This window comes from Lycorma delicatula, chromosome 6, assembly GCF_047948215.1.
Source record: "Lycorma delicatula isolate Av1 chromosome 6, ASM4794821v1, whole genome shotgun sequence".
Taxonomy (NCBI): domain Eukaryota; kingdom Metazoa; phylum Arthropoda; class Insecta; order Hemiptera; family Fulgoridae; genus Lycorma; species Lycorma delicatula.
Genome location: NC_134460.1, coordinates 133311338 through 133383426, shown reverse-complemented (window position 1 = coordinate 133383426; position 72089 = coordinate 133311338). Strand labels below are relative to the sequence as shown.

Genomic DNA, 72089 nt, shown 5'->3' with positions numbered 1-72089 from the left:
GAAAGTGAAATGTAATCCGTATTATAAAAGAGCGTAAGCTGGAAATATGGGCAGAAATTTTTGTCCGGAAATTATAGGATAACATAATCTTAAAATAAAATCAGATTACGAAAAGGGAGTAATAACAATAATGAATAAAAATACAAGCCAGAGGGAGTTGTTAAAAAAAAATGTATGCTTGTGTAACTGAAGATGTAAAATTTAAATAAAAAAGGTTTTAAAACCTTAAAAACCTGAAGGTGTAAAGTGACATATGAAAAAAAAATGAATAAGAAATATATGATCTGGTGAAATACGTAGAAAGATAGGAAACATTTATAGAAGTACAACAAGAACGGAAAAGAAATCATAAAATAAAGTGAAGGAATTATAAAATCAAATCCTGTACTAAGTACAAAGCAAAATTATAGTCTTTAAAAAACTGAATAAAAGAAAACTATACAAACAGATGTAGTTACAGTTAGGAATGATGTCAGAAACATTCCAACATTAACTGTTTAAAGTGTGTTGTTGGAAGTAATTCTGAAAGTGTACGAAATAATAAACGAAATTCCGGACGTTTTATCTCGTTTTATTTTTACCGGGAATATTCTTATTTTGCAACTGTGATTGCTTATACCACGAAAACAATTGCAGTTATCGACAAATAGTTTTAATTATAATTTTTCACGTAATATTTTACATTAAAATGATTTATCACATCTCCATCTTCTAATTAAAAAAAAAAAAATTGTTTAATGTTGCGAATCCAAGATGAAAGAAAAAATTTCAAATACACGATAAAATAGGTAACTTTGTATCTATGCAGATCCACAATTGTTTCTATCTCCTATTATTTCTCATTGTTAAAGTACAAAGTCGTTTAATGACTCTAGAAGTCTTTAATATTACCCTGTATAAGTTCATTATAATTGTCGAAACTGAGTTATGTACAAAAAACCTTTTCAGTAGCAGAAATCGAAAACGTAGGCAATTAAATATTGATAAAAAGTAAAATGAAGTCAACGAGAATGAAAATAACTTCCTACAAATAATTGGGATATAGGAAAACTAAAAAGCACATAATTTGAAATAAAAGTATAATCAATATAATTTTCATTTAGTCTCCGAAATTTACATAAATGACATTATTATTCGACAAAAACAAAATATTTACAACGGAAACCCACGTATTGCGAACAGATATATGTAATGCGTACGCCTATTTTTTGAAAGTCTACTCACTAAAATATTATTTTAAATAAATACTAGCTCGACCATCTAGCCAGAATCTGGGACCTTTGGAAAACAGGTCGGCCCAGGCGAATCCCAGAGGCAACTCAGGGGCTCCTCGGGGCCTATCCCAAGGCTCAAGAGCTCGCTTCGCTCGTCATTCCCGTGTGGCCAAGGAAATCGGTGCCCTGAACACCCGCCGAGCTCACTTCGGTCATCATTCCCGTCTAGCCAGAGAACTCTATCACATGGAACCCGCACTGTTCTATAATAATACTGACAAATAACAATTAGGTAATCATGTTTTATAGAAACTAGGAAAAGAAACTAACTTACAAAAGAATGAATAATAGTAACTGGTAACTAACGTACACAAGGCGATGAAAAATTTGTAACTTATTTTTTGCCAAGGTGGCAGAAATGTAATAATGACGAAAAGGATTAATACTTTTCCCTTAATAAATATCTTTAATCCACAACATCTCCCAGCTAGGCTGTGAAGAAATAATAAATATTTTTAATATCGTAACCTTATGCTTAATATCGTAACTTTATGTATATAGACTTATACTTTGAAAATACTTCTGTAGTGAAAAATATCTTTGTAACGAACCGCCACAAGAAAGGAGCATGATAAATAAATAACCGGCCCCAATGAGAAGTGCAGTAGCGTAACGAATTATTAATTACATGTTTTGATGTCAGAACTACTAACATAAAATTGATATTAGTTGGAATCATCAGCCTGTACGTAAACATCTGAGAAACTTCTAAAGCTTATTTGGGACATGAGCAAACATACTAATAAACTTAATATTATTGCAATAAATAAAAGCCGATAACACAAAAGAATTCAAACAAAAAATTACACTTTTTATTTAATTAAATAAAGTAATTTACATAAATTTAATTTATTACCAAACAATAAATGTTCATTGAAATTCTGTAAAGACAAGTAATTAAAACAAAACAATATAAAATTATTTAAATATGTATTTAATCTGCGGTAACAGGCTCTTAGAAAAAAAAGATAAATATTAATGTAACATTTTAGAAACGTATAAAAAAGGATTTATCTAGCGAAATTACAACGTTTAATTACAATGACAGGTTTCACGTCTTTAATTTCCTTAAGCCTGTTACTAGCTACATATTTTGCCCAATCAGTAGGGGCGTATGGATATAGTGCACCGCAAAATTATTTTCCAGGTCCTACTTATCAGGCACCTACACAAACACCACCTAGGTATGTAAACACTCGTTTTATGATTGTTAAATAATTTTAAATCAAACATGAATTAATTTTGTCATTAATATTTCTATTACTGTTTTTTTTTTTCTAAACAGACAAAAGGTATTCATAACAGTACGAATATCTTTTGTCTAGATTAAACCATGCTGTCATTCTTTTAAGAAGACAAACTTGAAAAATCGTTTCAGAGTATCGAAGAATAGTATGATTCCATGTATTACCTTGCTGCTAGGACCTTAAGGCCTATACTAAATTATTTTTTAGATGTAACGAATGAAAACAAAAACAGTTACCCTTATTAGATTAAAAGTACTAAAATAATTTCATAGATATTAAATGATGCAATTCTAAAAATATTATTTGTGTCCTGAAATAATAACGAAATTTTGTTACTTTCATATGTATTCACCTGAAGGGGGCAGACATCATGTACCAACAGAGAAGAATGCGACCGACAACAAGCGTTGGAACAGCAACTAGCGGAGATAGGCGTAACTAAACAATGGTTTGATATGATGGTCGCATTGATAGTTAATTATATTAAAGAGCAAAATCTGTTACCAGAATTGCCATCACAAGTTACAAATCCTCAAAATTCCGGGGTTGGTGGCTTCAGGTATGAAGTATAACTAAATACACATAATTTATTTAATGTTAAAAACTAATATCCAGCAGTCAATAACAGGCATAAATTTATACAAACAATGAATGCATACTACATCTATAAATGAAAAAAAAAATTGCCACGTAACATATATTTTTGTTTCTAATTAGACAAAATCTAAAATAAATAAAAATCCTTTATAATCGTTTACAAAACAAATATCTAAAACTATATAAATTTTTCATCATGACAATGAATTAAAGATAAAATACTTATAAAAATAAACAAATCAATATTAAAGAAAAGACACAAAATAGTAATAAATAAATTTTAAAAAACCCTCGCGCAGAACTGTGCAGGAAAACGGACTTTTCGTTGATTTAAATTGGTTTTAATATGGGTTTTCTTTAATTTGCTTTAATATTACTAACAATAGATACTGCAGATAAACAAACTTGAACGTTCCAGCTTGCAGTATCATAACGAACCATGGTTCTACCTGTCCGCTCAAATTTTTTTGAACTTAAATTGAGCGTAACTCAAGAACAACACAACTAGTCTGCGTCAATATTTTACAAGCACAAATTCGATACATCAGTACAGTATATCTACAATTCAGTATTGTATATCATTCAATGTATATCATGCAATCAATATATATCATTCAATGTATTAATGACGTAAAAGGATTAATATTTTTTTCCTTAATGAATATTTTTAATTCACAACTTCACCCACCTAGGCTGTGAAGAGATAATGTATATTTTTAATATCTATGGCTTAAAATTTTCCCTCGGATAAGACGAATTTATCCTGCAAAGTTGAAAGCAATCGGTCGGTTGGTTCTCACGTGATGCCAGAACAAACAAAAAGACAGTCAAACTTTATATACACGGTACATAGATATATACTTTGAAAATATTTCTGTACTGAAAAATATCTTGGTAACGACTCGCCATAAGAAAGAGCTCGATAAATAATTAAGCGGCCCCAATGAGAAGTGCAGCAGCGTAACGAGTTATTAATTACATGTTTTAATAAATCATTTTTCATCATAATATAGCCTATGACAGTTTGTATTACAGAATGAAGCTACTGTTAAAGTTTGGTAGCGATTAGTTTAGCGGCTCTTGAGATTTTTGCTAAGTTACAAACAAATGTATGTATTTCCTCTTTGTATAACACACAGTAAGAAATAAATATACTACAAATGAATAAATTTGTAAGTTATAGTATTTAGCAGTTGTAAGATGTAATACTGGAATGTGTTCCTGAAAATCTATTCATTCTTACAAGTGTTATTGTATTAGAGCCTTTGTCTTTGTTATTATTTTAATTCAGTTCTCTGGTAGATCTCACCAAGTTACAATGCATATGTAACGTTATTAAATAATTAGTAAGTACACTAAATATTATATAATAATTTATTAGAAGGAATATCTAATAATAATTAAAATATAAATACGAAGTGTGGTAATTAAATAACGAGACTATGTTGTAAAATATTATATTGTAAATTTACACCTATTTAGTTATTATCCCCTTCAGTATGCATCCCTCCTCTACCACTACACCACCCCATGCGAATTTTTCATTGTTCGATGCAGTGCTGGAAGCCTTCTTCTGTGATCTCTTTCATGACGCGTGCCGCTATTTCTTTCTTTTACCTAGTAAATTTTCGTTTTTATCCGTTTTTGACGTGGATGGCGACCCGGGCCAACATCATCTTCATTCTCTTTTCGGCCATCTTGGAAACGTTTAAACTACTCAAAAACCCGCGCACGTGATTTTTTCCAAGTTTTTTATATGAAATTTCACAATGCTTTGCTCTAATAAAATAATTATTTTTTCGGCAAAACAAAAAAAAAAGATGTTATCCAAACGAAGGCCACAGCCAGACTAATATGACCACAGAAACTGGAGTGGCAACAATCGAAAGAGACGGCTTCACGGTACACAGCTGCCGGTCGTACGAATTTGGCGCATGCGTAGCTCTTTTGTAGCAGGATTAGTCTCGTTATTTAATAGCCACACCTCGTATTTATATTTTAATTATTATTTGATATTCCTTCTAAAAAAACTATTATGAAATATATAGCGTTCTTACTAATTATTAAATAACGTTACCAGAACTGAATTAAAATAATAATAAAAACAAAGACTCTAATACGATAACACTTGTAAGAATGAATAGATTTCCAGGAACACGTTCCACGTTTTAAATACATCATAGTTAATAAAATATCATATTTTTTTAGTTATAAATATGTTATAATTGTAAAGTCTATATACATATTTTTTTATTTACAATCAAAAATTGTAAAAAAAATATTTTTATTTACAATCCATTATACATAGACTCTTCGAAATAGTTCTCTTGGGAAGTCACGCAACGCTTCAAATGATTTCCCACTCTTCGTAGCACTGTTGGAATTCAGAAACCGGAATATGCTTCAGATAGTCTGTTACATTTTTTGTAATGTTTTCTATTGTTCAAAATGATGTCCTTTGTGGTGTTTTTAAAGCCGGGAACAGGAAAAAGTCGGAAGAACTCAAGTCAGGTGAATAAGGTGGTTGATGAACTACAGGAATGTTTTTCTTTGCAAAAAGTTATTGAGAGTGCAGTTCGCAAGGTGCATAGTCATGATGCACCATCCAGTTCTTTGATAGCGGTCTCACGCGAGCAACTCTTTTCCGCTGTCTTTCAAGAATTTCTCGATAAACATATTGATTTACAGTCTCTCCTACAGGGAAAAACTCCTTATGGACAATGCCATTACTATCGGAGAAACAAATTAGCATGGTTTTCATTTCTGATTTGCTCATTTTTGCTTTCTTGGAACGTGGTGAGTCTGAAATGTGCCACTCCTTGCTCTGGCATTTTGCTTCTGGGTCGTACTCAAATACCCAAGATTCATCAACAGTAATAACATTTTTTAGATAATCAGGATCAGTTTCAATTCGCCCTAGAAGTTTTACCACCCTGTTGTTTTTCTGTTCAACAGTGAGGTTTTTTGGGATAATTTTACACAAAGTTTTTCATGTCCAATTCATTTGTCAAAATTTGATGGACTGTGGTACGGTTGAAATCCAATTATTCTGCAATCATCCTGACAGTTAATCGCCGGTCGTACCATACCGTAAATAAGATTCACTGAACACTGTCGTCACTTTCTAACGTTAATGGTCTTCCAGAGCGCGGATCATCCGCAACTGATTCCCGGCCATCTGAAAATGCTTTAAACCACCTAAAAACTTGGGCTCGTGACAGAGCGTCATCTCCATATGCCCTCTTCAATTTTGAAAACGTTTCAGTAGCATTATCACAGAGTTTAACACAAAACTTGATTTGACACACAACGCACAACGTTGCTCATAATTAGTATCACAAAAAAAAGGAATAAATAATAATTGTCAAACACATAGTATTTGCTTAACACCACAAAATTGTTTTTAGCCAGGATTTAAAAAAAAATTAATAAAAAACCAAAGTAAAAAAATAGTAAATTTTTCTAATTCTAGGCAATCCCAGCAGAAAGCGTAAATTCGTTAAAGGGCAATTTAGATGACCGGTAATTAGTTATATTGTTTATTAAAAATTAATTGTAGCTATGTGTTTACGAGGATTTTTTAAGAAGCGTGCTACAATAAATTTTACTAAAAATTTTAAATTAGATGACCTAATTATTAAACTACCATAATCAGTACACTATGTTTAAATAATACATTAATGTAAATCAAAACACAAAAAAAAAATAATTTAAAAAATCCACAATACAAAAAACTGTCATATAATTTTACTTGTTTAACAGCACAAAACTGTTTTTACCAGCGATTTAAAAAATAAGAATAAAATAACTTGTACTTAATCAAGGTATATCACTTTATCAAAATAAAAAATGCAAGAACATTTTTGTAATTCTGGGCAATCCTAGCAGTAAGCGTAAATTTAATCTAAAAATATATAAACCAATTAAAGGGTAATTCAGAGTACCAATCACGGCTTATTCCACGCCAATTTTGTAGCCCGGAATGTGAAATTTGGGATGTTATTAAATTCAAAACTATCCCAAAAGTATCTTTAATAAACTTAAACTTTAAAGGATATTGGTATTGTTTTCCTATCGTTGATCAAAATTGAGTTTCTGCTTCACTACTGACAAAGTAAGTTTCCTAACACTACAACTGCTGTTTATTACGAACATTTCTATAAGACAATTGTTTCTAATAAACCGATTTGCAAATCTACTTTCCTCGTCTTCTGAGGACCAACAAATGCTCCATTATTTTACTTCAATTTTTTTAAAATGCTTATGTTTATTTAATTTACAATTTTTGCCTTTTCATATCTTAAATTGCGATTATTGTATTTACGTTAGAATTTAATCTATTATCATTAGCGTTTCTGGAACATAAGCTGATTTCCTAGACGAGCCAGAGTAAAGTTAAATTTCTAAAAACATTATTTACAAAGTTTTTATTCAAGCTTTCACTGGATTGAAATAAGATTGTTTTATTTCGTTGTTAAATTTTTCCCGATTATTTTCAGCGTGGTGTCAATGGTCTGTCACGTCAAACCACTGAAGGTAGTTTATCTTTAATAAAACTTCTGTGATCACCCTTTTCCATCAAGCGGTTGTCGGTTGGCTCCGTAAGCCATCGAATAAAAATTAATTTTCTAAATTCTTCTACGACATATTTTGCTGTTAGTTGGATTAACTGAAATTGTAGGCGTTTTCGTAGGCCGTATGTGCAATAGCATGCCGTACGGATTATACAATTGAGGTAATAGATAGTGAACATTTAGTATTGAAAGTACAAGGTATAACGGTTCTTACTGACCATCCTGGTCATTAAGACCCGGAGTAAATTCTAGAAGAACAACTATTCCAGGATTGAATTCGGGAAATATTTATACAGATTAGAAAGAAAAAATTAATATGATCAATTGTTATAGACTAGCACACATACAAAGGAAAATGAAAAAAGTCCAAATTTTTGTTTTCGCGCATAAGACCTACAATAAGAACCGCCTGTCAATGAGCTTGAAGCTCAGTTTGTTGGGAATTTAGAGCAACTGCTATATTACCGACGAGCTAACATTAAATCAGAAACTTCAGATCTAATTAGAATGTTATCCTTGATGTCAGAACTACTAACATAATATTGATATCAATTAGAATAATTAGCCTGTACGTAAACATCTGAGAAACTTCTAAAGCTCATTTGGGACATGACCAAACATACTAATAAACTTAATATTATTGGAATAAATAAAAGCCGATCACACAAAAGAATTCAAACAAAAAATTACACTTTTTATTTAATTAAATAAAGTAATTTACATAAATTTAATTTATTACCAAACAATAAATGTTCATTGAAATTCTGTAAAGACAAGTAATTAAAACAAAACAATATAAAATTATTCAAATATGTATTTAATCTGCGGTAACAGGCTCTTAGAAAAAAAAGATAAATATTAATGTAACATTTTAGAAACGTATAAAAAAGGATTTATCTAGCGAAATTACAACGTTTAATTACAATGAAAGGTTTCACGTCTTTAATTTCCTTAAGCCTGTTACTAGCTACATATTTTACCCAATCAGTAGGGGCGTATGGATATAGTGCACCGCAAAATTATTTTCCAGGTCGTACTTATCAGGCACCTACACAAACATCACCTTGGTATGTAAACACTCGTTTTATGATTGTTAAATAATTTTAAATCAAACAGGAATTAATTTTGTCATTAATATTTCTATTGCTGTGTTTTTTTTTCTAAACAGGCAAAAGATATTCATACTGAATTAAACCAGGGTTTCATTCTATTCACAAAGTTTCGTAATCCTTCGATAAAATTCTCCCTTCTTATTTATATTTGTGTTCCATTAAGGGTTTCAGACTTAACCGATCATCATTTAATTAAATTACATTTAAGCTTCCGTTAAGGATTATTATAAATAATCCCCAGTTCTAATAAAGATAAAAAGAATGAATCGATTGCTCACCATTTTGTGTTTCTCTGGGCTAAAATTAATATAAAAAAATATGGGGGTTTTAATTTGTTATACTCTTGGATGAGATTGATTGGAGGCTAGAATCAAAAAGCAAAAAAGACTTTTTTAATTACGACCATGGCCGCAGATTGAGTCCTATGTTTCCCTTTGACAACGCCACTAATAAAGATCGCGGCGACTCCTGTCCAGAAAGCCTTCTGGGTTTAGCAGTTTGGGAAATTTTAACCTGCAGTTACTGTTCAACGTGTGTTCCGTAAAGGTTTAATTACAGTAAAGGTTTAATAACCCAGCGGTGCCGCGAAACCTTATACAATTCTATTTCCATTTTCAATTTAGCATCATAGGATGCGACATCTAGCGGAGCGACACTCAGACGTTCTGTCAATAATAAATAGGTAAAAGGAAAACTGCACTCTCACTGAACATAAACCCTATTTACACGTTTATTAAGTGTAATTAAACCGAATGATTTCCTGGCTATTCTATAATTAAAATTTCCAACATAAAATGTACAATGCAAAGGAAGATGAGGAATTTTGCTGCCATTAACTAACATATTTTTCACAAGTACTTATGAAAATTTTACTAATTTTTCAAATAATGGGAAATCAGATCGAGTTATTTTTTCCACAGCAATTTTTTTTTTTTGCTAAAATAAGAAAACGAAAAGAAAGAAGAGGTTAAATAAATTTTAATAATTTTATTGACACTTAATTAATTAATTCCTTACACTTAAATGTTGATATTAAATTATAATAAGAATTCAACGATTATACGATTACCGTCCACGTTTTTTATTCAGCTGCAATAAAGTAATCTTAAGTGTTACTTCCCACATTTTAAATATTTTGCTAAATTTACAAATAAAACAATCTACCATATTCTAATACATATCCCATTAAAAGCAGTTACTTTAATACGGATTTGAATTCTAGATCATGGATACAGGTGTTCGTAGGTAACCGGGTTTCAACTGCACAAGACCACATTTCATTTACACTGATATGTATTATTCTCATTCATCCTTTGAAGTACACATTATGTTGGTTCCGGAGGCTAAAAAGAGAAAAAAAGCATATTTTTATAAAAATAAACGTTTTTTTAAAAAAATATGCTACCATTCCGCCGATCTCCGTGACGTAATGGTCGAATCTCGGCTTTACATCTGTGAATCCCGGTCAGCATAATATTTTATACGCTAAAAACCTATATTTCTATATTCTTCTATACTAGCTTCAAAAGATTCTGTGATGGAATAAAAAAATAGGAAATTTATTTTATTAATTATGAAAAATAAAACAGGAAAAGTTTTTATAAAAAAATATTGCACTATGGAACACAAGTTACACCGTAAGAGTAAAAAAAAGAAATAAAATAAGAAATAAGAAAGAAAATATTTCTCCTATATAAGATTACTTCTGTTTACTTTTTGTCCCCTTACTAAACAGATTAATATAAAAGGGATGGTTCCACAAAACAGGCAAGACCCTTGAGGTCACCTAATCTTTCATCTTTTACAAAACCCACTTCCGATTATAAATCATATAAATTAAGTATAATTAAGTTAAGTTAAGTAATAAATTTTAAATTGTCTTATAAAACAATGTTAAATTAAGTATGATTAAGTTAAGTAATGAATATTAAATTGTAGTATAAAACAATGTTAATATTGGTACTAGACTATGAATATATAACCTTAGAGTACAATTATAATTAGTATTAGGATTACTCCGTTAATTAAAAATTTTGTGAAAGTGAAAGAAATAAAAGAATTTGAATTTGAGTAAATAACAATAACGTAGGTTCCTACGTTATAACTCTAATAACTTTAGTCACAACAGAACTAGTTTGTAGACCAACTTTCGGTCTAGAAACAATATTAATTTTTTTTCTTCAAAATTTCTTATACATTAAAGCTAATAACTACCTTGATCCCTTACTCGACTCAGCTTGTCTAGAGTACTATATAGTAATACAAGTTAACTCAAAATTTCAGGTACGATCAATCCTTTCATAATTTCTACCACCAATTATACCGACAGACCTTTAATAAAAAGGAGATAAGTAAAAAGAAGACACACATAAAAAATCGTTTGACAGTATATAAGAATAGTACGATTCCATATACTGTTGCTTCTAGAATCTTAAGGCCTATACTAAATTTAGAAGAACAATTGCTAACAATTACAGGTACCAAACAGAAACAGTAATAATTGAAAAACATAAGAAAGAAGCCGTAATAAGAAAGGGAGTCCGACAAGGATGTTCCCTATCACCGTTGCTTTTTAATCTTTACATAGAACTAGCAGTTAATGTTGTTAAAGAACAATTTAGATTCGGAGTAACAGTACAAGGTGAAAAGAAAAAGATGCTACGATTTGCTGATGATATAGTAATTCTAGCCGAGTAAAAAGGATTTAGAAGAAACAATGAATTGCATAGATGAAGTCCTACGCAAGAACTATTGCAGGAAAATAAACAAGGACAAAACAAAAGTAATGAAATGTAGTAGAAATAACAAAGATGGACAACTGAATGTGAAAATAGGAGGAGAAAAGATTATGGAGGTAGAAGAATTTTGTTATTTGGGAAGTAGAATTACTAAAGATTGACGAAGCAGGAGCGATATAAAATGCCGAATAGCACAAGCGAAACGAGCCTTCAGTATGAAATATAATTTGTTTACATCAAAAATTAATTTCAATGTCAGGAAAAGATTTTTGAAAGTATATGTTTGGAGTGTCGCTTTACATGGAAGCGAAACTTGGACAATCGGAGTATCTGAGAAGAAAAGATTAGAAGCTTTTGAAATGTGGTGCTATAGGAGAATGTTAAAAATCAGATGGGTGGATAAAGTGACAGATGAAGAGGTATTGCGACAAATAGATGAAGAAAGAAGCATTTGGAAAAATATAGTTAAAAGAAGAGACACACTTATAGGCCACATACTAAGGCATCCTGGAATAGTCGCTTTAATATTGGAAGGACAGGTAGAAGGGAAAAATTGTGTAGGGAGGCCACGTTTGGAGTATGTAAAACAAATTGTTGGGGATGTAGGATGTAGAGGGTATACTGAAATGAAACGACTAGCACTAGATAGGGAATCTTGGAGAGATGCATCAAACCAGTCAAATGACTGAAGACAAAAAAAAAAAAAATACTTTGTCCTTTTTTTTCACCTGCTCTGCGCAGTAATTCTACAGGTATTCCGTCTATTCCTGGAGCCTTTCTGCCATTTAAATCTTTTAATGCTCACTTACATTCAGATCTCAGTATTGTTTCTCCCATTTCATCCTCCTCAACTTCCTCTTCTTCCTCTATAACACCATTTTCTAATTCATTTTCTCCGTATAACTATTTAATATATTCCACCCATCTATCGACTTTACATTTCTTATTATATATTGGTGTACCATCTTTGTTTAACACATTATTAGATTTTAATTTATGTACCCAAAAATTTTCCTTAACTTTCCTGTATACTCCGTCTATTTTACAAATGTTCATTTCTCTTTCTACATCTGAACACTTTTCTTTGACAAAGTATAATAAATCGGTAATGCTGTTGTACCACGTAATTTCTTTTTGAAGTAGGATGAGACGGGTGATGTACTTTAATTTGTCCGGATGCTAAAGTTCCTAAAAAACGATTTTTTATATGTTCAAAAGAGCACAGGAATAAGAGGAACAAAATAATGCACATGATATTGTTTAAAATTTAAACAAATTTTATGATCATTTAATTAAAATTGTAAATATTGGAATATGTTTGGAATATGTAAAACGAATTGTTAGGGATGTAGGATGTAGGGGGTATGCTGAAATGAAACGACTAGCACTAGATAGTGAATCTTGGAGAACTGCATCAAACCAGTCACATGACTGAAGACAAAAAAAAAAAAATACTAAATTATTTCTTAGATGTAACGAATTAAACCATAAACAGTTACCCTTATTACATTAAACGTACTAAAATAATTTCATAGATATTAAATGGTGCAATCCTAAAAATATTTATGTGTCCTGAAATAATAACGAAATTTTGTTACTTTCATATGGATTCACCTCAAGGGGTCAGACTTCATGTACCAATAGACAAGAATGCGACCAACAACAAGCGTTGCAACAGCAACTAAGGGCGATAGGCATAACTAAACAATGGTTTGATCTGATGGTCTCATTGATAGTTAATTATATTAAAGAAAGAAATCTGTTACCAGAATTGACATCACAAGTTGCAAATCAGAACAATCCCGGGTTTGGAGGTTTCAGGTAAGAAGTACTTAAACGAAATCATTTAAAAAATCATTTTTTTAATGTTAGAAACTAATAAATATCCTGCAGTGAATAACAGGCGTAAATTTATACAAACAATGAACGCATACTACATCTATAAATGAAAAAAAAAAATTGTCACATAATATATAGAATATTTTTGGTACTAATCAGGAAAATCTAAAATAAAAAAATCCTTTGCAATCGTTTATAAAAAAAAAATCTAAAACTAGATATAAATTTTCATCATGATAATGAATTAAAGGTAAAATACTCATACAATTAAACCAATGAATATTAAAGAAAAGACACAGAATAGTAATAAATAAATTTTAAATAACCCTCGCGCAGAACTGCGCAGGAAAACGGACGATTCGATGATTTAATTGGGTTTTAATATGATTTCTCTTATGTTCCAACTTGCAGCGTCATAACGAACCATGGTTCTAACTGCCCCGTCCAAATTGTTTTTGAACCTTAATTGAGCGTAACTCAAAAACAACACAACCAGTCTTCGTCAAATTTTTACACGCACAAATTAGATACATCAGTACAGCATATCACAATTCAATGGAATTGAAGATTTTCAACCCTCAAATTTTGCACATACGCCTTTTTTTTCTTTTTTTTTTACCCCTAATCTCCCCGACCGGATATCCAATTAAGTATACTCAGTCGGGGAGAGTGTCCTTTTACTCAAAGGAGGCGTCCCCCACCCGCCGGCTGTACGTCCGACACGGCAGGTTGGCCTCCCCGGTCTCGGATCTTTTGTTTTACATTGCCTGCCTCTAATTCCCCGCTTTAGAGCCAAGGTCCGGCTATGCCGTCCCCCAGCGCCTCAGCAGGGAACCGGGACTCGGTCTTTACGCCTTTGGCCTCTAATCGACAGCGCCGACCCCATAAAGAGCCTAGGCTCCCGCAGGGACGACCCCGCCGACCGGGACTTGGTCTTTTAATTTAACCCAAACTCAAACTTCCCTGGAGTTCACATCCTTCTCAGGTAGCCGCTCACCAAGGCGTACGGGCCCTCCATGGAGTGACTGTCCGCCCTACCCTACTGTTTATACTCCCATTCTTCTGTCTTCATCCTCTTTGGCCCGCAGGACCTCCGCGGCGAACCTGCGGAACCATTCCCTGTTCTCATTGTTGAACCCCAACTAGTTTATGAGATTTTCTGGTGTAAGACCATTAATTACTATTTGACCTCTGTTAACGGCCCATCTTGGACATATGAACAACGTATGTTCGGCATCGTCGTTCTCTGGACAATAGATGCACTGCGGGGTGGCTCTCTTCCCGATCCTATTCAGATACTGACCGGAAGAGCCGTGCCCCGACAGTAACTGTGTCGTAAAAATTGACATCTCCGAGTCTATTGTTATTCCAGGTTTTAATATTAGGGATTAGACGTCTGGTCCATTCTCCCACTCTGGACCCTGCCCACTCTTCTTGCCATTCTTGTTCTATAATCCCTTCCATCTCTTCTTTCGACATACTGCTGTGTCTGAGGGTTCTGGCTTTTATCTGAAGGTCTATGGGTAGGACCCGGTCAGTACGCACAGCGCGTAATACGATACCGTACAGTAACTAGCAGCTACACGCAGCAATGCCAGTCTATGGACACTTCTCAACTTCTTTTTATTTCGCTGTATGTTCATTGCCGCCCCCCATTTGAGAGCCGCATACAGTACCTATAACCTGCACATACGCCTATAAATAAATATGTATACGTAAGGAAATCATAATTTAAGTGAACGGTATTTTCATACTCGTAATACCACAAAACGTAAAGAAAATTCATTTTCTAACAGCAATCTCACTGTGCAACCGAAAGTATTACCTTACTTTTCAAAAGGTGGTAAAAAAAGAAAAATAATTATGGAAAACTACAAAAAGAGTTATTTTTATTTTCAGTGAAAGTTTGAAAGAGTATAAATAATTAAAAGTGTACATTCAGGGTGATCGCCACTCGTACGTCCACGTGAATGCGTAGAGTAATATTCGATAAAAATCCAAATGAAGATGGTACTTCATATCATCAGATGCGTACGAGATTGCTGAATATTATAGATTTTAGCATACGAATTACTCACTAAGTGTATACTTCATTCGTAGTTATATAAGATATATATGGAAAAGAAAGGCCAACGTTCCTCGAAAATAATTAGGTGATATTATTCACAATGACGGATAGCAGAATCGTCTAATTTCAAATCCAAGTACATCCAAAATTTTCAGTTTTTATATTTTTGCATTTTTTTTTACAGTTTACCACCTTGAACAGGCATGATAAATATATCATTCAAAAGCACAGAGCTCCTTAATAAAATCATTTGTAAAATACCGGTTTGTTGCAAAATCAGATATATCCATTCCTCCCAGTTGACCTTAAGTTGAAAATGAGATTTGTAATTCAATTTATCAAAAAGTTTAATGTCATTGAAAACCTTTATTGTTGAAGTAAGACGATGGCTGGTGTTTATTTAAACCTACACCTAAACATTAAACAAATATGACGTATGAACAATGCCGAAAATGATGAAGTGATGACGGTTTAGATGGGAATTTTTTCGTCCTATTTTTAGAACGCGGTTCAGTACTGGTTATAGTAAGCTACGAATTAATGAATGTTCAACTTTTATATGTTTGAAGAAAAAAATATTGCGTGAAAAAAATATCATATTGAAACGACGACTAGTGATAGAAAAAGATATTCATCGGCTGAAATACAAAGCCTTTAACCATTTATTAAAAGAAGAAATGGAGAATCTTTTAACTATTTATTTTGGTTGCCAAAAAGAATCAGGTTCTTACGCGCATCCCTGAACAAACTGCTTATTGAAAACAAACTGAAAATTAAAAACAATTTGCTCTGAACAAACAAAAGAAAATATCTTCATCTACGAATAGTATGAATACGATTACAATAAAGGATCTAACAAAATAACTTCAGCATTATAAAACTGATTAACAAAACTTCAAATTATAGAGTGTATAACAGAAATACGCTTGTCGTCTCGGATGATTTGCTCCCAAAAAAAGTGAAACTAGTTTTTTCCGTAGTTGGTTACTCTTTTCTGCCTGCAGACAAGAATTTCCGGCTGCATTGAAAAAAGAATTAAAGCTAAGAATGTTAAAAGAATTAAAAAGATTTATATTCAGAAGGAACAAGAGAGTTAATAATGTACTGATACGTGGTCAGGTCAATCACCGTAATGACATGCAAAATTTAAAAGTATTTGCGAACCTGGGAAACCATTAAAGATGTTACTCAGCCAAATATCATCGAAAAAGGGAAGGTGGTAATTTACAAAAAATTAAAGATACGAAGATTTACTATCAAAACATTACCGGGAAACGTGGTTTCAAACCACTACATTACCGAACATTACCGGGAAACGTGATTTAATCAGTTTAACATTATACAAAAATTATTTGATAGGGTGTAATAAACGCTTGTAGAAAATGATGCCATCAATCTGTTAACCATGGGATAAAGTAGAGGAAGTTGACAAAAATTTTCTTCATTTGAATTTTTGAAAAATCTATTACATAAGAACCAAAATTTATCTTTAATTTTACTATAACCAGCAGAAATAATCATACGTTTTATATATAATGGTTTCAAAATCAGATAGATCCAGATTCGGTTTCAAAAACAGTTTCATCCACTTAAAGCTAGTCAAATATCTCTTAAATTATAATCATTAAGAAGTTAAATTTTAGTGAAAATTACTGTAGCCTAATACTATTTCTCATGTAAGTTACAATGTTGTATCATTTCATAATTTTGAAACAACAATTTTTCAGCTCTCCTAAAAAATTTACGTTTTTGGGTGTATCTACTTTTGAAAGTAGATGATTAAATTATGAACAATCTAAAAATTACATATAGAATTCCCATTTTATCAAACAAAATACTTATAATGAACCCAATTATTCAACGGGTTTCCAAATCCTCTCCAGGGATACAGTGGATAACTTACAAAAAAACCGATACATCATTCCTTACTAGGAATGATTTAACGGGTTTTTTGAAGTGAAACTGAGCCTTTCTTTATAAGATTAAAGTACTTTAACCTCGGGTAGAAGGAGCACAATACTGATTTTCAATTTTGTTTTGACCAACCTGATACGTACTGGAACAAATAAAGTAGTTCCGTGAAATCCTCCAGCTCTGGTAATAACCACTCAAAACGTAATACTTAGTAATTCAGTGTAATACAAGTGATATGTCAAAATTTACGCTATTTTAGTAAAAAAAAGTATTGTGTCTACTCCATTACTAATATAGTGATGGCTATTGTTTGAAAAATGACCGGTAAATAATGGTTAGATAAATTAAGTACAAAAACGCTCTAACTGAACAGACATATTGAAAAAAAAAAAATTCGGCAAGTATTAGGGTTATTTTAGCAATCTTATTTTCACAGGACTGGAAATAAGATATATACAGGAGTGTAGTCATACACTCCTGTAGTTCATATTAGGAGTGAGGTCGAACTAAGTCGAAAGTAATGAAAAAGAAAACTGGCAACAAAGTTGTTTCATTCTAGGCAATGGTAATTAATTATGATGTAGGAAAAAATGTTAAAAATCGATTTTTTTTATGTTCCTCAGCACCAAAAATCATCTTCTAAGTAAACGTGTTGATTTTTTTTATGTTTACTATGTTCAATGGAAGAAACTAAAAAAAAAATCCACTGAAAGATGTACAACCTATTGTACGCAAATGTGCTACAAAAATTAACTGGCAAAAAATGTATTTTTTGTGAATGGGGATGAATTATGATGTAATTTTATTGTAGTATTATTATTAAAATTGTACATACTCTAAAAAAAGTTTAAAGAAGTTAAAAGTCTATATTTTTAAACTTAAATCAGTTCCACCACTCAAATATATCGTCTCCAAGGAATTTTTTGTGTACCAATTGCAATATTGCTATGCTTTGGGACACAAAAAATTCACTTAAAATACGTGCAATAAAGAAAATTGTAGCTTTTTAGGTTTTGGGAAATAAGATTGAATTTGGGGGTAAGATTACTTTAAAAATGGTAAGAGAAGTATGCACTAAATACTGGCTTAATATATAATGGGGTTATGTTTGTAAAATTTTAACTCCCTCGAAATATTCATCTCAAACTTTTATCAATAAATTGTCCTATATTCATTCACTAGTCTTTGTGCCAAATTTCATCAAAATTAGTTTACCCATTCAAAGGTTATTAAACTTTCAAACACGTCAATACAAGTAAGTACTTATGTACGTACGAACATTACCTCGACTTTTTTGAGTGATTACCACATTTTCTTTCTCGTAGCACAGCTCTAGAACTACGTCAGATAAGTAAAAGACACGTTTCTGTTTTCTTCGTGCGCGTTCTGTGTGTGTGAATGTGGGGGGGGGCAGGTTTATACCCGAAGTACTTGGGCCATTGATTTAATGAGATCTTTATTTCAATACTTACCAGAGATAACATCACAGTTTGCTGAATCAGGCAACTATGATCCAAATTTTTCATTAAAATTTTAGATAGTATAACTAATTATAATGTTCATTTTTTTTTAGACAACAGCAGTACCAACAACAGCAGTACCAACCACAGCAGTACCAACAACAGCAGTACCAACCACAGCAGTACCAACAACAACCACCTCCATATTATGGAAGACCACCTTCTTTTACGTACTAATTAAACAAGAATTTTATACAAAAGGCTATGATGAATTAACATAAAAGAATGTAAAGTAAGTTAAATTTTTTTATGATCAAAATACCTTAAAATTATTTTAGCAGGGCCGTTTGAACGTGGCTTCAAACTCACTTAATCACGGAAAAATTACTTCCGATGCTTTTGTTGGTTAACAAACAATTACTTACACAATTCTACGTTTGAATTACTGGTGTTGACGTGTCGATAAAGTTATAAACTTTTTTACAAATTCACCAGATCGGTACGATTGAAAAAAAAAAAAACAGAAGCAAGTTTTTTCAGAATAGTTAATAATTAGATAATAATTAATAAGAAGAACAGTTAAAAATAACATTTATTTTTCAAATAAAAAGTACTGAATATTTAATTTCTCTTACACAGTGCATATTATTCATTGTTCTTAACCGTGTTGTTATTGTTGTTAACAATGTTCATTAAAAAATTGTCATCTTTAAACAAATAATTTTGCAAATAATCAGCAGTAGTTTTCGTTTACTATTAAATCAATGCTGCAGGCGATAGAAGATTTTGTTTCCAGTTATTCTGTATATAATAAACACAAGATTTGAAAAAAAAAAACACTGTAAACAATGTTCGCAAAAATATTGGTGATTTGTTGTACCAAAACAATTAGAAAAAAATGGAATAATATCTGTTAGCCATTAAAAAAAAAAAACCTAAAATATTATTTGTAGAAAATATGACGTTATTTCATTCTCGTACGTTAAATTTTTAATAAAAAAATCAACGGTGAAAAAATTCATTACATAATTTACTCTTTCAGCAGTCTGAATACCATAAAAGGATAATTCCAACAGAGCTTTGTTGAAAGCCGTTATGATAATTATAGCGGAGGAAATACCTGAAAAATGCCTTTTATTATTAACGCTCCACTAAGTTTGGATAAACCTGGAAAACATGTAGAATGAATTTGTAATTCCGATACACATATATAATGTTACAAATATATATTTTTTAATTTCTCTGTAAATAAACTAATTTAAAAAAAATAATACAACGTACCAGCACACCCTCGTTGAAATAATTCATGGCAAATCAACTTACAATACCTTTAACATCAAAACAAACATACTTCAGAAATTTAGCAAGATTGTAAACAATAGAACCTGTCGTCTGTATGGAGTTCTTTATTACTTAAACTTCAGCAGATTACATACTAAAACTAAACTTTAGCAGATCTTCAGCAACTATCTATAATTTAAGACATTTACAGATTTGTTTGATTTGAAAAAGATGTTTTATGTAATTACAACGCTAAATTCTGAATAAACGAAGAAATTGAAATAGAATTACAAGAGATTGGTCCTGTAGTTTTGTGTGTAATTGTTCAAGTACAAAACAGGCAAATTGACGGCTATTTTTTTTCCCCGTTAAAGGTCAAAATTAATTCTTCATTTCTTTATATTTTCAATCTCTTTCTTTTATTTATTTATTTTTTGCTTTTAAGGCCGCAAAGGACCACTTTAGGCAGAATAATACAAGCCTTTTTTGCCGATCTTTTGGCCATTAAGTTCTCAGCTTTCACTTTCTCCCAATATTTAGTCATTCTTAATGATCTTGCTTTACGATGCTCTTCGGAATAAACACTTTTTGTATAATTAAAAGTTCATACTTTCAAGTTGGTATTCGGATCTTTAATAACAAATTTTAATTTTTCGGATTTATTAAGTAAATCTTCGTCTTTTATTTTTATATAATTATGATTCACGGAAATTAGTGTATATTATGTAATATTATGTGATTCACATATAGTGTTATATTTAGTGAATATTAACATCCTATAAAGATTTATCCAAAATTTTTTTCCAACGTAAAAGACAATTTAGAATAAAGTTAAAAAGAATACGAGATAGACTGAAGTTAACAAAGAAATGAATTGTGCGTAATAACACTTTATGAATTATACTAATAATTAACACAGATGTAACCGAGGCTTTCTATTAACAGATTTATTACTTTTCAATAATTATAATAAATAAGAATCAAATAAAGAGCCCGATAGAATATAAGCGAAAATAATTGAGAGGTGATTACGGTTCTTTCATTTGTATCGATGTTAAAATTTATGTGGATTTTCACTTGATACATATTTGATTGAATAATTGTCGTTCCGTAGATAGGAAATGATAGAGGATGTTGGTTCAAAATGTAATAGACACAAAGAAAACAGTTAGAGTATGTCGACTAAAATAATTTTGCGGATTTTTATTATCTCACATTTCTTAAAACCTACTAACAAATGCGATAAACTCTTTTTTCAGATTCATACACGAATAAAAATAACAAAACCATATATAAAAAAGAAAAATATATTAATCGACGGCCGCTAGTTAAAAGTTTCATTGACTCTTGATTTTAGAAATCAAATTTATTATTCTGATAATTAAGATACAGTAAATATAATAATAATATTGATATACAAAACTGTAAATTGTAAAACTACTGTATAATAAAATAATGCTGAATGACAACACGAATTTTTTTTTTTTAAACCTTATTAAATTATGTACTTCCTTTTGCAAATCTTTAAATAGGTGTCTCACCTTGAACTGAAGTAAATTTTTACATTTTTGTTGAGAAGGGTAAGTAGTGGTGCATTGCTTCCCATAAAAATAAGCACAATAATTTTTTGCATTATAAACAAAGTTGCTTTTTCTTAGAGTAATGATGTTATATATTGACGTAAAAAAAATGTTATAACTGAGTCAATAGAAACTATAACCACTAAATAATTTATTACATCAAATAGATTATTGGAACGTGTTCGGTAAAATATGTGGAATGAATGTGTGCCCTAACGGACATAAGCGATTAACTATTTAATTTATTAATCAATAAATTAAGGAAAAACCATTAGTTTTTCCACAACAGCGGCTTTATTTTTAATCGCATGTAAAAATAATAGATAGCAATACAGAGCTGAGAAAATTTCGCATAAACCTCTCAGATAAATTTTTCTACAAGGAAAACTAAGGGCGCTAGCGAATTTTATAAAAAGCACCAAACTTGCGCTATAGCTATAAATAGCGCTACAGATAGCGTAACTCGAGAGCGCGCTATAAATTAACTTCCAAAACTCTGTTCCTATTAGAGATAAGTAAAAAATTCAAAAATTCACGGATTCATAAGATCAAAGGCTATAAAATCAGTCAAATTTTCGAAGTATTCTTAAATTCTGATTGCCCGTTAATCCGGACTACTGTGAAAATTAGCAAGCTGTAGATAAAACGACTATAAAGATAAACAAACTGCCGTACCGATACTCGATTTATACAGTTAGTATTTTGATCGGATTTATTTTTAATGATCTAAACACAATAAACTATCTTCGTTAATAGTTTATGCTTTATAGTAAACTACGAAAAATGTATACAGCGTATATTACACGAATGGTTTTACGAGGTTTGATGGTCATGAAATATCACATTCTTCGGTTTTATAACCGTCCATTTAAACTGAAGCATGTTGTATTTTTCGATTTTATAACCGATTGTCGATTATCTGGTCATATTTGGTTATTTAGAGAATTACAATAGCAAAATGAAGACCGAAAGCAATTATCTACTGACTACGCATAAGGGTCTTCTTTCTTTCTTTAAGGGTGATATAATATCACCTAAAGTATAGATAACAAGATGTTATCGCGAATCAGTTGTTTTATCTTATTGTTCGCTTCACATTACGTACACTAGAAACTACACAGATTCCGTACAGTACAGGTACAGGTACATGATTGTCAGTCGGTATGTTAGCAGGAGACAGCTATCCTGCTACAGGACACTAGGTATGTCGCATCGAATGTACTTATACCAGTCGATAACATCACAGAGCGGGGTTAGCAGCTGACACTATATCGGCAAGTAGTCCGCTGCGAATCCACAAGAGGGATGTTTTCATATCTCAAGATATGATAACATGAAGGTCATGCAATGTAATAGTATTTATTATTCTCATTTTCCATACAGTATCAGAAAACAAACGTTTCAAATACCACCTGTGATCCCATTACTGAACCGTCATTAAATTCGTCTTCCACAGTGAATATATTACAGACTACATGTGACCTTCAACTGTTGTGCAACGCCATTGTAGAGATCAGAATCAGTTGATGTATCTTGTAACAAAAAAACGACATCGAAATTAAAAAATAAAGATTTTTTTGGGGAAATAAGTTCAAGTTTAGTAAGTAAGGTGTGATTTTATTTACGAGACTTAAATAAATCTTTTCAGAACAATACTATGAATATGCATAGCGATGAAAGTAATAAAAACATAGAAATACCGTATTCTTGAATATTAATAAATAGCTTACATAAACATACATTTTACTTGCGTAATCCATTTATTTTAATGTTATGTTGAATTGGTTTCCAAATTAAAGCGTATAAAGAGCGTAATTTATTTTCATTCTCCATAAACAAATTCACAAATATTATAATATATTTAAAATCTATACTATATGCTAAATTATTAAATTAAAAAAAAATAATTTAGACGCTTCTTTTATTGAATATTAAACAGCTAAACTGATAAAAAAAGTATAAAAACGAATTACACCGAGATGAAATGATTAAATTGAAATGAAAATGGAAAATTCTACGCTATTAAGCTTCTTCATCCTGATATTGGCTACGAGCACTCAGCAATCACAATATCCTCTTCCACAAAATGGGTAATGAAAACGTATTTATTATAATTGATTTGTCTTAATGTATTATATTTAAATTATTAATAAAATAATTATGGGAAAGAATTAAAAATAAGTTTAAAAATCTAGTGATAATTGCATCCAAAAATTCTATGATGCTCTATCAGTTACCTAAATTTAAACATACTTTTGAAGTAGTGGTAAATTAATAGAAACAGAAGACATTTTGTTAACAGTTAAAAGTCAATAAAATTCTAAAATCTATTCTGTTAAAAAAAACTAATTATTTAATTATAATATAGTACGGTTTTGCTAAAATTCTTGTAGAGTCTAATTTCTATCAATGGTAAAAAGGAAATCGAATTTAAAACTAAACCAACCGTTCAAACAATGTATACAAAGATTAACTTTCCAAAAATAACTAAACAAATTTTCTACTGACTAATATTTGGATAATATATATAGGCATTCATTAGTAACATGATTACTATCTACCACATTCCTCATAGGTACGCCAGGCGAAATCTCTTGTAAATGGTAATAAAAATGAGCAGATTAGATTTTGATGTGAAACGACTTTAAAATCACACCGAAACGTACGGGTATCAGAACAGAGATTTGTAGTGTAACGAAAAGGTCTATATCGTCCGGCCTTAATAACTCCCTAACTATTAGTCTCAGAGACGTAAATGCGGCGTCATTTTATAATTACATATTCAGCTCGCCAAATACGACTTTAAGTTTGCGTCACTGACGAGAAGGTTAGCGGGTTGGAAGCACAGCACAGATCGGCCAAAACTGGCGCTCTTGCTCATTTCCATTTAGTGTAGCTCACGACTTAGACATGATAAGGCAATGATTCATGTGTTTCTTAGAAAGAAACACACGAAACCCATTTGTGTGTTTCGGAAAGATCGATTTAAGTAACAATAAGTGTATTTTGGATAATATTTATGTGTAAAAAATTAAAGTAAACAAGTAAAAAAGTGTTGAAATTCAATATGTCAGCTTCAGCCCGCGCAAAAGCCAGCCGAAGATATAAATTACGCATATCGTTGGAAAGGGAAGTTTATGGGCCACGCAGTGTTTTGGGAGCGTCGCAAAGCTGGCACGGCGCGAGCACCTCTACCACTACTTATTATGCCTTATGTCTCTTATATACTTCTCATATCACAGACCAATGAATAAAACTGTCATCAAATAATAGCGAAATAAAAATATCATATACCATTTAGTGCCTGTTGTATGTTAAAAATAAATTTATGTCTCGGTTTTATTGCCATCCAATACACTAAAAGTGACTTGCTGACATACAGACCGACCAATTTATCTGCAGAGTAAGCCAAATGAAGGAACTAAAATTTTCCATTACAGATTTTCAGATTTGTTCAAAAAAATACGATGGTGGCTCTCCCATTTAACTCTTCAGATAAGTTGGTCGGTCTGTAGCTCGGAGGAACTTCATTCAAGGATTGCACCGTTTCACGTTAAACCAACAGCCCCACCCGATTTTTTTTAACGAAGACGCTTTCATAGACCCAATAATTTTATTTTACTTGTTATTAATCATATTTAATTACAAAATGAAATAAATAACTTAAGAAAAACTGAATAAAATGACTTGAAATTGATAACGTGATGAAATCAATCTGACTTTTTAATAAACGTAGAAGAATAATTTTAATGATTGGTAAATCTCAATTAAGGCTTAAACCTTTTTTGCAACACACCGTAAGTTAAAATATAATATGTAGCGTATTATTTTAATTAATTGTTAATAAAATTATTAAAGTTAGATAAATTATTATAAAGAATATACTTTATTACGACAGATTAACTAATTTAATATTAGGATAAAAATACATTTTTAACATAATGTTGAAATATCACATTTTTTCAGAATACATCCAAATAATATGGTGGGAGTAAACGGATTGTTGAACAATGGGCAAATTCCACATACCGGTCCGGCGGGAAATCTTAATTACCAGCAACCCCTAGTACCTCAACCGGTAGGAAATTTTTTTAACCAGCAGCTTCAAGTACCTCAACCTCCACATATTCCTGGGTAGCTAACAAATTATTTTATTATATAAGTTAACTTTCTAACTAAAAACTAAAAAATAGCGAAAAAGGGTTATAAATAAAAATAAAAAAGCACTAATAAAACGAAGCAAAAATGTACAAACGAATTTTTAAAAAATCATCATACGTACAAACCCATCATTATCAGTAAAAGTGTTTAAACTGAACGAACGATTTTTTGACGTTGTGTTCAAAAAAATACATAATGCCCGATGTTTATGGCTCTACATAATAAGCAAAGTAGAAAAATACAAAGTTAACATACTAACTTTTTTTGACTAAATAAATATTATTATTATTATTAATATTACTTATTTTTAATCAAAATAAACATTAATTTTAATAAGGTGATAAAACATGAAAAATTGAACTATTCATATCGATTATACAACGCCGTGAACTGATTTTGATAAGGGATTTTCCGATTTCTGTTAACAAATGGTAAAAAAAAAAAAAACGGTATACATGTGGGGAATTTAAATATAAATTATTGCATTATGTCATATGTTACAAAATAATAAATATTAATTTTAACCACAAACTAATTTCAAAATAAGAATTCATATGTTATTATTAGTTAAAAATCAAACTAAAAGAGTAATAAATCCAAAATTTATTTTGTCGTAAAAAACAAAATTATTCATTGAAAGTGTCGTACTTTTTTTTATCTCTGAACAAACCGTTCAAACAAAGAATATAAAATTTAACACTCCAAAATGATGTCAACAAACTTGTTAATACCTAAAATGTTCAAACATGTATAAATATATATATATATATATATATATGTATATAAAAGTATAAAACTGCAACAGTTTAGATATTAATATATTAGTATACAAGACATCTAACATATTTGGATATGGGATATGGGTCATCTATTGGTACGACAGACGAAATCACCTGAAAATGGTATAAAAAACGAGCAATCACATTATTAAAAAAAAAAACCGTATCCAGAGACCGAGAATTTACTTCACTTATTATTACTCATATTACATAATATAACCAAACAAATTACGTAGATAAACTTCACAAAATTGATTGATGAAATCAAACTGATTTTTTTTTTTTAAATTAGAAGGATAGTTTAAAAATGATTGGTAAATTTCGACTGAGGCCTAATTTGGAAAAAATAAAGTACTGTAAATTCAATAAACATTTAAAGCAGAACGACATTATGGAGATAAAAAAATAAATAACTTAATATTAGAATGAATATAAAAAAATATTTTTTTAATATATTTATACTCGAATCTACTTAAATTGAAAACAATGGTAAACTAAGGAATCTTGTAAGGGTACATGTTTATTGGGCCTGATATGCTGAATGAAGTAAATAACAAGAATTCACTCGTAGTTTTCTAACATGTATTGAACGAGTTTCATAACCTATTATCGTTGTGGTTACTTAGTAAACTAACCAAAATACATTTTCAAAAATCAAACGAAAACTGAAAAAATAATCGCAGCCAGAATTATTTTTTAAAAGTTGCGAACGAGATTTACTTTCAAAAGGACGAGGAAGTTTAGAAAGGATGAGTATGATTAGAATCCAGATTAATGATAAAATTCACTTAATGGGATTTTTTTATATTGTAGTAAATAAAAATAGAAATTAACTTTAAAGTAATTAATTTGAATAGTGATTTATCATTATTAATAAAGTTAAACTTAAATCGGGAGTTAAATCGAAAAATGTAAATAACTGGTAGAAAAAAATATTGTTTACAATTTTTTATTCGGGTTTTACCACATATTTATTAATGAAAAAATTCAAGTCAATAAAAAATTATTAATGACAAAAGGGGAGGAGCATACTCAATTTTTTTGCTATTAAAAAACAGCTCATTTTTTGAAAATCGCTTTCTCACGTTTATTAATCAATAAGAAATAATATCAAGAAACAGCCTTGACATTAAATAACTACATCATTATGTTTCGTATGTGTCATGTCCGAGTTGGAAATATATATTTTTTTAAATAGTAATAATAGCCTGCATAACTCTGGCTACCGAGGGATAGACTACCACTTAGGAAGACAATTAATTGTAACATAAAAATATAAACCCGCAGGGTTAGTCTAGTGGTTAAACACGTTATCAAAAAATCAGCTGATTTTTTAAGTCGAAAGTTCTAATATTCGAGTCCTTGTACAGACAGTTGATTTTATATGTATTTGAATACCAGATTGTAGATACCAATGTTCTTTGGTGGTTGGGTTTCAATTAACCCAACTACCCGAGAAGGTAATGGCAAACCACCCGTAAAAAAACCTGTCAGGACAATTCCAAGAAATTGGAATCCCCAAGGGTCGGACACGACTATCGCACAACCAAAATTAAATTACATCAACTAACCATATTCTGAAGAATTTGCAACAAAATTTCATAAAAATTTATAAAACCAGTCTGAAGATATTATGATTTCAAACGTCAATTGCTGAAAAAACCCAAAAAAACAAATAGAAGCATATTCTTCTATCCTTGAATGAATCTATAACCAAATATACAAATACAACATACAAGTAATGAATAAAATTAAGTATTTAGGACAACAATCTGACATTGAATTCAGAAACGATCAAGTTTGCCCCACTCCTTTTTGAAAGTTTAAATAAGACCTAAGAGTAGCTGAAAATATTTTTTGTTATCTAAGAGGCATTCAATTATTTTGAAAAATATACCTAGGCAAAATTTGAAATGAAAGTTTTAGATACGTAACCCAAAGGTAAAATTTTCTTTTTCACTTAACGAAGGGAGAAAAAATTACACAGCACATATAAGAAACCATTGCCAAATTTCATTCATATCGGCTCAAAAAAACTAGATATGAAGCAAAAACAGGGCAGATACATACGTACGGATGTATACATAAGTACATACACTTCCATCCAGATTGTACAATGTTAAAATTTGTTCTTTTTATTTTTATTTATTTTGAAGGGGTTAAAAATATCGGAGTATCTGTGATAACTCCAATGTTAAGCTTCAAATTTATTGGCAAAAATATAACGCAAGTAGTCAATTGCAATAAAGTTGTTTTTTTACGTGAATGCTATAAGCAGTATTGTTTGTTATTATATTTCTTTTAAAATACTTTTCTTCTCATAATTTTTCCGTAAAACAAAATTAGGATATTTTAGAATATGGCTGTTGCTTTATTAAAAAAATCCTTAGTCATTTGTAATATAAATTTGAATAAAAAAGAAGCTGGGCTGCTAAATTTTGGAAAATAAAATCACACAGTTTTAATTTTTTGCGCTAAGAAAATTAATACCGTGATTAGTATTGACAAATAATTCTAATATATTCATTGAATATATGAAAAAACATTTCGGAGTTGGCAGCAGTGCGTGGATTTAGGTGGAAGGTGGTTTCGTTTACTCTGTGTGTTTTGTTGTTTTTGAGAGGCTTTTTCCTGTGGAGTGTGACGCACTCTGTTTACATTCAAAAAACGAGTTTAGTCCAGAATTAGGATATAAGTCTTGTAATACGTTTTTTTCGTTTCTAACAATTCAATTTATGTTCTTTTTTTCATAACAACATTCAGGTTTTTTTTGTTGATACGTCTATAGTTTTCAATTTAATGTTTACTGTCAACCCCTCAGACGGTTCACGGATCATGAGTATTGTCTAATTGTAGGTGTAATGTTATTCTGTTTCGCTGTAATGTATTTTCTAGTGACATCAATAAAGACAATTATTATAACTACTGTAAAATATATTTCATGTTAGGTTTATCTATTAATGTGATGTATGTTCACCCGTGATGTTCCCGCGCTTAGCAACTACTGAAATATGCTTTCGAACTTTTAGTTTCATGTAACCAGTTTAAGATTTTATCGGCAAAACGGTATAAATGTAAAAATCAGTCTAATATAGAATTACAAACCTCTAGAATGTCAAAGTATAGCTCTATCCTCCTGAATCATCCTGTATATATATATATATATATATATATATATATATATATATATATATATATGTTGCTTAGCGTACCTCGAGGTACGCCAAGCGAATCTCTTTCAAATGATATGAAAATGTGCAAAAAACGAAAACACTTCCAGAAACACGAGAATTTATTATACTTACTATTAGACATATTATATTACAAAACGAAGTAAATGACTTAAGTAAGCTTGACGAAATTGCTAACGTGATCAAATCAAATTGACTTTTTAATAAAGTTAGAAAAATAATTTGATTGATCAGTAAATCTCAAATAAGACTTTATTTTTTAAATGAAGCACGGTAAATTTAAAAAAAAAACATTTAAAGAGAACAATAATATGTAAATGCAGCACAACGTATGTTAAAATATGATTCGATGTAGCATATTATTTAATTGTTAATAAAGTTATTAGATACGAGAATAGTAATTACTATAGATAAAGAAATAAATAAGTTAATAGTAGAAAGAAAGAATACATTTTAAATATAATGCTTAAATATCACGTTATTTCAGCATGAATCCAAATATGTTGGGAGGAAGCAGAATGATGAACATTGGGCAACATCCACTATATCCAAACCCCGTGGCAGGAAATCCTCATTTATGGCCGAACCAAGTACCTCGAAGTTCATATTTTCCTGGGTAACTAACAAAATTATTTTATTATATTAGGAGTAGTTTCTCACTAAAGTCTATAACATACAAAAAAGACCACTATAAATAAATAATAATAAGAACGGTAATAGATAAAAAAGTTATTTTTATCCCTTAATTAATGTAAAAACTGTTCTAATTCACGAAACAAAGGTTAGAATCGATTAAATATAAAACAACTGTTTGTAATAACGCCTACACCATCTAACAATAAATTCACTCGTAAATAATCCATCAAGAAAATAAATAAAAATAAATTCATTTTATTAGTTAATATATTTTATTATTGCTTTGGTTTTTATTTTCATGTATTACACATAAAAATAAATTTAAAAGAAAGTTTTACACATACATTGTCTACAGAAAAACGAGAACAATTAATTAATCAGTGGTGTTGTTTGTATAACAATCGAAATGATCATCTAACTCTAAATTTACATAAACGTATAAGTAAACTGCTTTTATTCCTTGTATTATGTTTATACAATATAAATTATTACTTGCTTATATCATGCATTTTTTACTTAAAAATTTATTAGTAAGTTACATAACGATTCATTAATTCGTTTTTTTTTAATAGCTTAAATAAAACCATAAAATTTGGCATAATGAAATTTCACTATGGTCTATCAATGAATTCTTTTATTCTCCATATTTTCTACAAAACTTTTTTTTTCAAGTTTTATAAACACTTTTTAAGTTTAAAGAATATTTGTTCAAGATCTGAAAAGTAAATTATAAACTTCTAAATTTCTATATACATTATGCATTTCTAAATTAAAAATTACACAGAAGTAATTTCATCACTAATTAGAAAAAAAAAATTATGTTTAGGCAAATGAAACAAATGCCGAATGCAGAACTAGGAACGTTCATTGCTCTACCTGGTGGTTATGGAATAGTAAAAAACAGAAAACCTATATACCCGCCTCAGTAAGTATTAAGAATAAAAATTATAATTTTGGCTTATAATATTTAATTTTGTTGCAATTAAGACAAAATCACCCCGACAGGGGTTCATAATTCTTTTTAGCAGATGTGGCTGTGAGAGAAGGCAAACATTTGATTATTAATACACGAGTATTTGAATGCAGTATCTGCATGTTGACTTCCGTGGTAGTCGTGATCGTATAGCGGTTAGTATATGATGGTTAATTATTATAGAGGTAAATAAAGTTTATTTTTATAACTTACGTACAGAGATGTTAAATTTGAAAAAAGCGGATAGGATAAACATTTTTGGTGCAAACGTATATTTAAGTCCAACAACACAAAATCAGCTACCAGTATTTTGCTGACCAAAAATATTTTAAAAAGTTCTTAGTTGAGAACGGAATGAAAGTCCGCTGCCACAAGATAACCCTGACTTTCTTTGGTTGAAATCTTTGATCATTACTGCAGTTTAACCTCAAATTGATTCTTACCGACCATCCCTTTTTTCTTTTTGCTTTTACCCGCTTTCGGTTCTGAGGGTAGATCGAACCGTGCCGAAGATAACGGGAACTGAAGTCAATGTATCTTTAGTGGATTTGCTGGAAAAAGTTACCTGCGGACCGATATGTCGATCTGTTTCCTTGCGGTAGCTGCACAATATGCCAAATACCAAATGCTCCTATCGGATAGTGCCGGACCTCGTAATTCTTCTATAATATAAAAAAATTCTTATAAAATACAAACAATAACAAATTTGTAAGTGAAAATGGCGCTAACCCTAATTAATGAAAAGGATAACACGAAAATTTGTCGTGCTTTTAAGTAGAATAAAATTCAAAATAGTATAACAGTAAAATTCAGAACAAAAGAGATTTATAAATTTTTTACATTTTATTAATAAAAGAATACTTTTCTCGTTTGTAGTCGTAGTCAACTATTTAAATAAAGAATTTAGTAAGATGAACGGTAAATGAGAAAAAATATCTTAAAACTCACTGAATGCCAAAATATTTTTTTTATGTAAAATAATAGCCGAGAGTAATTCTAAGCCTGTTTCTTTACGCAACTCATTCATTGTATTTACTAAATCTACGTACTTATATACACGTATGTAGGTGTGCAAAAAGAAGAAAATCACCTGAACTTAGCAATACCGAAATAATTTGGATTTATTTAAATGAAACAAAAAAAATCTTTTTAGTCAGCGCATAAACTAGGTACATACGATCTAAACGGAATTGTAAGGTAAGAAAATGTACGTCCAATACGTAAATGAAATTGATAAAAGAAGGTAACTTGTTTTACACAAACGAAAGAAAATCGTTAAATAATGTATCCTAAAAATGTCAAATTATCACAACACATGAAGAAAGATAACCAAATTTTACGTTTGTAAATATCAAGCATACTTCTCAAATTTTCGCACTAAGATATTAAAAAATACTTATAGAAATCTATGAATTTCAAAGATAAAGACCTAACTAAAGATAATTTATGATAAAAAAGTTACAAAATAAAAGACAAAATGTTTAAATAAATTTTGCATATATAAAAAATTTCTTCATGAGAAATATAATCAATGCAATACGCTTCCAATAATAAGCGCCGATAATAAAATAATGAACATTACAACTCCAGCGTCACCAATGCCTAAATCACAAAGAAATTAGTCACAAAAACGCAGAAAAACAGAATAGACAGTTTCTGATTTACATGAATATCTATGAATTCGTAATATTTTTCTTCATTAATTGTTCCAAACTGCCTACAATATCTATAGGCGATTCATATGGTAATAACTATTTTACTGTAGACACGTACCGATGGCGATGATGTCCTAAGTATGTATATTCAGCCTAGTCCACTGTATTTTTATCCTGCAATTACATAATTTTCTTTTATTCCAAAAACTTCTAGGAAGAATTCTAACAAGCTTCTACTATTCATAAAACGAGATAACAATCTACATAAAATGGAAAGAATGTGAAAAGAAAATAATAATGCATTTATATATAATAAAAAAACATTTTTAAATTTGTTTACAGGTGCTATTTAATACAAAATTTACCATTTGCACAATATCCTATAAGTAATTGGGAACCTATTCAAAAGATAATAGATAATAAAATCGTAACTACTGAATTATTGAACAGAACTTATTTGTGCACTGATAAATATGTAAGTAGCCATTTATTTTACTAATTCGTAAAATTAAAAAAAAAAATTACCATAGAAAATAAAATTCTTTCAGGATTTTAGCGGATTATTTATTAAAAGTTAGTTCAGAGTAAGAAGCTTTACAAAAAAAAAAAGCAAAAACAATTACCTTATTGTTATATAACAAAATTTTTAGTGTGCGGCTAAGTTTGACATGATCGAAGATCTAAACAGGGTTTCCACTACTTTTTTATTTTTGGTAAAGGGAGAACAAGATGATTCTGTTAATTTCAATAACACTAAAATAAGAATTTTTATGGAACTAAATGTTTAAATAATAGTCAGACGTGTATCACATTTATATCATTTTTCTAAAATTAATTCTAAATAGAACTCTCGATTTTTGAACGTTAAGATTATTTTTTTAAAGGCAAAAAATTATTTATAAATTTATTCTTTCACCGATAACTACAGGCCTACACCCGATTACGGATATGCTACTCCTTTATGATAAATTAATTTATTAGTGTTAAAAATTCCATTATTTATTATTATTATTTATTATCCATTATTTATTATTATTTATTAAATATTTCATCTCATTTATATAAAATAATTTTACTGTTACAAATTAAGCCTGTGTACGGGCATGAATTTCGTTAATCCGTAGAAAATTAAACAACTTAAAATAACATCAACCTTTACAAAAAAATAAAAAAATGAAGTTTTGGTTTAAACCGATTTAACACCAATTTCATTGGTGTGTTTTTGTGAAAAACACACCAATGAAATTTTCTAAAAATTTATTACACGAAATTAAAAAGAATAAATAAAAAGAAACAGAAAAAAACGTATATTTTTAGAGTCAAATATAAATATAAAAAAAATGGTATTTTGTTATAATACTTTTTCAATACTTTTACGTAAAAGTATTGCATGACTATTTCCGGTTATAAAAAATAAAAACTAAGAAAAAAAATTTTTTCTACATTTTAAGTCCGGGGTCTTGTAATTTAAAAAAAAATGAAGATATTTTTTGAAAGCGTATACATAAAGTGGAAACTTTCAAAAAACGTTTGAAAAATATTTAAACCGAAGGAGATAGAGCAAAATAACAAAAAATAAATGTTTCTATTTTAAGCGGTAGAGGTTGATTTTATGAAGAAAAAAAGAGATAATTTATATATCCACTGCAAGTATCAAATCTGCGTTTTCCCTAAATTCCTCTGAAGAAAATTGAAATTGGTTTTTTCGCGATATCCCTCCTCCTTAACCAAATTTACAAAAAAAGATGTTCAATTCCCTATTTATAGAGGTATTATTTGGGCCAAATTTTAAGAAAAACAGTTTGGTCAATCCTGAGATGTAAGGCCAAAACCTGTGCAACATAAAAGTACGTACGCACATAATTATAAATGCTTTTTTGGTCTAGATGAACTAGTTGGACCCTAAAATGAAAAGATATAGTAAATACCCAATACCCTATTTTTGATATGATCACCATATTTTACCCTTTAACAAAGCTATTATATCTATATTCGCAGAGAAAGTAAAACTAAAACGGTAAAAACAGTTAAGACAGAAAAAAATAAAAAATAACTATTTCAGAAGAGGAATATAAATGCATCAATATATTACACAATTTTATATTACACTGAAGTTTTACACGTGACACGAATCAACACGTCAATAAATCCAGCGACTTGCATGCGAAAATAATTAATGTTTTTTTTTTTTTGTTTTTTTTTAATTCAGCTACGCTGTACAGAAAACTACATGTGCAACAAATAATTGTGTTTAGAGAAAGCCCTTGATGCTATATAAAATTAATTGTAAAATTAATTCCGACAAGTAAAAATTATTTGCAAAATCTTTTTAAATCAGGAGACTATGATAAAACATACCCTAGTAAAGTGAAAAACACGAATAATAATTAGCAGGAAAAGAAATGATACATCGCTTAAATACGTCGTGGGCGAATTGAAACATCAGGTTTTTATAATGAGCGTTGTCATTTTGCAATGTGCCTGGCAAATAGGAAAATTATCTAGCGATTTCTAATCATAGAAATTGCAAGATAATTTTCCAATTTGTCGTACGCATTGCAAAATGTCATGGGGTTATTATTACAATAAGCATGATTTTTCAGTTCACCTACGATATATACACATAATTACTACACGGAGGAAGAAAACAAAGGAAGCAACACTCTTATAATATTTCGGAATAAAAAGAAATTGGCATCTTTTTGAACTCAAACAATGAATAATTTAATATTAATTTTTTATTTTATGTCAAAAAATACTTGATAAGAAAGTTTAATCCACAGTTGATTTAAATGTTATATTCTGTATCTTTTGTTATTGATCGTATTTTCACACTACATTACATAACATTTTATATTTTATGTGATTCTTTTCATTTCTTATTTTCAAAAAATAACATTTCTCATCAACATCATGTTAATTTAACCTAATACATCGTTCCTACATTGTTAAAAATAAATTTCATATTTTTTATTAATTATTTTATCAGAATATCTTCACCGAATATAAAAAAACAGTAACAATACAATGCAATTGAGTAACAGTACAATAAAAATACATGCATAATATATACGAGTTAAGCGACAAGAGAAATAGAGGAATACATAACAATCATCTGTGGGTCGATAGATTCTTTCTTTAAATAAATTAGTAGTTAATTCTAACCAAAGAAAACCAATCATAAACTACAATAATTTCACTAATGCCACGTAACACACAAATTCTTTTGTTTTAATATTATTTTACTTTCTAATAAACGACTATTAAAAACAAAAAAAAATAAATAAATAAATTAAACTCATTATTACAGACCTGATCAATCGTTAAAAAAAATGTTTTCTTATTTTTTTATTTTATAGAACGTACAGTTTTTTATTCTGCAAACGATTAAATACGGTAAAATAGCCTTCGAAGATACGGTTACTGAAAGTAAAATTATTGACAAGTACTATAATAAGCTTGGACAAGAAGGATTATGGGGTAAGTAACTTTTTCTTTTTTAACAAGAACCACAATTAAATTTACAACAGTTAAATAATTGTTCAACAAAGTTGAACAATATTTACTTATAAATTCATTTAAAGTTACCAGATTTTCTTAACCCAATTATAGTTAACTGTAATGGTAAAATAAATCTTGTGATGGGTAAAAATTACCAAAACTGATTGGGATATGAACCAAGAATCTATCAGATAAAAATAGGATCTTTTCAATTTTCATTAAAATATAGGCGAAGTGAACATACACGTTCAAAATGTTAATGTGACATGAAAATCATTTATGGATTACAAACTACAGAAGGACTAAAAATTTTTATGAAATTTCATAATCAAAACTCTTTTAATCTGTTTTAACCGATTCAGTACAACAGATTTAGATATATGGTCAAAAACTTATCTTACTGTCAATATTTATCGGCAATGAAACCTGCCCTAACAGTAAATAATATTTGCTTTTAATAATGACACACAGCAAAATATAATGTGACGATTTCAGTTAAACATGAAGTTAATAAGTTAACACGTCCTAATATACGAAATAAACGCAAAGCCTCAGCCCCCCGAACACCATCTACGGATCGGCCAGAGATTTTTAAATTTATCATATTACATTAAAATAATTTATCAATTTATTTAAATACACCTAAAATCAAATCAAATATCACAATAAATATAATTTAGGTCAACCTTAAAAATGTTGTTATTTAAGATAATGATTATGAAACAATATAACAACAATTATTTTCAGTAATGCGAATAGTAATTTAAAATATTTAACAATTAAGCATGGAGAATATGATCACATACTAAGATCTAAGATAAAAACATTAATAGAAGTAGTAGATAATTTAAAAATTTTTATCATAGGAAGATTATCCAATGAACCGACATGAATACTTTTCTTTCTAATAAATCGTGTCATTCATTCTAATCTGTAACAATAACCAAATACATAACTACTATTCGTCGTCTTTCCGATGTCCCACATCATCCAGTTTAAGAAAGGTATAAATTTACCAAGCGTTTTATGATCTACCGTAAATGTAGTATGTTCCTACATGTTAGCGTAAATCATGTTCACCAATTTTCTGCATATGTAGTTAGTTGTTTTTGTTACATCTAATAAAATGATCCATTAATATAAAATAATATATCTAATATTATTATAGTAAGCTAAAATTGGTCGTCCAACATTTATTAAAAATGTTCCATCGTGTTATGACACGCGTACTTCCCAATATAATTTTCTGCAAGCATACAGCGACCAAACTATTAGCGTAGAATCGAATTGCAGAGTTAAAATATAAAAACGGATGTTAAAAAAATTGAAGTATTTACTTTTTAACAAACAATTTTAGCCTAATGTAAAAAAAGGAAAAATATAGAAAAAACTTGTAATAGAAATTAACAAAAAATTAATTGAAAATTTCCTAACTACAATTTTTTTTTTAAATTTAGAGCATTAATTTTTAAAAATATCCATCCATTAACAAAAACTGTGGAAAGGTGCTCCCAGGTAATATTTCAGAATTTACACAATAGACGATGATGAAAAACTTAAATATTTATTATTTTGATAGGGTTAATAAAACGTAAACCATTCACCAACAAAATAGATAATATCAAAAAAGTAGAGATAAATATACTAAAAACATTTATTTTAAATGTAACTAGTATATAGACTATACTAGAGCTTTATTTTTATGCGTTTAAAATATGTGTAAATTACTTACCTTCGATAACAATATGTTAAACTTTTAATACAGTTGCATAAGTTAACCAATTTTTATACTATGTTTATCAACCAGTTTACTGCTGATAATCTTAGTGGCGTAATCAACAGTATGATTTCAAAAAACCAATGAAAATTACGAGTAAAATACACATTTTTCTCACACGCAAACCGGCAATTTATTAAAATACGATCATACCGCTTGGTGAGAACAACTTGAGATGATATTAATTGTTATTATTACATAAATAATAAAATCAGAGCCACAAAAAGAGGTTCGTATCTTGGTGGAAAACGACTTAATAACTAGTAAACTATAATTGAAAATTATTTCATTAAAACTCTATTTGTTCAATTAATTATAATTATGACAAATGATAATTAATGGAATAGTTGTTTATCGATGGCAATGTAAAAAGCCTTCTGTAGATTATTTAGTTATTAGTATTAAAACAACGTTATAGTTTTAAGATTAAACGTTTTAGTCAGTTTAAGGAAAAGTTTATTTTTTTATTTCAGTTCCGTGGTAAACAAAGAAAAATGTAAAAAATGGAAACTAGAAAAGAAATCTGCAGAAAACGCTTAAAATAAGGATATAATAATAAATAAAATACATACCAAAATTTTGGGAGCGTTAATAAAACAAAATAAACAAAATTATTAATAATGTATATGCTTCATTACTGAGTTTTTCCTTCATGTATTATTTACGAAATGATTACCAGACAATCACGATTAGCTAACCTGTAACAAACAATCCATAACTGTAATATAAACAAATATACTCAAATACAAAACTAATTAAAATTTAACACATGTAGCACAACCAAACTGAATAAAAAATTTAATTATATATTTAATTATTGGGAAATATAAAAGGAAGACTAGTTATTTAACATGCTAATAAGATCAGGAATATAAAACGCAATGCACAAGCCTGATTACAGTTAAAGAACATATGACAGAAGTGAAAAATTACAACTTAAATATTTTTCGAATTTTACAAACCTTTGAACCCAGAATTGTACAATTAAATAATATAAACGCTACCATACCAGGACGTAAAATTTTTGATTATTTTCCTAAGCCTACATTTTTTATAATAATGAGTGAGTACATCAGACATGTAAAAGTTATGTAAATGTATATAATTGACAAAAGCTCCCAAAGCCGGTATAACTTTCGGTTGCGTGAAAGGAGCTTGGAGGTGAAAATGGATTTTTTTTTACTTTAGAGGTATGAGGAGTGTGAAAATATTACTCATATTGTGTTTTTATATATATATATATTTATAACATTGGTCAACGTATAAAACTTTGTGGCTAAAAAATCTACAAAACACTGGAGATCTCCAAGTGAAAGCGGCAGCCAGTCGCACGTGAAATATCAATGATAGTGGCTGTTTTAGTTGAACCTCCGCGCCGAAAACCGTCGCACCACTTAAAAAATCGAAATTCACAGAAACACAAATATGGTTTTTAGATATCTAACTGAAGAGTATTAGCAAGCTAAAATCTATAGAGAATCTCTTTTAATATAGTCGGAAATGGGAAAAATTGGCAATCACTGATCAACATTTTGTTACCTTTCTTCACCCGTTTCTAGGGAAAATCTAGAAAAATCTGCAGATTGGTTTTTGGATATTCACATTAAGATTACACACACCAAAAATCAAATTGATATCTTCATTTGTTACTTAGATTTTAAAAACATAGTATATTTCATTATGGTTCCATTTTACTACAAATATAAAAAAATCATTTATACAGCACCATAAGAAGGTGTATACAAATTTTCATCAATTTACTGTTCAGTAGCTTTTCCCTGGGCGTTGATTATGAATCAGTCACAACATGTTTTATACGTGTATATATAACGTAGTTTCCTTATATATATATATATATATATATATAAGGAAACTACGTTTTAAGTGAATGATATATTCATAAAATTCATTGAAATTTGAATACGCAGTAGTTGAGTATCTGAAAATTTGCAAATGAAAATTTGATGAAGATTAGTTGAGTCGTTCCTGAGAAACGGTCAATTTAAAGATCGAAAGAATTTGAGTGGGGCAAATTAGAAGTACGGTTCGTTATGAGGCCGTAAGTAGAAACGTTGTTCTTTCTTTATTTGGTATATGTTGTTAGGAATATTGTTCAGCGTAAACAGGGAACGTTAGCTACTTTGACAGTCATGATGTCTGAATTTGTATTTTTTATCTAAGGATTATGCCGACTGTGTAGTGGTGTATTTTTCAGTGTGTAGGGTCTGTACTAGTTAATCGATCGTATCAGTGCGTTTGACTGCAACATAGTGAACGCTTGGAAATTAGTAACATTTTACTGGTTTTTCTTGTTACAGTATATTATAATTATTTTTTATGGCTTCAGGAATGGGGTTGGCACCTATTGGTCGGATTGCATCTTAAATGCTCTTGCCGAAGTGGAAAGCGCCGACTGTAAATATGTTTTGGCAATTTTTATTGACATAGAGGCAGCATTTTCTTCCTTGTGTTGGAATTCTGTCCTGTATGAGTTGGAACGCTGCAATGTTCTCGTAGCCCAGCAGGCCGTAGAACGTGACTACTTATCGGATCGCACCTAGGTCTGGTAAAGTCCGTCACCAGGGGAAGCCCGCAGGGCTCCGATCTCGGTCCCTTGCTGTGGTACCTGGTATTCGACGGATTTTTGGGACTGACAATCCCGGAAGGGGTCACGGCCCAGGGTTTCGCCAATACTGTATCCTGTTAGTTCGTGGTAATTCACGACCGCAGCTAGAAGACCGAGCGTAGGCGGCTTTGTCAATCGCTGTGGGCTGGATGGACTTTCAAAATTTATTGATGTCTGTACCCAAGACTATGTTTATGCTTCTCAAGGATGCAGACAATTTATCATAACAGTCGTAATCCCTGTATTAAGTATAAAGGCTATGTAATCAGCTGAGTTCAGTTCGTAAGTAACTAAGTGTTTTGTTTGATGAGAAGTTGTTGTTTAGCAAACACATTAGGCAAATAGCGGCGGACGCCGTCTCTGTGATGCACAAGAATAGGAGTATTGTTCGAAAGGATTATGGACTTTAGGCCGTCATTTGTACATGGTGTACCGAAGTGTCTTCGAAAGTATGATCTCTTACGCGGCGTCCGTTTGGGTGCACAGGTTAGAAAGAAATCGAGCATTTATTCAAAAATTAAGGACTACTCAGTGCAGAGCCCTAATTTTATGCACTGGTGTTTTTAAAATAACCTCTTCGGCTACCACTGTATTGGGAAAGGTTCTCCTAATTGATTTAGTGGTGAAAGTTCAGGCGGACATGTGGAAATTGCGAAGATGTAGTGAGGCTGAGGTATTTGGGATGCGGTTTCGAGCCGGGCCTGTACAGTAGTGGAACGGTGATCTCAATATACCGGTTCAAAATTTCGAACAGTTTCCCATCTCCCGCCTGCGGACGAGGCTTTACAGCCTTACGGAATCATGGCAGCAAGAATGGCACACCACGACTAAGGGAAGGTCCTTGTATAGATTTACACAAGATCGGGGGGGGGGGGTGGTAAGCCTCTCCATCGTTTTTAAGGGCAACGGGAACCCGAGTGCTCTCTAACCATGTAAATTTAAACCAACTGAATACTAAAAAATACAAAAGTAAAACTAATTTGCAAATTGAGGTGTAGAACTTCTCCAGAGTTTACTAGATAATATATTTTTAACGTATCCTCTTAGAAAAAGTCAAGTGATGTGAAATCTAGGTTTCTCGGAGGGCAAAGCACAGGAACGACGACTTCCCAATCCAACGATTTTTGAATCTTCCATTTAGAGCGCGTCGAAAGCCTAGGCTAAATTGTGAGGACGCTCAGTTTTGTTGAAACGTTACAGCAACATGTTACTTTCTTGAGCAATTTGGTCAACTTGCTGGAAAACGCAAGTTTACAGATATTACCACAATTACGCCTGCGATGATCCGGCGGACTTGGGTAGAAGTCTATTATTATCAGCTGGATGTTTGCAGAGTTTGCTAGTAGTTTCTGAGATACGATTTTTACTCCCTTGCGAAGTAAAGGAAGTACTGTGATCGCGAAAAATTTCGGTTCCTAGATTTCAACGGAAATATTAATTTTGACCATCCCTGATTCCATTTTGACTAGTTTCGGCGCGTACAAACGTCACGCCGAAACTAGTCAAAATGGATTCATAGCTATATCTTGCGTAACTTAAAAACGATTAGCTGTAGTATGTTGAAATTTTGGATTTAGGACTGTTGTAACATCAAGTTGTGCACCTCCCCTTTTGATTGTAATCAACTGAAACAAAAGTATCTAAAAAAGCCCAAAACAAAAAAAAAAAATCGTATTTTGACATAATAGCAACTGCAGTAATAAGCCCTCATTGACATCTTTAAACATCCATCAGTGGTACTTATTTTCACTGGTTCTAGAGTTATAGCCAAATAAAATTTTAATTAATGAAATATTTGGATCTTATAAATGAAAGGCTTTTTAACTTTTTTTTAAAAATTAAATATATTGATTTATTAATAATTATTAAACTCTCATGTAAAAAAAAATTCACTATGAATAATAATTCAATAATAACCCCCCCAAAAAAATATATGTATGAAAAAATATCAGAAGTTTTTAATGAAATAAAATTTTATCTACTTTTCATTTTTTTTTAAAATGTGTAAATGTAATTTAAGAGCCGTACAAGGAAGTCATGTGCTGTCCACATCGATGTTTTTAATTGTTGCAACTGTTTTCGATGACCTGTATATTTTTAAGCTAAATTTCTTTATATATGTAACAAAACAAAAATACCTTTATATGTTCTGAGAAAGAAGATATTTATGAGAATGAGATAAATGTAGAGTAAAAAATATATAATAAGGGATTATTAAAAAAAAAAAAATTATTCAAATAATTATATTCTGCTTTTAATAAAGTTTTAATAATTTAAAACACTTGTTATAAAGAATAAATCCTTAAGCGGTGTAAATTACAAATATATATATCAATGAAAATATTAGGCCTATATGCAAATACAATACAAACTAAAAAGGAATTTAAATTAGTAAGAGCTTAAGATTAAACAATATATTTTTAAATTAATTACATTAAATATGCCGAAAGAAGATAGAAGATTAAAGAAATAAAGATTCCTAGGACTAAAATAGATTTTTCGTATGCATAAAATGTTGAACATCATAGAAATTAAAAAATGGTAATGAGTTTACAGAAATAAACCTATTTAATTCTATGGCAGATCTGCCGAAACAAAATCTTAAGAAAAACTGCAAATTATTAATGGATAAAAAATTATAACGGATAAAAATCCTCTGGTCAACATATAAAAACAGATTAATCTTTTGAATAACATCATAAACTGAAAATGGCTTCTTCCACGACTTTAATCTGCCTAAGCCTGTTACTGACTACATATTTCGGGGCATCAGAAGGGATGTTTGGATCTAGTCAACAACAAACACCAGGAGGATTTTCCGGTTATGGTAGAGGTTATCCGTCAAGTCCTCCAAATCAGTTTCAGTCTCAGTCACCACAAAATAGTTTTCAGAACGCTGCTGCCCAAGGATATGGACAAACGTCACCTGCTGCCCAAGCATTTAGACAAACATCACCTTGGTATGAAAATCTATTTTATAATACCTTTAATCATAAAACTTAATATTTAAAAAAAAATAGAAATAGATTATTACTCTAGTCAAGATGAAGGATTCGTAAAAAAATATTTGTAGAAAGTTTTTTTACACAAAAATACATGGAAGAGTTAGCTAATTTGAGATAATAAGAATGTAAACTATGCACATATATATATATGTTTTCATATATATATATATATAAATGTAGAGAAAATAATTATAAACATTTACAGTGATAATCCGAATTAAAATATTCAATTTAACTGTAAACTAATCTTATCTGATTTGAATTGTATATTAAATGAGTCGATTTAAAAATAATTTATGATTAAAAACTTATCTATACCAGTAATGAGATAAACAACTACTATAGGTACGAAACTTTACATAGATACATGGAAAGTACGCATAGAAATATTTGTATTTTTTCAAAAATGTAATACGTTTTGGAATACGATTTCTCTTTAAGCTAGGAAAACTATAAAATAGAAAAAATCATAACAAACTTGGAGGTACTACCCATAATATGGTAATTTGAAACATTGAGCTCTTTTTTTTGTAGAAATGTATTTTCATGTTTATTTTTTCAAATGTTATAAACAGATGAGGAAAGTTTAGAAAAAAGAGACACATTTACTTGATGAAGGAAAGAAGAAAAAATGAAAATACAGTTCAGTTTTGAACTGTGCGGTTCAGTTCAGTTAAGTTTACGGTAAAGAAATTAAGGGTTCCGAATGTTATTTTAATTTCATTACATTTTTGCAAAACCTAACTTAGTCATAAATTTTCTTTTCATAAAATCCACCTTCCTAGCAGAAAAAGAAGAATCATTCTAACAAAAATTAACTAATTTAAAATAAAAAAAAAAACGTTGTAAAAGATATTTCACAATCTTCAGAATTCAACAAGTCGGTTATGTCTGTGCATATTCTACACTGTTTATATGAAAACATTGTTGACGATGCAGTTCCTTACAGCCAAATAATAAGCTTCAGATTCGGTGTCCAATGCGTTTTGTTGGTCATGTGTTACAAGAATAAATGTTTGAATTTTTTCTTTTTTTTTTAAATTTCAGTGGACAAGTGTCAGTAACAGCTTTATCAAGATAATTTAATTCATTTAATCACCACCACGAGTATTTCTAATAGTTGTCTTAGCTTCAATTCTAACATGGTTTTCTAGTTTCGATACTGGTCGTAGAGACACATAATCCTTGGCCTTATAGTATTTAAAGTCCACCTCTATAAACTTAATATCCATTCCTTACAAAAGAGATCTTACTATAAGTATAGCAATAGGTTCATTAATGTTAATTAATTAATTAATGTCCATTGATTACTCACCCCCCACAACAAAGGACCTAACACACTGCACTGGGGAGATCCCTTGGACAGCGTATTACCAACCTCATGACCGCCCACGCGGAGCAGCACATCCCGATGACTGAAGTAACTTTGCATAATCTGCAATTCACTCACAGTATATCTATCGTCTGGAGTGATATATGGCGTAGAGCAACCACAAATTATTAAATGCCCCGGAAATGTCAAGGAAAATTCCGAGGACATATTCCACCTCACTGCTTGTTACCACACTCATCACACGAAGTATGGCGTCTTTAGTAACCTTTTCGGGACGAAACCCGTACTGATTCCCCATCAATTAGCCTTGCGAAGTTAGCCTGACGTTTGTTTGCAGGCACAGAACCTTTTCAAAAACCTTAACGATAACAGGTAGTAACGTCAATGACCTAAATGACGAACTAACAGAGGGATCCTTGTGGCTCGTTTGTTTAAACAACAATTTTAAAATCCCCTTCTTCCAAAACACAGGGAAGTATCCTCCAAACAAAAAATTTATTGAAAACTCGTGTGACCACTCTCACACTCACTTCAACCAAGCAAACAAGAGTCTCCGCCGTTATTCCATCAAAGTCTGGGGCTTTACCCCTACCTAAACTTAGCTTGATGTACCTCGGCTTCAGTAATCTCCAAGGACACTGCATTCCCGCGAAACTGAGCGATCTCACGCCGCACCCGCAGATGGTATGCGGTCTCTCCAGCTTCACTATCTTCGGGCAGTAAATCGTCAAGCAATATATGTGTAAAATTTCAGACGTGTCTGAAATTACACCAAACCTGGTCGAGAGAGCGAATGAAAGAAAGTTATTTTATCGTTTATGTCCCAAGACCCTAAATACTGCTCCCTAGGGATCCTTGTTCCCCTGCTGATGCACAAAGGAGCGCCACGGATCCCTCTTCGCAGTCCTGACTTAATAAATATTGAAATATCCGATCAGTATATTTAGCAACAAGAACCGCCCGCCGTTCAGAATTACCCCCAGGCTGAGACGCTCTGCGTAAGGGGCAGACAGCCCTCTTTAATGGTGACAATTCCTAGCTACACCACGGTGCAAGCCTGTCTCGATCGGAACTACGGGGAGTTGAACATTTGGCAGCGTCAATGAAAGCCGCCAACAAACTTTCTGCCAGGTCTTCCAAATCCAAGACATCAAGAATCCGATACAAATCCCGAAGCCTGGCCGAAACGAAGTCAAAAAATATTCTCTAATCAGTATGCCGTACAAAAAACGACTCTGCTCAACCGAAAAGTTACACAGGTAGCGCTGATTCAAGCCTGTGGTGAAATCACTATGCCACAACAGCGACTTAGCGTTCACATACGCACCAATAAGGGTTGGACCAGTGCCAGAGAATCGTTGGACTTTATCCCAGACCTCAAGATGACGATCGGCAGGATATCTATGCTGAAAATATGAACTTGCAACATATAGATGCAAGTTCTGAATACCGAACAGACAACATGTTGATTATCTGATAGCTGCCGAATGAAGTCACAATCACGTTCCCTTTTGCACACAACATCATACATACTATCAGAGCCAAAATAGAATCTCTTCCAACAGGAAAAACCAGTTCACCGGGCACATCATATAGATACTGCAACAGAACAACATCCTACCCTCTACATAAAGCAATCTCAGTAAGCTCAATCTGAACAATATAAGCACTCTGTACATTTAATCGCCCAATTTTAACCATCTACTGCTAATGAATTGTAATACATCTAAACAAGTTACCGCTAATGTAGCGACCCGCTTTCGATCGGTTTAAGTTTTTCATACGACAAAAATCAGCTGCCAGCAACAATTATTCGGCCAAGGTTCTTGTAGCCGTTGCTTAAGATAAATTTTGCAGCGTTTTACAGGAATGACTAAATTTCAGTTGAAAAATATACACATGCATTGCGAGATAAACGTTGATCTCTATACTCGTTACAGAAGATCCAGCGGACAAGCATAGTCGGAAGATTGCCTGGTAAACGAGATGTAAAATTTTAATCGATCATACCGTGCTTCTCTCTAAATTCCAACTCCAATGATTTTTATACAGACATTTTGGCAAATATACATGGCAAAAAGGTAAAGATTTTTACAGAAAAAGAAAGTGCGCTAAAGTTTTATAATGTTGCTCCTAAAACGTTTTGTAGGAGTTATAAAAAACTAAGAACGAATTCTTAGTTCTTAACAATAAAAACAAAAACGTTACCTAATATTATACTACATCTTCAAAAAATGTGATAGAAAAAAATATATTTAAAATTGTAATTAATGTAATCCGTAAATCATTAATTCTGTGCAAATTTAATTACGAAGTGATTTTTTTGTTTTCGTACGCATTCCTAGGAGTCAGGCTACAAGTTTCAACGGACTACCCGGTATGCAACAAGCAGCATCAGGCCTAGCAACTCAACAGTTTCAACAAATTTTGCAACTGTTAACGCAGATAATTAAACTGATAAATTCAATGCAGTACTCACAATCTATAAATCCCTTTCAACCTGAAAATAACCAATCTCAATTTGGTGGAAAATTTGGGGAAATGGCCGGTTCAGGATTTGGAAATTTAGGGTAAGAAATAACAAAAATTACATCAAACAAGATTAATGTAAACCTAATTAACTATAAGGCCAATAAAATAAGTTTGTTAAATATTTACAACCAAACTATTGTGTACTTTTATATATATATATATATATATATATATTGTGTATGTGTGCGCGCGCGTGCACACATATACTAAATACACTTAAATTGAGTATAAAATACGTGGAGAAATTTTTGTAATAACTTCATACAGGTATGCCGATTGAACTGAGACTTATATACCCACTTTAAAAATATACGATTAAATTATTGAATTGTATATTATTATTCCCTTGTCTCACCAAGTTAAGGGAAATTTCTTTGCTTATCTTGAAGGATCAGTTCATTTTTTACTTATTTCCGAAACTTATACTTAACAATTAGTTTTCAGGGAAAAATAGTCATTTTATATAGCTTCACGTGACAATTTATTAACATGTCTATGCTTCTGAAATCTTTGTTTAGAGATTGAATACACAGAGTTGTTGTGATTACCCTGAGTAAGAAAAAAATGTGTCCTCAATATACAAAATCAGATATCATACATCAAACTAAAAAAAAACTTTTGATGAATTTTATTTTTTACATCTCTTTATATTTTTTTTAAATAAAAAATTTTATCTTAAAAACTGCAACAGAAATATTTTTAGACCATTTTTATATAAACAATTACTTAAAAATAAATAAAAGTACTCTACTTTTCAAATTTCAGTTTAGCGAACATGCTAATTTTAAATCATTTGGTTCATTACAAATTCCATTCAAATAATTTAATTCTAATTTTAAGATAAAAAAAATTTATATATAAAAAACGAAATAATTATGGATTCGACGTAATCAAAAAAATATTTCTGTAATTATTAGAAATTAAATTAAATTAAGCAACATTAAATTTTGTTTTCTGGTTTTATAAAAAAAAGTTAATAGTAATTTAATATGAATATCTTTGTTATAATAAAGGGAAGATCATAAAAACCGATCCTTTTGGAAATATTATGTAAGCAAACCTTAAAGAGACAAAGAATCTTATAGGGACAAAACAATAATATAACTTAAGGACCTACAATAAAACTGAAATCAAATTTTTTAAGCTATTTTACGTGTGAATTTATATTACCATGTTTCATTTAAAGCTTGTAGTTTCACAGAAGCAGAAGGGCAAAGTGACATTAAATCAAACAGAAAAAACCCTTATAATATATAAACTAATTTGAATATAAAGCGAATCATAGTTAAAAATTATTTAATATTAACTACGTTTCGCTGACCTATAATCATGACATTTTTGGGACCCAATTAATGTTATATTAAATTTAAGAACATTTCCATAACAAAGATCATAATAAAAACGATTGCACAACTAAACGAGAAAACTTTGAATGGGTTCCAAAATGATATTCGTATAAAATTATATATTTTCATTTCAGATATCTAAATCCCTTAAGCAGCAGTAGTTTTGGAACACCAGGATTAAATTCTATCAACGGAAATGCAGCATCACAGTAAGTAGGATATCAACTTCAATCAAATTTTCTTTACGTAGCATCACTTTTTACTAACAGTAAAAAAACAAAAGAATATACGTAAATCTGACTTTAAGGTATATAGATCTCATGAATTCCTAATACTTTTATACGTTCCGTATATAATTAGCCCGTTAAAATACAATACCTTATGATAATGAATAAAGTGCGTATTATTATAAATGTGGTGTTATCAGAGCAACTAGTTTTGAAAATTGACCGATTTCGAACTATAACATAGTCAATCAGGATAAAAATTGCTTTCAAGATTTACAACGGAAACCTTACATAATTCTAGTGTAATTAATTATAGTAATAACTGTTAATGCCTACAGATAATATTAATAAATTACTATATTTCAAATTGAATAAAACGTCAATCAATGTTGATTCAGTTTGTTGTTATATATAAAATTTAATTATAATTAAATGAATGATAAACGGTATGTATGTACGCACGCATATAACGGATTGACTTGTAAATAGAATTGTAGGTTAAATAGATAAAGTTTAGTTTTAATGCTCAGTTTGGTTTTTCAAACTTATGGATTGGGGTGTTCAATTCCCTCATAACTAATTTTTGTAGTTTTTTTTTTTTAGACAACAGTTGCAACAACCAAATCCACACGTGCTTGGGTCAATTATCAATTACTAGTAATCAAGAGTGTTAGAAAAACGACAAACAGGACAAAAAAAACATTATAAGTAAGTTGAATTTCTTTTGTTAACCATAATCATTCTTATAAATTTAACAACTTACAATAAATAACCGGTGATAATAAATAACTTATAATAAATAACTTCAATAAATATAAAAGGTGAACAACAACATAAGATTGGTAAAAAAAGTTGTTATCGCTCGCAACATAACGTATAATAATAGACAAATAACGTGATACGTACGGATATTTGTAGAAGTGTGCTAACAAAATACTTCTAAATATATATTTCAGGTAATGAGTTTTTTCTTTAATTTTAAGTAAACCAGATATAAACATCATATGAAACCATAAAAAATTACATTTGACTTAAGCGTTCAATTTAAAAAATAAAATTCTTCTATTTATTTTTCTGGAAAAGTATCTATTTTACATTCGGTTACATCTCGTTAGTACCGCAAAATAAACGAAGAAAAAGGAAATTGACCAAAAACTAAGGTCATTATGCCGGCCGAAATGATTCTGTTTTAATAAAGTGCAAAATTGCTTTTCAGGAAAAAAAATTATTTTAATCCGAAATTCTGAATAACTCTTGCAAAACAATTGTTGAAAACTGCTCAAAAACTACTGGAACACAAAGATTATGCTAAAACCAAAAGCCCAACAACACATTTCCCGCAAACTTCTGTCAAAAAAAAAACATAAATAAACTGAAGTATGTAATTGTAAAAATACACAAAGCTGTTCAGGTACATGGAGTACATTTTCTACTTTTTAATACTGCAAGCGAGTACTCATAAATGAGCTAAAAAACACATAAACTAGTAAGCATTCACTGAAATTAAAGGCGAATCAATTTTCTACCATTTTCGTCATTGGTCATTTTCCTGGTAGAATTTAGAATTCTGCCAGGAATATTTCTATGTTTAAATCACGTAGTTTTAACAGTCTTCATACATCCTACTTTCCTGTTTCATTATTCTAATCGCTAGCTTTTTTTTCTTAAAAGATTCCCCTATAATCATATCTTTTCCCTGGTTCCTATTAGAACCTATTACTTTAAGACTCTAAATATAACCTTTTAACATTACGCAGTAATATAATAATAATCAATTAAAAACATTTAAAAAAACCAAAAAAACTACAAAAACAAAAACTGAATAACCGACTGTAAACAACAACTGTAATCAAAATTAAGTTTTTGGTTTAGCTGACCCAAATAGAAAATTACACAAACAAATTAATCGTCAATCAGAATGAGATTTTTAAACAACACAGACATCGCCGTATTTTGAGTTTTTCAACTGATTACGACGAGACTGTGTAAAACAATAGATTACATCCTGTCCCCGTAAGGGAAGACCCGTCTTGGGACGATCTCGGTCGCAACACCACCACCTCTGTTCCTACCCGTGATGGACTTTACCAAAAATCATCTGTTAGGTCCTCGAAACGTCATAACAGAAGACAATCATCACCTTGGCCTCTGTCAGGATGCCACCGACGCAAATTCTTCGGCAGACATTTCCATCAGAGTATTTACAAACATACTATCGCCTTCGTATGACTTCTTCCAACCACAAACCCGTACCATAACTTACAACCTTCCACTATCAATTAATCGATCGCGTAAGCGAATCCCCGGCCTTTCTCTAATAACGAAGGTTTGAGGAAGTCAGATTACATATAATTATTGTCGAAATAATAAGGAAAGGGATTTAGTAGCGGCAAGTAAACATTAAAAGCTGGTAAATAATAATATTTACAAGCCGCTACTAAATGCCGTTAAAATTATTATTCTTTTAGTATTGTAACAGTACAGTGACACATAAGTGTGTATTATTATACAACCTTTTGCAAGGTCTACTATTATTAAGGTCTATTGAAAATTTTTATTACTACTGTCTCCAATTTATTAAAATATAATAACCGAAAATTTGTGTATTATATTACAGCTTCATTCAAGAGAATAAAAGGTGAAGCTGAATAAAACAAAAATATATTTCCATTGATGTTCACTGTTTCATTAAGAAATAAATGTTATTTATTTTTAATAATGAAAATTTGTTCAAATATATATATAAAAAATGAAAATAAAATAAAACGGAAACATAGCAATAGTTTTTTTTTATTTATTATTACTAAATCCATACCAATCTTTACATTTTCTACAAGAATCATGAAACCTTTCCCTTAGTCAAAGAAATTGGTTTTACAAAGTAAGAGGGATATTCTAAAAATCAATTTAACTGTTGTTTATCCCACATCCCTATCAGTAAATATATAATCCGACCTGAAGTTTCATGCCAAAAGAAAATTACAGTAAGAAAATGTTAGGCTTTGCACATATTTCTGCCTAATGTCCAGCCCAATTTTCTAATTAGATATTCACTTCTTTTCCATTCCTTCGTAATGCAAAACGATCTGTTCTCTAAGTTATAATAATCCGGAGATCAAATAGTCCTTCAATTGAACGTCCTACTGGAAAGTACACAAGCGTAGGGATATCAGTATATGATAGTTGACATTTTTTAAGACGGACCGTGCAATCTAAGATGTGGCAATTTCAAACCAAATCAAATTGAACGATCAGAGAGAAAAAAATGACAATAAGAATAATCTCACTACTATATTGATTACTTCTTTTTTTCGTTTGTTTCCGATAACCGCAAAAATTAGTGAACCAATCATTACGAAATTTTAACTGTTACTCTCTTATGACTCCCGGAATGTTTACCACACTTCAAACTTCAACAATCTCATTACTATATAAATCATAAACAAATAACCTAGAAATTATTTTACTAAATTTATTGTCGTTGATATATCGATTATCATTGTCCATAATCTATATCAATATCGAGTTCTTCAGTCAATTAATAATTACGTAATTCATTAAATTTAATGTCATTGACTATAAAAGATCAATTTATATTATTATCATCGTCAAAATATACATAAAAAAAATTAAATGGTATGACAACTATCTACACATTTAACAAGGTTTTTTTGGTTTGAGGAATACTGAATTTCGATATCGACATCGACTTCTTCAAAAAAGTTATTACGTGTTTTTACTAAATTTAATGCTAATCTCTAATCTGGCGGCGACTCGCGAGAATTCATCTTGTCAAGAACAAAGTAAAATTCTGTAGGTTTTTTATCTTCAACTAAGAAATGCTTTCAAGGTAATCCATATACATAATTCGCATCGAATCGACGTTTAAATTTATAAAAAAATATTCTCATTACATCGGTCGCCGAGGTCACAGATAAGAAAAAATTTTAGTGTTACTAAAATTTATGATCGCAGAAAATGTAAATCTAGAGCATTTTTAAGGGTTTGAAGACTAACGTAGGTCAACTCAAAATCGAGTCAACTTACGAGAAATACGTTAAGTCTCAAATCGGCTATTCATTGACTGCCTAAAATTAACTGAATAATTTATTATATATATATATATATAATGAGTATAGTATTAGTATCTGAGTATATAATATATTATCTGAATATTGTCAAGAAGTAAGATGAATAAAATATGTAAAACACTGCAATGTCAAAAATTAAATGATGAACTCTTGGTCTTTGATATGATGTTAGCAAAGAAGTTCTTGAAGAACTTCAACATCCTCCTGATTTGATTAAAAATTTGATTTTGGGAATACATCCTTTACCTAATCATTTTTTTATCCATTAAGTTGTGAATAGTCGTAGCACTGAGAACAATGTTCAACACGTAATTACTAAAAAAGTATTTTCACTCTTTTAAGCTCGATACGCATACTGGGCGGGTGAACCGTGATGCGTGTTGCTGGTAGCGTAATTTAACAAACCCACCGGGTGAGTCTAGTGATGAACCCGTCTTCCCAAATCAGCTGATTTGGAAGTCGAGAGTTCCAGCGTTCATGTCCTAATAAAGGCAGTTACATTTATACGGATTTGAATACTAGATCTTGGATAGCGGTGTTCTTTGGTGGTTAGATTTCAATTAACCATACATCTCAGGAATGGTCGAACTGAGAATGTACAAGACTACACTTCATTTACACTCATACATATCATCCTCTGAAGTATTATCTCAACGGTAGTTACCGGAGGCTAAACAGGAAAAAGAAAGAAGAAAGTATAATTAAGTTAAGTAATAAATTTTAAATTGTATTATAAAACAATGCTAAATTAAGTATGATTAAGTTATGTAAAGAAAATTAAAACAATGTTAATATTGGTACTACTTCTCTCTCTTTTTTCCTGTTTAGCCTCCGGTAAATACCGTTCAGATAATACTTCAGAGGATGAATGAGGATGATATGTATGAGTTTAAATGACAGTCTTGTACATTATCAGTTCGACCATTCCTGAGATGTGTGGTTAATTGAAACCCAACCACCAAAGAACACCGGTATCCATGATCTAGTATTCAAATTCGTGTAAAAATAACTGGCTTTACTAGGACTTGAACGCTGGAACTCTCGGCTTCCAAATCAGCTAATTTGGAAAGACACGTTCACCACTAGACCAACCCGGCGGGCTTAATATTGGTACTACTAGACTATGAATATATAACCTTAGAGTACAATTATAATTAGTATTAGGATTACGCCATTAATTATTAATTTTGTAAAAGTGAAAGAAATAAAAGAATTTGAATTTGAGTAAATAACAATGACCTACGTTCAACGGAACATAAGTCACAACAGAACTAGTTTGTAGACCAACTTTTGGTCTACAAACACTATTAATTTTTTTCTTCAAAATTTCTAATACGTTAAAGCTAATACACCCGTCATTTCTTACTCGACTCTGCTTACCTGGAGTACTATATGGTAATACAAGTTAACTCAACATTTCAGGTACGATCAATCCTTTCATAATTTTACCACCAATTATACCTACAGACCTTTAATCAAAAGGAGATAAGTAAAAAGAAGACACACTTAAAAAATCGTTTGACAGTATAGAAGAATAGTACGGTTCCATATACTGTTGCTTCTAGTATCTTAAGGTCTATACTAAATCATTTCTTAAATGCGAATTAAACCAAAAACAGTTACCCTTATTACATTAAACGTACTAAAATAATTTCATAGATATTAAATGGTGCAATCCTAAACATATTATTTGTGTCCTGAAATAATAACGAAATTTTGTTACTTTCATATGTTACTTCATTACTTTCATATTTTGTTACTATTCACCTCAAGAGGGCAGACTTCATGTACCAATAGAGAAGAATGCGACCGACAACAAGCATCGCAACAGCAACTAAGGGCGATAGGCGTAACTAAACAATGGTTTGGTCTGATGGTCTCATTGATAGTTAATTATATTAAAGAAAGAAATCTGTTACCAGAATTGACATCACAAGTTACAAATCCTTACAATTCCGGGTTTGGAAGTTTCAGGTAACCAGTATGAACATCATTTGTTTAATGTTAGAAACTAATAAATATCCTGCAGTGAATAACAGGCGTAAATTTATACAAACTATGAACGCATACTACATCTATAAATGAAAAAAAAAAATTGTCACTTAATATATATAATATTTTTAGTAGTAATCAGACTAAATCTAAAATAAAATAATCCTTTGCAATCGTTTATAAAAACAACCTAAAACTAGATATAAATTTTCAACATGAAAATGAATTAAAGGTAAAATACATACAATTAAACCAATCAATATTAAAGAAAAGACACAAAATAGTAATAAATAAATTTTTAAAAACCCTCGCGCAGAACTGCGCAGGAAAACGGACTATTCGATGATTTAATTTGAATTATCTTTAATATGCTTTAATATTAGTAACAATACATACTACAGATAAAGAAACGTCAACGTTCCAACTTGCAGCATCATAACGAACCATGGTTCTAACTGTCAAGCCCAAATTTTTTTTTTAACTTAAATTGAGCGTAACTCAAAAACAACACAACCAGTCTTCGTCAAATTTTTACACGCTCAAATTAGCTACATCAGTACAGCATATCTACAATTCAATGAAATTGAAGATTTTCAACCCTCAAAATTTCACAAATACGCCTATAAATAAATATGTATACGTAAGGAAATCATAATGTAAGTGAACGGTATTTTCATACTCGTAATACCACAAAACGTAAAGAAAATTCATTTTCTAACAGCAATCTCACTGTGCAACCGAAAGTATTACCGAACTTTTCAAAACTTGGTAAAAAAAGATAAATAATTATGGAAAACTACAAAAAAAGGTATTTTTTTTTCAATGAAAATTTGAAAGAGTATAAATAATTAAAAGTGTACATTCAGGCTGATCGCCACTCGTACGTCCACGTGTCTTGCGTAGAGTAATATTCGACAAAAATCCAAATGAAGATGGTATTTCATATCATCAGATTCGTACAAGATTGCTGAATATTATAGATTTTAGCATACGAGTTACTCACTAAGTGTATACTTCATTCGTAGTTATATAAGATATATATGGAAAAGAAAGGCCAACGTTCCTCGAAAATAATTAGGTGATATTATTCACAATGACGAATAGCTGGATCGTCTAATTTCAAATCCAAGTACATCCAAAATTTTCAGTTTTTATATTTTTGCATTTTTTTTAACAGTTTACCACCTTGTTCAGGCACGATAAATATATCATTCAAAACCACAGAGCTCCTTAATAAAATCATTTGTAAAATACCGGTTTGTTGCAAAATCAGATATATCCATTCCTCCCAGTTGACCTTAAGTTGAAAATGAGATTTGTAATTCAATTTATCAAAAAGTTTAATGTCATTGAAAACCTTTATTGTTGAAGTAAGACGATGGCTGGTGTTTATTTAAACCTACACCTAAACATTAAACAAATATGGCGAATGAACAATGCCGAAAATGATGAAGTGATGACGGTTTAGATAGGAATATTTTCGTCCTATTTTTAGAACGCGGTTCAGTACTGGTTATAGTAAGCTACGAATTAATGAATGTTGAACTTTTATATGTTTGAAGAAAAAAATAATGCGTGAAAAAAATATCATATTGAAACGACGACTAGTGATAGAAAAAGATATTCATCGGCTGAAATACAAAGCCTTTTACCATTTATTAAAAGAAGAAATGGAGAATCTTTTAACTATTTATTTTGGTTGCCAAAAAGAATCAGGTTCTTACGCGCATCCCTGAACAAACTGCTTATTGAAAACAAACTGAAAATTAAAAACAATTTGCTCTGAACAAACAAAAGAAAATATCTTCATCTACGAATAGTATGAATACGATTACAATAAAGGATCCACAAAATAACTTCAGCATTATAAAACTGCTTAACAAAACTTCAAATTCCAGAGTGTTTTACAGAAATACGCTTTGTCGTCTCGGATGATTTGCTCCCAAAAAATTTGAAACTAGTTTTTTCCGTAGTTGGCTAATCTTTTCTGCCTGCAGACAAGAGTTTTCTGCTGCATTGAAAAAAGAATTAAAGCTAAGAATGTTACTGTTAGAGTGCCAAATTATTTTTCTGATTTTGGACTGTACTCTTAATAAAAAAATAACATCGTATTTGATCGGAAGAGTTTTTTCCAAGGAGTAATTAAACCTCCTGGGAAGTGGTATTTTAGATTTAACCCTTAAAAAAGATTTATATTCAGAAGGAACAAGAGAGTTAATAATGTACTGATACGTGGTCAGGTCAATCACCGTAATGACATGCAAAATTTAAAAGTATTTGCGAACCTGGGAAAGACATTAAAGATGTTACTCAGCCAAATAACATCGAAAAAGGGAAGGTGGTAATTTCAAAATTAAAGATACGAAGAATTTTACTATCAAAACATTACCGGAAAACGTGGTGAGATTTAATCAGTTTAACATTATATAAAAATTATTTGATAGGATGGAAGAAACGCCTGTAGAAAATGATGCCATCAATCTGTTAACCAGATTAATGTTTGGTTGCCAATCAATCTGGCAACCAGATTATAAATCAGAGGAAGTAAACAATATTTTTCTTTATTTGAATTTTAGAAAAATCTATTACATAAGAACCAAAATTTATCTTTAATTTTACTATAACCAGCAGAAATAATCATACGTTTTATATATAATGGTTTCAAAATCATATAGATCCAGATTCGGTTTCAAAAACAGTTTCAACCAGTTATTCAAATATCTCTTAAATTATAATCATTAAGAAGTTAAATTCTAGTGAAAAATACTCTAGCCTAATACTATTTCTCATATAAGTCAATGTTGTATCATTTCATAATTTTGAAAGAACAATTTTTCAGCTCTCCTAAAAATTTACATTTTTGGGTGTATCTACTTTTGAAAGTGGATGATTAAATTGTAAACAAACTCATCTAAAAATTACATAGGGAACTCCCTTTTTACCAAAATACATACCTATAATGGACCGAGTTCTTAAACGGGATCCAAATTCCCCCCACGGATATAGTTGTTAACTTACAAAAATCCTTACATCATTCCTTAATACGAGTGATGTATCCTTTTTTATTTCAACAGCAAATTATTATTGACAAAAGGAGGAGCATATGTGTATCTACTTTTGAAAGTACATGATTAAATTGTGAACAAACTCATCTAATAATAACATAGGAAATTCCCATTTTATCAAACAACAGACCTATAATGAACCCAGTTATTCAAAGGGTTTCCAAATCCTCTCCAGGGATACAGTGGATAACTTACAAAAAAACCGATACATCAACCCTTACTAGGAATGATTTAACGTTTTTTTTTTAATTGAAATTGAGCCTTCAATTCTTTATGATTAAAGTACTTTAACCTCGGGTAGAAGGAGCACAATACTGATTTTCAATTTTGTTTTGACCAACCTGATACGTACTGGAAAAGAGAAAGTAGATCCGTGAAATCCTCCAGCTCTGGTAATAACCACTCAAAACGTAATACTTAGTAATTCAGTGTAGTACAATTTATAGAAGTGATATGTCAAAATTTACGCTTATTTTAGTAAAAAAAAAATGGAATGGAATTACGAAATGAAAAAAAAACGAGGGATTAGAAAATGTCAGAACGAAGAAAAATGTATAGTGTCTACTCCGTTACTAACTAATATAGTGATGGCTATTGTTTGAAAAATGACCGGTAAATGATAGTTAGATAAATAGTACAAAAATGCTCTAACTGAACAGATATATTGAAAAAAAAAAAAAAACGGCAAGTATTAGGGTTATTTTAACAATCTTATTTTCACAGGACTGGAAATAAGATATATACAGGAGTGAGGTCGAACTAAGTCGAAAGTAATGAAAAAAAAGCTGGCAACAAAGCTGTTTCATTCTAGGCAATGGTAATTAATTATGATGTAGGAAAAAATGTAAAAAATCAATTTTTTTTCTCTTCCTCACCCCCAAAAATCATCTTCCAAGAAAACGTGTTGATTTTTTTATGTTTACTATGTTCAATGGAAGAAACTAAAAAAAAATCCACTGAAAGATGTACAACCTATTGTACGCAAATGTACTACAAAAATTAACTGGCAAAAAATTTATTTTTTGTGAATTGGGGTGAATTATGATGAAATATTTTTGTAGTATTATTAATAAAATTTTACATACTCTAAAAAAAGTTTAAAAAATTTCAAAGTCCAAAAAAATTTTTAATCAGCTCCACCACCCAATTATTGTCTCCAAGGGATCTTTTTGTGGACCAATTGCAATACTGCTATGCTTTGGGACACAAAAAATTCACTTAAAATACGTGCAATAAAGAAAATTGTAGCTTTTTAGGTTTTGGGAAATAAGAGAGAATTTCGGGGCAAGATTACTTTAAAAATGGTAAGAGATGTATGCATCAAATACTGGCTTAATAAAAAATGGGGTTATGTTTGTAAAATTTTAACCCCCTCGAAATATTCATCTCAAACTTTTATCAATAAATTGTCCTATATTCATTCACGAGTCTCTCCGCCAAATTTCATCAAAATTAGTTTACCAATTCAAAGGTTATTAAACTTTCAAACACGTCAATACAAGTAAGTACTTATGTACGTACCTCGACTTTTTTTGGTTGTTTTCTTTGGGTCCTTGGGTTAGTAAACGTCGAGAAATGCAAAAAAACCCATACTTCATTTTTTGTGAAAAAATGAACCACATTTTCTTTCTTGTAGCATAGCTCTACAACTATGTCAGATAAGTAAAAGACACGTTTCTGTTTTCTTCGCGCGCGTTCTTGTGTGTGTGTGTGTGTGGGGGGGGGGGGAGGTTTATACCCGAAGTACTTGGGCCATTGATTTAATGAGATCTTTATTTCAATACTTAGCAGAGATAACATCACAGTTTGCTGAATCAGGCAACTATGATCCAAATTTTTCATTAAAATTTTAGATAGTATAACTAATTATAATGTTCATTTTTTTTAGACAACAGCAGTACCAACAACAGCAGTACCAACAACAACCCCCTCCATATTATGGAAGACCACCTTCTTTTACATACTAATTAAACAAGAATTTTATACAAAAGGCTATGATGAATTAACATAAAAGAATGTAAAGTAAGTTAAATTTTTTTATGATCAAAATACCTTAAAATTATTTTAGCAGGGCCGTTTGAACGTGGCTTCAAACTCACTTAACCACGGAAAAATTACTTCCGATGCTTTTGTTGGTTAACAAACAATTACTTACACAATTCTACGTTTGAATTACTGGTGTTGACGTGTCGATAAAGTTATAAACTTTTTTACAAATTCACCAGACCGGTACGATTGAATAAAAAAAAAAAAACAGAAGCAAGTTTTTTCAGAATAGTTAAAAATGAGATAATAATTAATAAGAAGAACAGTTAAAAATAACATTTATTTTTCAAATAAAAAGTACTGAATATTTAATTTCTCTTAGACGGTGCATATTATTCATTGTTCTTAACCGTGTTGTTATTGTTGTTAACAATGTTCATTAAAAAATTGTTGGAAATAGTAATTCATTTGAAAAAATGAACATTGATTTAACAATTGATTTACAGAAATGTTATTTTTCTCTTCTTAGTTAAAACTTTTTTTTCTACGAATGACTAGAGACAGCAATGATTTTTGTTATCGTAATGGGAATTTTACTTTTGTTTTTTTTTTTAACACAGTCCTAATTATAGTCATTTTTAATTAAAATAGTTAAACTTCTTTTTTCAGATTCATACACGAATAAAAATAACAAAACCACATATAAAAAAGAAAAATATATTAATGATCGATAAAGAAAACATGTCATCTTTAAACAAATAATTTTGTAAATAATCAGTAGTAATATTAACATCCTGAAAAGATTTATCCAAAATATTTTTTTCTACGTAAAAGACAATTTAGAATAAAGTTAAAAAGAATACGAGATAGACTGAAGTTAACAAAGAAATGAATTGTGCGTAATAACACTTTATTGATTATACTAATAATTAACACAAATTTAACCGAGGCTTTCTATTAACAGATTTATTATTTTTCAATAATTATAATAAATAAGAATCAAATAAAGAGCCCGATAGAATATAAGCGAAAATAATTGAGAGGTGATTACGGTTCTTTCATTTGTATCGATGTTAAAATTTATGGGGATTTTCACTTGATACATGTTCGTTTGAATAAATGTCGTTCCGTAAATAGGAAATGATAGAGGATGTTGGTTCAAAATTTAATAGATACAAAGAAAACAGTTACAGTATGTCGACTAAAATAATTTTGCGGATTTTTATTATCTCTCATTTCTTAAAACCTACTAACAAATGCGTTAAACTCTTTTTTCAGATTCATAAACGAATAAAAATAACAAAACCATATATAAAAAAGAAAAATATATTAATCGACGGCCGCTATTTAGAGTTTCATTGACTCTTGATTTTATAAATTAAATTTATTATTCTGATAATTAAGATACAGTAAATACAATAATAATATTGATATACACAAAACTGTAAATTGTAAAGCTACTGTATAATAAAATAATGCTGAATGATAACACTAATTTTTTTATTTTTAAACCTTATTAAAGTATGTACTTCTTTTGAAAATCTTTAAATAGGTGTCACCTTGAACTGAAGTTAATTTTTACATTTTTGTTGAGAAGGATAAATAGTGGGGCATTGCTTCCCATAAAAATAAGCACAATAATTTTTTGATTTATAAACAAAGTTGCTTTTTCTTAGAGTATTGATGCTCTATTTATAACCAGGCCACTGAGCTAAATAGAGGTTGGATCAACCATAGGTAAATATTACGTGTATACCACTTAGCTTGGTATGATGACGTGTATACTTAGAGCGAAGAAACGAACGGCAAATATCTTAAATCTCCATTTCACATTCAAATCAATTTTAGGCGGGACTTATTTTCTTTTTAGGTCACGAATGAACGTACTATTGTGATAAATAAGAAACAGAAGACAGGCGGTTATGATCAAAAAGCAGTCCGATCAGTAATGATTGAATATGCCAACAAATTGATGGTTGACACGGTCAATTTAAGTTTGCTATGCTTTGACGTAAAAAAATGTTATAACTGAGTCAATAGAAACTATAACCTCTAAATAATTTATTACATCAAATAGATTATTGGAACGTGTTCGGTAAAATATGTGGAATGAAAGTGTGCCCTAACGGACATAAGCGATTAACTATTTAATTTATTAATCAATAAATTAAGGAAAAACCATTAGTTTTTCCACAACAGCGGCTTTATTTTTAATCGCATGTAAAAATAATAGATATCAATAAAGAGCTGAGAAAATTTCGCATAACCCTCTCAGATAAATTTTTCTACAAGCAAATCTAAGGGCGCTAGCGAATTTTACAAAAAGCACCAAACTTGCGCTATAGCTATAAATAGCTATACTTGCGCTATAGATAGCGTAACTCGAGAGCGCGCAATAAATTAACTTCCAAAACTCTGTTCCTATTAGTGATATGTAAAAAATTCAAAAATTCACGGATTCATAAGATCAAAGGCTATAAAATCAGTCAGATTTTCGAAGTATTCTTAAATTCTGTTGCCCGTTAATCCGGACTACTGTGAAAATTAGCAAGCTGTAGATAAAACGACTATAAAGGTAAACAAACTGCCGTACCGATACTCGATTTATACAGTCAGTATTTTGATCGGATTCTTTTTTAATGATCTAAACACAATAAACTATCTTCGTTAATATACAGCGTATATTACACGAATGATATTACGACGTTTGATGGACATGTAATATCACATTCTTCGGTTTTATAGCCGTCCATTTAAACTGAAGCATGTTGTATTTTTCGATTTTATAACCGATTGTCAATTATCTGGTCATATTTAGTTGTTTAGAGAATTACAATAGCAAAATGAAGACCGAAAGCAATTATCTACTGACTACGCATAAGGGTCTTCTTTCTTTCTTTAAGGGTGATATAATATCACCTAAAGTATAGATAACAAGATGTTATCGCGAATCAGTTGTTTTATCTTATTGTTCGCTTCACGTTACGTACACTAGAAAATACACAGATTCCGTACGGTAGAGATTACCGTAACTGATTCTCAGTCGGTATGTTAGCAGCAGACAGCTATCCTGCTACAGGACACTAGGTATGCCGCATCGAATGTACATATACCAGTCGATAATATCACAGAGCGGGGTTAGCAGCTGCCACTATATCGGAAAGTAGTCCGTTGCGAATCCACAAGAGGGATGTTATCATATCTCAAAGCCATATGTAATGTAATAGCATTTATTATTCACACTTTCCATACAATATCAGGAAACAAACGTTTCAAATACCACCTCTGATGCCATTAATTAACCGTCATTAAATACGTCTTCCACAATGAATATATTACAGAGTACATGTGACCTTCAACTGTGGTGCACCGCCATTGTCAAGGTGACCTTGAAGTGTGCCAGAATCAGTTTATGTATCTTAGTGACAAAAAAACGACATCGAAATTTAAAAAAAAAAGATTTTTTTTTGGGGGAAAAAAGTTCAAGTTTAGGAAGTAAGATGTGAATTTATTTACGAGACTTAAATAAATCATTTCAGTACAGTACTATGAATATGCATAACGATGAAAGTAATAAAAACATAGAAAACCCGTATTCTTGAATATTAATAAATAGCTTACATAAACATACATTTTACTTGCGTAATTCATTTATTTTAATGTTATGTTGAATTGGTTTCCAAATTAAAGCGTATAAAGAGCATAATTTATCTTCATTCTCCATAAACAAATTCACAAATATTATAATATATTTAAAAAATATATAATATATGCTAAATTATTAAATTAAAAAAAAATAATTTAGACGCTTCTGTTATTTAATATTAAACAGCTAAACTCATAAAAAAAGTATAAAAACGAAATACACCGGGATGAAATGATTAAATTGAAATGAAAATGGCAAATTCTACACTATTAAGCTTCTTCATCCTGATATTGGCTACGAGCACTCAGCAATCACAATATCCGCTTCCACAAAATGGGTAATGAAAACGTATTTATTATAATTGATTTTTCCTAATGTATTATATTTAAATTATCAGTAAAATAATTATGGGATAACAATAAAATATAAGTTTAAAAATCTAGAAATTATTGCATCGAGAAATTCTATGATGCTCTATCAGTTACCTCAATTAAAACATACTTTTGAAGTAGTGGTAAATTAATAGAAACAAAAGACATTTTATTAACAGTTAAAAGTCAATAAAATTCTAAAATCTATTCTGTTAAAAAGAAGTAATTATTAAATTATAATATAGTACGGTTTTGCTGAAATTCTTGTAATCAGAGTTAATGTCTAATTTCTATCAATAGTAGAAAGGAACTCGAAATTAAAACTAAACCAAACGTTCAAACAATGTATACAAAAATTAACTTTCCAAAATTAACTAAACAAATTTTCTACTGACTAATATTTGGATAATATATATAGGTATTCATTAGGAACATGATTACTATCTATCACATTCCTCATAGGTACGCCAGGCGAAATTTCTTGTAAATGGTAATAAAAATGAGCAGATTAGATTTTGATGTGAAACGACTTTAAAATCACACCGAAACGTACGGGTATCAGAACAGAGATTTGTAGTGTAACGAAAAGTTCTATATCGTCCGGCCTTAATAACTCCGAGAGACGTAAATGCGGCTTCATTTTATAATTACATATTCAGCTCGGCAAATACTACTTTGAGTTTGCGTCACTGACGAGAAGGTTGGCGGGTAGAAAGCACAGCGCAGATCGGCCAAAACTGGCGCTCTCGCTCATTTCCATTCAGTGTAGTTCACGACTTAGACATGATAACGCAATAATTCATGTGTTTCTTAGAAAGAAACACACGAAACACAATCGTCTGTTTCGGAAAGATCGATCTGAGTAATAATAAGTGTATTTTGGACAATTTATGTGTAAAAAATTAAAGTAAACAAGTAAAAAAATGTGGAAATTCAATATGCCAGCCTCAGCCCGCGCAAAAGCCAGCCGAAAATATAAATTACGCATATCGTTGGAAAGGGGAGGTTATGGGCCACGCACTGTTTTGGGAGCGTCGTAAAGCTGGCACGGCACGCTTAGTGAACGACGCCAAAGGCGCGAGCACCTCTACCGCTGCTTATTATGCCTTACGTCTCTTATATACTTCTCATATCACAGACCAATAATAAACAAAACTGTCATCAAATATTAGTGGAAATAAATATCATGTACCAATTAGTGTCTGTTTTATGTTAAAAATAAATTTATATCTCGGTTTTATTGCCATCCAATACACTAAAAGTGACTTGCTGACATACAGACCGACCAATTTATCTGAAGAGTAGGCCAAATGAAGGAACTAAAATTTTCCATTGACGATTTTCAGATTTGTTCAAAAAAATACGATGGTGGCTCTCCCATTTAACTCTTCAGATAAGTTGGTCGGTCTGTAGCTCGGCGGAACTTCATTCAAGGATTGCACCGTTTCACGTTAAACCAACAGCCCCACCCGATTTTTTTTAACGAAAACGCTTTCACAGACCCAATAATTTTATTTTACTTGTTATTAATCATATTTAATTACAAAATGAAATAAATAACTTAAGAAAAACTGAATAAAATGACTTGAAATTGATAACGTGATGAAATCAATCTGACTTTTTAATAAACGTCGAAGAATAATTTTAATGATTGATAAATCGTAATTAAGGCTTAAACCTTTTTTACAACACACCGTAAGTTAAAATATAATATGATGTAGCGTATTATTTTAATTAATTGTTAATAAAATTATTAAAGTTAGATAAATTGTTATAAAGATTATACTTTATTACGACAGATTAAATAATTTAATATTAGGATAAAAATACATTTTAAACATAATGTTTATATAACACATTTTTTCAGAATGCATCCAAATAATATGGTGGTAGCAAACGGATTGTTGAACAATGGGCAAATTCCATATACCGGTCCGGCGGGAAATCTTAATTACCAGCAACCCCTAGTACCTCAACCGGTGGGACATCTTTTTAACCAGCACCTTCAAGTACCTCAAGCTCCACATATTCCTGGGTAGCTAACAAATTATTTTATTATATAAGGACTAGTTGCATCTTTCTAACTAAACCTAACTAAACTTTCTAACTAAAAACTAAAAAATAGCGAAAAAGAGTTATAAATAAAAATAAAAAAGCACTAATAAAACGAAGCAAAAATGTACAAACGAATTTTTAAAAAATCATAGGCTAAATTCAGCTAATATTAACAGTATCTAAAAAAAAAACAGGAAAATTCCTAGAAATTGGAATCGCCAAGGGTCGGACACGACTATCGCACAAACAAAATTAAATTACATCAACTAACCATATTCTGAAGAATTTGCAACAAAATTTCATACAAATTTATAATACCAGTCTGAAGATATTATGATTTCAAACGTCAATTGCTGAAAAAACACAAAAAAAAAACAAATAGTAGTTCATTCTTCTATCCTTGAATGAATCTATAACCAAATATACAAATACAACATACAAGTAATGAATAAAATTAAGTATTTAGGACAACAATCTGACATTGAATTCAGAAACGATCAAGTTTGCCCCACTCCTTTTTGAAAGTTTAAATAAGACCTAACAGTAACTGAAAATATTTTTGTTATCTAAGAGGCATTCAATTATTTTGAAAAATATATATACCTAGGCAAAATTTGAAATGAAAGTTTTAGATACGTAACCCAAAGGTAAAATTTTCTTTTTCACTTAACGAAGGGAGAAAAAATTAAACAGCACATATAAGAAACCATTGCCAAATTTCATTCATATCGGCTCAAAAAAACTAGATATGAAGCAAAAACAGGGCAGATACATACGTACGGAGGTATACATAAGTACATACACTTTCATCGAGATTTTACAATGTTAAAATTTGTTCTTTTTATTTTTATTTATTTTGAAGGGGTTAAAAATATCGGAGTATCTGTGATAACTCCAATGTTAAGCTTCAAATTTATTGGCAAAAATATAACGCAAGTAGTCAATTGCAATAAAGTTGTTCTTTTACGTAATTGCTATAAACAGTATTGTTTGTTATTATATTTCTTTTAAAATACTTTTCTTCTCATCATTTCTCCGTAAAACAAAATTAGGATATTTGAGAATATGGTTGTTGCTTTATTAAAAAAATCCTTAATCTTTTCTAATATAAATTTGAATAAAAAAGAAGCTGGGGTGCTAAATTTTGGAAAATAAAATCACAGAGTTTTCATTTTTTGCGCTAAGAAAATTAATACCGTGATTAGTATTGGCAAATAATTCTAATATATTCATTGAATATATGAAAAAACATTTCGGAGTTGGCAGCAGTGCGTGGATTTAGGTGGAAGGTGGTTTCGCTTACTCTGTGTGTTTTGTTGTTTTTGAGAGGCTTTTTCCTGTGGAGTGTGACGCATTCTGTTTACATTCAAAACTCGAGTTTAGTCCAGAATTAGGATATAAGTCTAGTAATACGTTTTTTTCGTTTCTAAGAATTAAATTTATGATCTTTCTTTCATAACAACATTCAGGCTTTTTTTTGTTGATACGTCTATAGTTTTCAATTTAATGTTTACTGTCAACCCCTCAGACGGTTCACGGATCATGAGTATTGTCTAATTGTAGGTGTAACGTTATTCTGTTTCGCTGTAATGTATTTTCTAGTGACATCAATAAAGACAATTATTATAACTACTCTAAAATATATTTCATGTTAGGTTTATCTATTAAGGTGATGTCTGTTCACCCGTGATGTTCCCGCGCTTAGCAACTACTGAAATATGCTTTCGAACTTTTAGTTTCATGTAACGAGTTTAATATTTTATCGGAAAAACAGTATAAATGTAAAAATCAGTCTACAATAGAATTATAAACCTCCAAAATAAAAAAGGATACAGTAATATATGAAAAAAAATACTATTATGGAGAAATATCTTACGTTTTAATTTAAACGAGACAGGTACATATATGAACTTAGGTGACTTAAAGTAAATCTTTTCAGAACAGAACTGTGAATATCCATAGCGATGAAAATAAATAAGAATATAAGAAAAGCCTTACTCTTGAATATTAATAAATGTACAAATAACTTTACACACAACTAAACATTTTACATGCATCATTTTATTTATTATTTATTTTTTTACAGGTCCCAGAACTGCATCTCTCTTAGTTTCTAAGATATCCCATGTAAAACGCCAAAAATAGAATCAAAAAATGTGTTTTTTGACCCTATTTTTTTGAATCGACATTATTTACGTCAATCTTCTTTAATGTATTCTCTACAATTTATGTTTAAAAAATGTATGATTCATTGCTAATTTAACATCGTTAATGTACATCAAACGTAAAAAAATGAGTATTTTGACCCTATTTTTGGCGTTTAACATATTTTTTTCGATTTCTCAGCTCAATACCCATAAGAAACAATTGAATTTGTCCCTTAATTGAACTTCCCAGATTTTCAGGAAGCCTTAATTTACCCGGAGGAACTGAAACTCGGGCGAAATCTTTCATCCTGTATAACTCGCTAACGAAGCGTTTTCGGACCTATGTTTATATGAAGTTTTTTTCTTATTTTTAGCCTCTAGAATGAGTTGTCAAAGTATTGCTCTATCCTCCTGAATCATTCTGTATATATATGTTGCTTAGCGTACCTCGAGGTACGCCAAGCGAATCTCTTGCAAATGCTATGAAAATGTGCAAATCACATTTTCAACACGAAAACACTTCCAGAAATCCGAGAATTTATTATACTTACTATTAGACATATTATATTACAAAACGAAGTAAATGACTTAAGTAAGCTTGACGAAATTGCTAACGTGATCAAATCAAATTGACTTTGTAATAAAGTTAGAAAAATAATTTAATTGATCAGTAAATCTCAAATAAGACTTTAATATTTTTTAAATGTAGCACGGTAAATTTAAAAAAAAAAAACATTTAAAGCAGAATAATAATATGTAAATGCAGCACAACGTATGTTAAAATATGATTCAATGTAGCATATTATTTAATTGTTAATAAAATTATTAGATACGTAAATAGTAATTACAATAGATAAAGAAATAAATAAGTTAATAGTAGAATAAAGAATACATTTTAAATATAATGTTTAAATATCACGTTATTTCAGCATGAATCCAAATATGTTGGGAGGAAGCAGAATGATGAACATTGGGCAACATCCACAATATCCAAACCCCGTGGCAGGAAATCCTCATTTATGGCCGAACCAAGTACCTCGAAGTTCATATTTTCCTGGGTAACTAACAAAATTATTTTATTATATTAGGAGTAGTTTCTCACTAAAGTCTATAACATACAAAAAAGCCACTATAAACAAAGATAAATAAAAAAAACACTAATAATACAAAGCAAAAATTTACAACCGAATTTTTAAAAAACACACGATAATTCAGCTGAGATTAACAGCATCTAAAAAAAAAATTGTGCGTACAAACACACAATAAAAAGTAAAGGTATTTAAATTGAACGTACAATTTTTTTATGTTGGGTTCAAGAAAATTATATAATGTCAGATTTTTCTTGCATTAAATATAAATTACCTGAATTAAGAATAAAAACAAAATGGTACAAAAGAATAAATATTAGTTTTAACCACGAGGTAATATTAAAATAACAAAGAAAAACAAATTTTAAAAACTGCTGAGGACAGAAAAATTGATCGTACGAGTGTGACTTTTATGAGTATGCAGGAAAGTGCTCTCTAGTGAAATTCGCGGCCGTCATTGACGAACGGGATGATATTCATTAAATTTCAAATTATGAATTATTGAAATACAAAACTATTTCAAAAGCAGTACGCGATTTAGGTAATCTAGCTAAAAACCCTCTTACGGAAAAACAAATCGTTTCGACATTACCGCATTAAAGTCGGTCAATTTATTCAAACGTTTCAGAGAATTAAGAAAACACTTTTTGGTCAACGAATAATGTACACCCATTCCAGTGATTGGCCGTCAAAGAAACTAAAGAGATTCTTATAAAACCTTTTAATTAATTTTCCACCCAAAACTTTCAGATCATGGTTTACCGGTTAGAAAAAGAATGTCGTTTATTATCCTTCATTTTGTTTTCTCCCGATGAATGTTTTTTCACGTCACCTGCACAACTGAGACCAATGATTCGATATTTATTTTTTTTAAATTGATCCTACAATTCTGTAATTACACGGAGAAATATATTTTAAAAAAAATCCAAACATACTCTCAATATGGGGTAATAAGAACGGTAATAGACAAAAATGGTATTTTTATCCCTTAATTAATGTAAAAACTGTTCTAATTCACGAAACAAAGGTTAGAATCGATTAAATATAAAACAACTGTTTGCATTAACGCCTACACCATCTAACAAGAAATTCACTCGTAAATAATCCATCAAGAAAATAAATAGAAATAAATTCATTTTATTAGTTAATATCTTTTATTATTGCTTTGGTTTTAAAGAAAGTTTTACACATACATCGTCTACAGAAAAAAGAGAACAATTAATTAATCAGTGGTGTTGTTTGTATAACAATCGAAATGATCATCTAACTCTAAATTTACATAAACGTATAAGTAAACTGCTTTTATTCCTTGTATTATGTTTATACAATATAAATTATTACTTGCTTATATCATGCATTGTTTACTTAAAAATGTATTAGTAAGTTACATAACGATTCATTAATTCGTTTATTTTTAATAGCTTAAATAAAAACATAAAATTTGGCATAATGAAATTTCACTATGATCTACGAATGAATTCTTTTATTCATCATATTTTCTACAAAGCTTTTTTTTTTTAAATTTTATAAACACTTTTTTAATTTAAAGAATATTTGTTCAAGATCTGAAAAGTAAATTATAAACTTCTAAATTTCTATATACATTATGCATTTCTAAATTAAAAATTACACAGAAGTAATTTCATCACTAATTAGAAAAAAAAAATTATGTTTAGGCAAAGGAACCAAATGCCGAATACAGAACTAGGAACGTTCATTGCTCTACCTGGTGGTTATGGAATAGTAAAAAACAGAAAACCTATATACCCGCCTCAGTAAGTATTAAGAATAAAAATTATAATTTTGGCTTATAATATTTAATTTTGTATCAATTAAGATATAATCACCCCGACAGGGGTTCATAATTCTTTTTAGCAGATGTGGCTGTGAGAGAAGGCAAGCATTTGATTATTAATGTACGAGTATTTGAATGCAGTATCTGCATGTTGACTTCCGTGGTAGTCGTGATCGTATAGCGGTTAGTATATGATGGTTAATTATTATAGAGGTAAATAAAGTTTATTTTTATAACTTACGTACAGAGATGTTAAATTTGAAAAAAGCGGATAGGATAAACATTTTTGGTACAAACGTATATTTAAGTCCAACAACACAAAATCAGCTACCAGTATTTTGCTGACCAAAAATATTTAAAAAAGTTCTTAGTTGAGAACGGAATGAAAGTCCGCTGCCACAAGATAACCCTGACTTTCTTTGGTTGA

At 30.3% G+C, this 72089-nt stretch overlaps 2 protein-coding genes across 2 annotated transcripts; both read left to right on the top strand.

The window, feature by feature from the left end:
* The first annotated feature begins 2326 nt into the window (after positions 1–2326).
* Positions 2327–21475, top strand: LOC142326248 (uncharacterized). The gene is made up of 5 exons (XM_075368561.1): positions 2327–2458; positions 2880–3080; positions 13163–13363; positions 18937–19115; positions 21364–21475. The coding sequence occupies exons 2-4, from the start codon at positions 2977–2979 to the stop codon at positions 19058–19060; spliced, it is 429 nt and encodes a 142-aa protein (XP_075224676.1). The 5' UTR covers positions 2327–2458; positions 2880–2976; the 3' UTR covers positions 19061–19115; positions 21364–21475.
* A 22286-nt stretch (positions 21476–43761) lies between these two features.
* Positions 43762–60541, top strand: LOC142326936 (uncharacterized). The gene is made up of 3 exons (XM_075369666.1): positions 43762–43943; positions 47667–47891; positions 60463–60541. Exons 1-3 carry the CDS (start codon positions 43762–43764, stop codon positions 60539–60541), a joined length of 486 nt encoding a protein of 161 aa, XP_075225781.1.
* Positions 60542–72089: the final 11548 nt, after the last annotated feature.

Bases quoted from the DNA above. Each gene is read 5' to 3' on its own strand.
- LOC142326248 (XM_075368561.1), top strand. From the start codon at position 2,977: ATGATGGTCGCATTGATAGTTAATTATATTAAAGAGCAAAATCTGTTA. The intron at 3,081-13,162 runs GTATGAAGTATA...ATTCACCTCAAG, and splicing joins TCCGGGGTTGGTGGCTTCAG to GGGTCAGACTTCATGTACCA. The intron at 13,364-18,936 runs GTAAGAAGTACT...ATTTTTTTTTAG, and splicing joins CCCGGGTTTGGAGGTTTCAG to ACAACAGCAGTACCAACAAC.
- LOC142326936 (XM_075369666.1), top strand. From the start codon at position 43,762: ATGTTTGGATCTAGTCAACAACAAACACCAGGAGGATTTTCCGGTTAT. The intron at 43,944-47,666 runs GTATGAAAATCT...ACGCATTCCTAG, and splicing joins TTTAGACAAACATCACCTTG to GAGTCAGGCTACAAGTTTCA. The intron at 47,892-60,462 runs GTAAGAAATAAC...CATTTTTTTTAG, and splicing joins TCAGGATTTGGAAATTTAGG to ACAACAGCAGTACCAACAAC.